Source organism: Eucalyptus grandis, chromosome 9 (assembly GCF_016545825.1).
Source record: "Eucalyptus grandis isolate ANBG69807.140 chromosome 9, ASM1654582v1, whole genome shotgun sequence".
Taxonomy (NCBI): Eukaryota; Viridiplantae; Streptophyta; class Magnoliopsida; order Myrtales; family Myrtaceae; genus Eucalyptus; species Eucalyptus grandis.
The window spans coordinates 21,130,273-21,202,361 of NC_052620.1; the positions used below are offsets into that span (position 1 = coordinate 21,130,273).

The window sequence follows — 72,089 nt, forward strand, 5'->3', positions numbered from 1 at the left end:
TTATTGGAAGTGAAGAAAAGGAGATGCGAAGACTTAAGTGACTATTTCATTATCTTAAGTGTAATAATAAACATTTAACTGAGGCAAATATAAGAGTTCCATAGTGCCAATTAATATGTTTTGGAGTGACTTCACATTTTACTTATTGCCTTTTCCAAATCTTATGGGGCACATGCTTTGATTTTTTCGAACTTAAACATTTGTAACTTTTACAACAGATAATTTTTTTATAATATTTTTAAGAATACGAATAATATTTTAAATTCTTGGGGAAGTGAAAGGGTTACTGTTTGCTTTTTATATTCTAGACAAACGACCATACTCTTGAGGTGAGCAAAACGTCAACCTTAGAAGATATTTTAGTTCATCACAGGATCGCAAATATACTTGCATTAAGGAAGTGTGGCCAAATGATACACTCAGACTTGGTTACTAATAGCTAGTTTGATGATGAGAATCTATGTGGAGATTCTTATATTAGTGTGTGGGAGGAGATGAGAATTTGTTTACTAGTTGACATGAGTCTGTTAGTAGCTGATGTACATAGGTTTGGTGAATGTTGTTTGGAAAGTTATGCATCTCAGATTGTGGACATCTATATCATGCTCAGCACATGACATTCTGCTAGATATTCTACTACTCTCCCCGTACCACCATTTGATCTAATTCAAGCACTTGATCTGCAATTTAGGTATGTTCAAGGTATATTTCAATGATTTGATGTTGATCTTGCTCTCAATGTGGACTGTGGTTATTTTCCCTTTCTTTATTTCTTCATGTGTGTTTTTGCCATTAGTCTGAAAATTTCCACGATTAACAACTGCCGCAATTTCAACAGTTTGGTATATGAACATTTTTCATGAAGGTATTTGAGTGACAATAGATGTGAGAATTGGTTCTCGTCTAATGAGCTCATTTTGTGTTTGCTTGTTTCAGATGTTATCGATAAGGAACGGATTAAGTTTGCATCCGATGTGCTTACCCGGGGCCGTGCAACCCATTCAACTTCCCCAGATGAGAATGGGCTTTGATGAGGAAAATGCACCCTTGCATATGAACATGGCACCTACTTTTCCAGTCAACAATGAAACCTCAACGGAAAATATGTTTGGTCTACCCAATGATCGTGCTGTTCCAAGCGAGCCTTCCATGTCAAATATGATGAACTCAGAAATTTCTTTTGGATTGGAATCGTCCATTCAAACACATCGTGTACCATTTCAAATCAAGCAATCGACTTCTAGGGTAAGTTAAGTATCTTCTCTATGAAGATGGCTTATTAAGTCGAATAAATAACCAGTTACCGATTTTCCTTGCTGCATTTTGAAGGATATTAACCAGGAAGATGTGGCTCCACATGGCCGGCATCAACCTTCAATTATTGACCGATCTGAGGTGGATCCATATGGTGTGAATATGAAACCTGCCTATTCTTTGAGCAAAATTGGTACTTTGTGATGATTTGTCTCAGTTTGTTTTTTAACATCTAGAAAATATGCTAGTGCCATCATTACATTGACATATTAATTTTTCTCTCACGCTATTTGAAAAGGACTTGAGATGGGTGAAACAGCCGCGCAGTCACTTCCCCGGGCTTCGCTAATGTCTAATAGGAAAGGTGGATTGCTAGAGTCATCCGCAGCTGGAAGGGATCGTCCTTAAGGTGTGTGATTAGACTTTTTCAAAGCAAAATCTTTAGCTTCTTGCACGCCATGCCTAACTTTAGATTTGTCTATTCCACTCGTTTTGGTCTCAGGCTGAGACTCTGGTTTTCCTCTTTATCTCGTCACTCCGTCTTGGACGGTGTATTTGAAATTCTCTAGACCGTGAAGTCAAAAGAAGAAAAGGGATGACTCTTCAAATTAGCTGCTCTTGAATTTGGTGAGGAACAAACTTTGCAAGCTTCCATCAATTTCCTCAGGGGAGCTAAGTGGAGTCATGGTTGAGACGGAATTGGCCCTCCACATACGAGACTGTCCATAAAAAAATAATGGGTTGGGCCTGAGCAGTTTTTATCTTTTGAGTCCAGTAATTGACATGATATATCTCCTAAGTGTTCTTTTTTCTTCTTTTTTTTGGGTGATAGAGATCATCTATCTCTATTTTCTCAGGTTAGCATACGTTGTTCATTGACACTTAATGTAATTTATGTGAAGATTCTATGATTAATCTAGAGGAATGATCTTGGTACTTGAAATACAATTGACCCATGAGGACATTGCGCCAAAACCCAATTTCCGAGAAGTTCCATATTTCTTTCCGAGAAGTTCCATCTTTCCAGAATGGAAATTGTCGCGTTCTTTAATCTGAACTGGCATTGAATTCCATATGACCCATGGTTTGTCTTCTAGTGGACAATAACAAGGAAATTATACCTTGGCTTATGTGGGGTCAATCTGGAGTGACCTTTAGAGATCTTCATAGTCAAACATGTGTTTTCTTTTGGGCAAAATATTTGACATAGTTGAAGTTTGTCCTTTTGGAGTGGCCTTATTGATGCTTGCCGCTTGAAATGGACAAGCAGCGAGATGGAATTATTTATCAAAACCCTAGCTATTTGATAATTCAGCTTGTCATTTTCACTTGGGAAATGTTTAATACCGCATGGCAATTGTAGTTCAACTTCTGGGAGGCTTCCTCGTTTTTGTCGATGCTTTGTCAACATGATTAAAAACGTATTAAAATTGAAGGGGGAAAAAAAAACGCAGGGCGAGCAGTACAAAACCGCCACGGCCTAGCGCTCGCCGATGCATTTTAGAGCGTGAATACCACATTGGTCAAATCGGTTCTTAAACTAATAAGAGCTCAGCATATTCGTTTGTTTCGTCGATGTGCTCGATGATACTATGTTATTATTGTTGTCGCCACCGTCGCCGTCATCGCCGCCACCGAATTATTTGTGATGTCCTTCTCAAAAGAAAATGGCGGATTATGTGCTGAGACAAGGCTTGTCTGCGTTTGGACTGCAAGAATGGACAAATGCTAGAGTTTATCAAATGCCGGAAAGATAGTTTAATGAATCACGAGGATCGATTCAATCCTTTCCACGATGTCCCACGACCTCCTTTGAGGAGATCAATTTTACCTTCATGCTCGAAGAATATGCGGCTCCATCCAACACTGCATTTGTTTTTTCTGTGGAAGGTTACAAAGAAGCAGGACAAATTGGGAAACAATACTCGTTCGATGAGTGCAAAACCTAGAGCCCAATTCTTCCAATGCAGGCAAACAGCTAGTTTGATATCCCCATTTGTGCTTATAAATCGAAAAAAATTACCAAAAAGATCCTAAATTAATTATATTTTTGTCAATTGAATCTTAAATCTTTCAATTTGGCTAATTTAATCGTAAACATTTTAACAATTTGCCGTAGCTAGAAATTGATGGCGTGGACACTGGCCACCTTACGTGATATTGATAATGCTAATATGAATTTTTTTTGTCCCACGAGTGTCTAAAAGAATCATGTTGTCATTTTGACTAACTTATATCTTAAACAGTTGCTATTTAATATGGAAAATATTTATGACTTCCGAACTCAGCAATAGGCTTGCGATGAGATGAACTTATCGACCTTGAAGTTTTGAATTCCAAGTGAACAAAGTAATTATGATTCAAATCAATTTTTATTTTTATTTTTGTTATAGGTCGGAGACTCTTTATGATAATGCTCTGGTGACGATGCACGTCGTTCATCCTTACCCTTTTCTTTTTTTATTAGAAAATCCATACCTTTTTGTTGATACGAGTCATCGAACCTTTTGACTTCACGTACTTTGTTGTTGTCGTGCCCCCTCTGGCTACTATGCGAAGGAAATGGAACTATATGGGAATTATCTTGAGGTAGCTCCTTTGGCCAAATGCTGAAATTTATTGTCAGTCTATTGAAAAAGTATCATAAAGTCACAAAGTCTCAATGAGTAATGTCGGTCATTGAAACCACTGGGGGTTCGCCACAGTGGTCACCCTTCCAACTTGGAAGGGGGAGGTTGGGAGTTCAAATTCTCACATTCTTAGGGGAGATTGGGGTATGGACGATTTCATTTCAGGAGTGGGTTTCGATTCCCACGCCTTGTAAGGAGGTACGGACAAAAGTCTAAGAGTGAGTGTTAGAATAGGATTAGAGTAGGACCGACAAAAAAAAAAATGTCGGTCATTGAGTAATGTTGAGAGAGTAATATTAGACAATTGGAGTCAAGAGAATATTAGCTCATGTACTCGCCAATTACCAATTTAAATTATCTTTACAATTGCCACATGGCATAGTTGTGACTTCTATTCAATCAATTAGCAATTCGTGCAATAATTAGTCATCTTCAAACTCCTAAAAATTTTCAAATTAAAATTTAAAAATGGGAAAAAAAAAAAACAAACAAAAAGCATCTTCAAATGAGTTCTTAAATTATTTTGAAATTAGTTTCTATCGACCTTCTCAATTTTTTTTTTGATATATCTCATTGATTTTAAATTTGAAAAAAAAAAATCATATATGAGATAAGTTCTAATTGCTTATTCAACTTACATAAATTAAATCCACGGTTTTTTTTTTTGAAATAATTAAATGTTTGTTTCTTGGAAACTAAGGAGCGAATGATAATCATTTGGCTCTAGAAATCAATTTATGGTTAGAAATAAATTCTTCTATTTATGTTCCTTCAACGAGTTTTTGAGCAAAAATACACATTTGATAACGATATAAATTTTTTATCTTAGGAGCAGAAATTTGTTTAACAACAACATAAATTTCTCCCTCCTAGGAGGATGATGGATGAGTGGCAGACGATGTGAGTGGGTGGTGGCTAGTAGCAAGGGCAAATAATTAGAGTTTTTATTTCTTATTTTTTTAAAAATAGAAAAATAGAAAAATTTAACATCTCGTTTCTGTTTCAAACCTATGTTTGGACTTAAAATTTGTTCTAGAAATATAAATGAAATTGCATTATCAAATGGATTTTTATTCTAAACTTGTTCTTGGGAACTGAAAAATAGAAAACATAAAAACATAATGGTTATCATGCGTGTCATAAAGTTTTTGGAAGAATGTGAAGATCTCTTGGACTCATGTTATCAAACCTCAACCGTCTTCAACATTATTTGTATAGAGGATTTAAAATTCATGATGTCCCATTTGAGATTAAACCAATAAGGTTATGGATTTATCATCCCAACATTAGGAGCGAGCTGGTCCAGGTTACATCAGTCTAGCACCTAACCAAGGGACTACTCGCACAATGTTATTTCCTTTTTTTCAAGTCAAAGACCAACCCTATTGAGCTTTGGACTAAGAACTAGATTGACCCTATGGGTCCAATCTAATTCCAAGGTTAATCCAAGACCAATTTGATTATTTTTTTGTTTTATTTTTTATATTCCTTAAAAGGACAAGCATTCTCTTAAAAGTTACATATATATTGACATTATGATATTGAGTAATCAAACTATGAACACTGGAATCAATTAGATAGAAATCTAAGATAAGACAACAACATAAATCTCCACTTGTCAAAAGTAATAAACCATAGAAGGCGAACACATAAAATACAATAAAACTATCAAATGTTCAAAATACACAATATAAACCATGAATTATACATATATATGCACAAAGTTGGTTAGAGTTAGACGGAGTCATAAATACGACGAAAAAGGACGAGGCATTCGGCACTTTAAGTTATATACTTTGGGCTTAGGATTTGAAAAAAATAAATATATATATATATATATATATATATATATATATATATTAAGGTTGGTCCTAAGCCGACACTAAAGCCTTGGAGGGTTTAGTGGCCCTAGGACTTGGGACTGGTCGAGTCCCTCTAAGAATCAAACTAAGACCAATTAGGTTGGCCAATCCAAGGTCAACCCTAGATTGATTAGGAGTGATTGGTTGCTAGTCAAATCCGGTCCAATAGAATCAGTCACTTTTTCTTTTACACAACTTGATGCCATATGTTATGAAGAAATAGTAATAAAAAAAGCTAGTTACTTTTATTTTTGTTTTTAGAAATAATAAAGAAAAAGTACATGTAATCGGTTCAATTAGGTTCCCCTTGGAATTTGGAACTTGACCGCTTGGATAACAGTTCCACTTTTAGGAACTAGGAACTAGACTAGTACTCTTGAAAACCGGACTAAACTAGCCAATTCGGTCTAATCTAAGCCATTCCTAATTCGGGAGGTTCATTTTGCACACCCCAATTTCAAATGAGAAAGATAAAGAGTAAGGGCATGAATGATATCTATTCTAGTCAGAAATTGAATCTGGAACAAAAATAGTTTTTATTGCTAATGAGTTTCTAAGCATATATATATATATATTTCATAACAACACAAAATTTTTATTCTTGAAATAGATCATAAAATTGCTCCCTTCTGGGTGTGGGTGGACGATGGTGGGTGGCAATGACCAATAGTGGTGGGGGGTGGGCAACCGACTAGTAGTGAGGATAGATAATGAGAATAATTTTTATCTCATTTCTATTATAGAATTAGAGAAGTAAAAAAAAAAAAAATGTTACTTCTTATTTCTATTTTAAACCTATTTCTAGATAGAAATAAAAAAAAATGAAATTGCGTCACTAAATGTTTTGTTCCAAAAATAAGTTTGGAATAAAAATATAGTTTTAGAACAAAAATAAAATAGTTGTCATATGCGCCTTAAGTAAGTTAGGGTCATGAATTTTATACAATTCTGTTTGACTATGAATGAAATTAATGATATTGTTGGGATATAATACGCGGAAACGACAGAATCTTGCAATTTACGTAAACGCGAAATCAACACAGAAATAAACTAGAAAAATAAGGACACTAGAAATTTACGTCGAGAAAAATAAGAACATTATAAATTTACATGGTTCAGTCAGAGTCTCGGTACCTACGTCCACTGGGAGAGCCGGCAGCAAATAGTCCACTAAAATCGGAGAATCAGAATTTACTATCGCTCAATCGCTCAAGTGTTTCCCACACCTAGATTTAACCTCAAACCCTAAGTGTTTATAAATAAACAACCCACTTGGGTATAAACTCACAACACAAAATTGTTGCGTGTTCAAACTCAAAGTATAACGCACGCTGCTTCAAGGACTTGCGGCTTCGGAATCCTCGCGGATCGTGGACGTGTGCTTCGTAGGGTTTTCGTAGAGCTGTAGCAACGACCAAAAAAAATCCCTCCTGGAGATTTCGATTTTATAGATGCGTGTGTGCCCAAGGTCAAAAGTTTGACCTTGGGTCCCACCACATAACAAACCACCGCCTATTGGAATTTTGCTTTCGCCATAAATGAATTTCCTCTTTATACATGTGCCCAAAATTCTTGTTTCGCACATACGAAGAAGGAAATCCAAGAAATAAATTATTTCTTTCTTCTTCATCCGAATCATAATCCGCTTGGGAAAACTTCATCAACAAATTATGTTTAACAAATTGTTATTCGAATTCAAACTCGAGATATAATTTAACAATTCTCCACCTTAGCTCGATGTTTGAAGCCAAATTATAGTGTTCATCATCCATGCTACTCTCCCAACGCTCCGATGGGCACTCACTCTCCACAGATGCCAATAAATCTCAAGCAAAACTTGAGCTTCGCCAAAGAAACAGACTTAGTCATCATGTCTGCCGGGTTATCTTGTAGCAATCTTTTTGAAAATAACAATACCCTTAACTAAGACATCTCGAATGAAGTGGTACTTGATGTTGATATGTTTCGTTTGCTTGTGATAAATTGGATTATATGTCAAATATATCGCACTTGGTTATCACAATGTATATCCACACTTTTTGTTCTAACCCAAAGTCTGAAAGCAAACTTTGTAACCATATCACCTCATTCGCTACAAAAATTAGTGCCATGTATGATGCAAGTCAAGGGTAGGCTTTCTCAAACAATAGGATTGGGAGAGTGACTCGCACACAGGAAAACAGGGCGAACAGAAATTTCAGCACTGCGCAAGCTCAGGAGAACAGTTGTATCTTTGTCGATACAGATAAGATCGACCTGATTCCAAAGCTAAATGAACAAAGAATTCTGGATCTACAATTTCTATGTTTTGGTTTTCTAAAATAAGCACTGTAGGATGGTTGAAATTGGGTTGGAAATAACGAACAGAATAGGAAAAGATAGAAACTCCGTTGGTTGCTCTTCTAGGCCTCCATGGAAGTTGAGGGGGCACCGATTCTTCTAGATCGATGACTGCAACTCTTCAAGGATGCAGATTTCGAAAAGCTCCGACTCTTCAAGGACGGAGTGAAAACTCTTCTAGGTTTTCAAAGGGATGAACTCTACAAGGTTCACGATACTTGCTTCAAAGCAAAGTTTTTTTCATTTTTTCAAAAGTCGTCTGTCTTCTACAAGAAATTGGATGGCTTATATCGTCAAAGAAATAAAGATAGAGCATAGAAACTCGAAAGCATTAAAGAGCTTAGGAACTAGAAACTAGAAACTAGAAAAATAATAAAGAGCTTAGGAACTAGAAACTAGTAAAAGCATAACGTCTTCATGGCTCCCAAGGTGTCTTCTTTCAAACTTGCGGGATGGACTCAAGATATTGATACGGCTTCTCGGTTTCGTCGAGCTTGAATGCGGACCGATCTTCTTGGTTGAGAGAGTTGGTCTTCAATGCGGGCTGCATCAATGTACTTTGCCTCAGTCAAAGACAAGGTAATGTGATCTTGTAAGGACGCTTTCCAACTAACTGCACCACCCGCTAGCGTAAACATGTACCTTGCTAAAAACCTACAATCATCCAAGTCACCGGCGTGATCCGGGACACACAAAAAGTGGTCTTACTACCATTGCTTTTCCTTTGGTACACTATATCCACGTATGTTGTCCCTTTCAAATATCTGATGATCCACTTTATAACTTCCCAATGAGCTTTACCAGGACGTTTCATATAGCGACTAACCACGCTCACAGCTTATGAAATATCAAGCCTAGTGCACACCATAGTATACATAATACTACCCACGACATTAGAATAAGGAACATGGGACATATGCTCCTCCTCCTCCTCCTCAGTCCGCGGTGATAATTTATCGGAAAGTTTAAAGTGCTTCGCTAAAGGTGTACTTACAGATTTAGCCGATTGCATATTAAAACGTGTCACGATCTTCTCAATATATTTCTTTTGAGACATACATAAAACTCCTACAGCCCTATCACGCAAAATCTCCATACCCAATATTTTCTTTGTATCATCTAAATCTTTCATCTCAAATTCAGCATTTAACTGCCTCTTTAGCACATCAATATCAGACATATTCTTAGCTGCTATCAGCATATTATCAACATATATGAGTAGATAAATCAAAGAACCATTCTCTAATCTCCTAAAGTAAATGCAACTATCCATCTGACTTTTCGTGTAGTTTTGACTAGTCATGAAAGCATCAAAATGTTTATACCATTACCTAGAGATTGTTTTAGCCCATAAAAGATTTCTTTAACAAGCAAACATAATCTTCCTTACCCGGAATAGCAAATCCCTCTGGTTGCCTCATGTAAATTTGCTCCTCCAACTCACCATGAAGAAACGCAGTTTTCACATCTAGCTGCTCTAACTCAAGATCCTGCGAAGCAATTAAGGCAAGTAAAATACAAATAGAAGTATGTCTTACCACATGAGAGAACACCTCATTGTAGTCAATGCCCTCACGTTGTGTATATTCCTTCACCACAAGTCTCGCCTTATACCTCGCTGTCTCAACACCAGGAATGCCATCTTTCCATTTAAAGACCCATTTACTTCTGACAGGAATGCCATCTTTCCGTTTAAAGACTCATTTACTTCGACAATCTTTTGGCTCTTGAGTACTTTGATTAGCCCTTATGCTTGATTTTGATGGAGTGATTCCATCTCTTCACTCATAGCTTCTAGCCACTACGACAACTCCGGACTAGCCATTGCCTCAAAGTAAGACGAAGGCTCATCTGTCTCCACCTCATCACTTATAGTCAATACATAAGCAGTATCTATATAACCATAATGTACCGGTGGTTTAATTTGACTTCTCTGTCTATTTACGACTATAGTCTGCTGCGGCTTTGCTGGATTGTTCACTACCATCGACTTTAGGAATTGTGGCTTCATCTGCAGTCTCAACTTCTATTATCTTCGAGGTCTCCGGAGTCTCCACTTGAAGCTCCACCTCACTTATGACACCGTGATCTGTCTTCTCTGTTGGTTGTGTCTCAAAACTCCTCCGTTGAAGCATTGTAGTTTCGTCGAAAATCACATCTCTACCGATTAGAAAACCGAGTGATCTGGGATTAGTGCACCACAGCTGATAGCCTTTCACCCCATGTGCATAATTCAGAAATATGCACTTCTTCGCTCTTGGCTCAAGCTTACCATCACTCGCATGAGCATACGTAGGACATTCGAATATTTGTAATCCAGAATAATCAATAGGTTTTCCCGACCATACTTCCTCAGGAGTCTTCCACTTAATAGCAGATGATGGTGATCGATTAACTAGGTAACATGACATATTCACTACTTCAGCCCAAAATTCATTGTCAAGTCTTGCATGCGAAAGCATGCATCGAGCTCGCTTAAGCAAAGTTTTATTCTTCCATTCTGCCACGCTATTTTGCTGTGGTGTCCCAAGTACTATGCAGTGTCTTACAATACCTTCTTTATTGCATAACTCGGTAAAATCTTTACCACAGAACTCCATGCCATTATCGGTTCTCAAGCACTTGATTTGTTTATCTGACTGCTTTTCAATCAATGCCTTAAATTTCTTGAACCGGTCAAACACATCATATTTGTGCTTCAGAAAGTATACCTATACCTTCCTCGAATAGTCGTTGATAAATGTCAGCATATATCGGGCACCTCCTTTCGAAGAAACCGAAAACGGGCCCCAGACGTCTAAATGAATATATTCAACTGGTCATTTGGTCGAATGAATAGTTGTAGTAAACTTAACTCGGTGCTGCTCCTTATAAATGCAGTGCTCATATAAGTCTAGCTTTCTTATTTTCTGACCACTCAACAACCCCCTTTTACTCAGCATCGCCATACTTGCCTTGTGCCCTAAACGCATATGCCATAATTGAGTCAAATTAGAGTTTGACTCACCTGATGAAATTACAGTGGTTCCGGTCATGGTCTCTCACAGTAGATAATAGAGAGTATTTACTTTCTTCCCCTTCATCACTGTCATAGCACTTCGAGAGATCTTCATTACTCCACCTTCATCGATGTACCTACACCCGATGTCATCAAGTGTCCCTAGAGAAATAAGGTTCTTCTTGAGCTCCGGTACATGCCTTACATCTGTCAATGTGCGAAACCACCCTATTGTGCATTCGGATCCGAATTATCCCTATCCCCACAGCCTTACAAACTGCATTATTCCCCAAAAAAATCCTACCACCATCTACGGCTTGGTAAGTAGTAAACCAGTTTTTATGATGCGTCATATGATAAAAACACTCAGAATCTAGCACCCATTTGTTTCCTGGCGAAGTAGCAATCACACATAAGATAGCTTCTATATCATTAGTGCTCTCCTCAGCAACGTTTGCCACACTATTTGTGGCATTCTGCCTATCAATTTTATTTCTCCACTTTGGACAATCTCTCATGATGTGCCTCTCCTCGTGACACTCAAAGCACTTCACGCGTCTCTTGAACTAACTATGGCGTGATTTTGATTTGCTTTTACCTTTGCTGCTATTAGGCTCTCAATATTATTCTCTACCTTGAATCGTTAGTGCTTGCGTTGCTCCTTTGGCCAGACCGTCATCTCGCAACTTTCTCTACCACTCCTTAGAGAATAATGAATAATGTGGACTTTACCTCCTCTGAGGTAATAGTAGTACGCCCCTACAACAGTGAATCAGTAAAGTACTTTCATGACTCTAGTAAAAAGGCTAACAACATCATGCCATATTCTTCATCATTCATCATCAAGTATCTTACCGATGTTCTTCAGATCCAACATGAGTTTATTAAATTCATCTAGGTGGTTTCTTATAGATGTGCATTCAGTATATCTAAACTAAAACATCTTCTTCAGCATATACAAGCGATTGTTCAAACATTTCTTCCATAGAGTGCTTGAAGTTTTGCCCATAACACCGTGTCATCCTTCTCCTCAACAACCTCCTCATTGTCAAATTTAACAAGATTATACTTTTTGCTTTTTCAATAAGCTCTACCCTCTTAGAGACTTTCATTATAATTGACAACTCATCTTCACCATCTAGTGCCTTGACCAAACCTTGTGTTGTCAATAATGCTCGCATCTTAATACTCCATTACACAAAGTTGTTGCTCCCGTTAAACTTCTCAATCTCAGATTTCCTCTTAGACATAATTGTAATAACAGAATTTTCAAATAATAATTAGACAAGCAAAGATCCCAAATCACAATCAAGAAATCCAACCTGGCTCTAATACCAATTGTTGGGATATAATACACGAAAACGACATAATCTTGCAATTTACGTCAACGTAAAATCACCATAGAAATAAACGAGAAAAATAAGGACATTAGAAATTTACGTGGTTCGGTCGAATATCGATGCACTACGTCACGGGGAAGAGCCATTAGCAAATAATCTACTAAAATCGGAGAATCGAGTTTCTGAATCATTTCAATCGCTCAGTGTTTCCCACACCTAGATTTAACCCTAAATCCTAAGTGTTTATAAATAAACAACTCACTTTGGTATAAACTCACAGCACAAAATTATCGCACTTATAACGCACGTTGCTTCAAGGACTTGCGGCTTCGGAATCCTCGCGGATCATGGACGCGCGCTTCGTAGGGTTTTCGTAAAGCTGCAGCGACGACCAAAAAGAGTCCCTCTTGGAGATTTTGGTTTTATATATGCGTGTCAAAAGTTTGACCTTAGGCCCACCACATAACAAACCACCGCCTACTGGAACTTTGCTTCCACTGAAAGTGAATTTCCTCTTTATACGTGTGCCCAAAATTCTTGTTTCGCACGTACGAAGGAGAAAATCCAATTCTTCATCCGAATCATAATCCACTTGGGAAAATTTTATCAACAAATTCGGTTTAATAAATTATTATTCAAATTCAAAATTGAGACATAATTTAACAGCTATCAGTTGATAAAATTTATCAAATTAAAGATAAAATATATTCATGAATGATATAATTCTTTTTAAAAGATACTATTTTTTGAATTAAAAATGAAACAAATAATATAGTTAATTTCATTTACCAAAACTCTAAGAAAAATATTAACAAGGAATAGAATAAAGATACACTTATGTAGTTCAAAAAATTAAGAAAATAAAGCTATGACTTATTTGAAACATATGTGTACTCATTTATTTATTTATTTCCTTTTGAAATCAACTTATCTTAAATATTCGAATAGAGATGAAACTTATTTGAAATATAGCATATCTCATTCGAACAGAACATCTCATTTGAATATAGCACTTAGAGACCATCTCAATTCGACATTGAACCAAAAAAAGAAAAGAAAAGAAGAAGATAAGATTCACAAGATTTGTTATTAAAAGATAACTTCTTCAACACAATCAATATAATGATATTTTTATGGCATTTAGAGAAACTATAAAAAAATTGACAATAGGATTTACCCTATAATGCTACCATAACAAAAAAGAAGAAGAAGCTTATGATCAATTTACCTACCACAGCTTCACTAGGTTGATCTGATAAAATAAATTCTTCATAGTTTCGCAAACAAATTCACATCTTCTTTCAACTTTTTTTCTCAGCCTCTGGAAAGTCACCTCCCATTTCCATAATCTGAAAATTCCTTCTTTAGCAAAAAAAAAAAAAGCTCCCCCCCCCTCTCTCATTCGGTCAAGAAGGGTAAACAAAATTACCATAGCAAAAGTAGATTACTGCTGTAGAGAACATTTACATTTACATTCAACAAGATGATAATTACCACACAAGTTAAAAACACATTTTTTAAGCATTTATCTGATTTGCTTTTTCTTTTTTTTGGGTCAATATTTTATTTGCTTTTTCAGGAGAGAGCAATTGACAACCGTCCTCATCTTGTCCTCTCTCTCTCTCCTCCTTTCTCTCTCCTTCTTTCTCTCTCTTCTTCTCCGCGCGGACCTTGAACGCCACACCCTTTCCGGTCCGTTCCCCGCAGCTTCCCCTTCCTCGCCCCCGTCGTCACGTCCACGTCGATCCCGGCCCGGACGTTCGCGCGTGTGTATATATATAGCCGTGCTTGGACGCAGAAGCGAAAGAGATAGAGCGAGAGGTGCAGAGGAGACCGGAGCCGGGAAAAGTGCGTGCGGTAATCTGGGAAAGTGAGGAGCGTCGGTGCTTGTGCGAGGAATTCTGGGTCATGGGGGAGGAGGCGGCGGCGGCGGCGGCGAATGGCCTGAATGGGGGCAGCCCGGGTAGGGCCGTCGGCGGCCCGACGAACCCGATGGTGACGCCCCTGCTCACGGATCTCTACCAGTTCACCATGGCCTACGCCTACTGGAAGGCCGGGAAGCATCAGGAGCGCGCCGTGTGAGTCGCCTCCTCCCTTCTTCTTTTTTTTTTCTTTTCTTGCGAATTGTTTGGTTTTTGGGCTCCGCTTGGATTGGCCTGGTTAGAGAATCTGACCGGCGGAGAGAGTTGTGTGGTCCTTCGTGGTCCTGCGAATTCGGTGGTTGTTGGTATTTCCTGTTCATTTTTGTGGTCGCCCTTTTCCGCATTTGGACACCGTCTGTGGTTTTGCTTTGGTATGGTGATTGTCGGTGAATCGAGCGTGGCTCGCACTTGCTGCTTTTCTTGATATTTGGGTTCTCATGCATAATGACACGGCCTTGCAATTCCTAATGCTCTGTTATTGGAGCCCTTTATTTTGCATCCTTAGCTTCGTCAAAGCTTTGGTGTCTTTTTTGGTCTTGGACACCTTTTTATGTTTTGTGCGGTTTAGTTATGAATGAGCAGTCTTTCTTGCTTTTCTTTTTCTTTTTTAATACGATGAGAGTAAGTTCCTGTCCCACAAATTACCCCACTAGACTTAAGGGTCAAGGAAGACGCAATTCGAAGCTCTATTGGATGGCCCGAAAGAGGGATGGTTTGCAACTTGAGCTTGTGCTGGGCACCTGGTCGGACGCATATCGGTCCACTTCTTGTGTCTCGTCATTAATGCACGAATTAAATCACCAGTAAATGGGTAACGAACTCCCGAATGGGGGAAAAAGTACTTGCTTAAAGTGATAATGTCAAACTGTCATCAAAGATTGGGACCTCGCCATCTTGGAGTTGAATTACTTCTCGCGCAGTAACGTGCCTCCCCTTAAAGTGATTGTCTACTCTTCAGAATAGCCCAAGCAAGATTTGCATTTTCAAAATGCACTGAGCACCGCTAGCATCTAGTACCTTTACTTTGGCAATTTTCCATGCTTTCTATCAGAGCCTGTCATTTTGATCTGAATTTCCTGAATGACAAAAAAGCTTCCTTTGTTATTTTGATAAGCTGATTTTTTGGGCTTCTCTTATGTGAACTGAGATATGTTCAGGTTTGATTTATTCTTTCGCAAGAACCCATTTGGTGGTGAATATACCATATTTGCTGGTTTGGAAGAATGCATAAGGTTCATCGCCAATTTCAAAATCAGTGAGGAGGAGATTTCTTTTCTCATGCAATGCTTGCCACCTTCATGTGAGGTAAACTTATTTGGTGCCGATCAATTGACTGTCTGGTTTTCATAATATGGTCATGTGGTTATGGAGGTTACAGTTTACAACTGCATTTAGAAATTCATTGGTCAGTTTTACTTGGCAGTCAGTTGAGTTAGATGCTCTTTCAATTTTGACAATTGTTTGTGAGTAGCTGTTGGACTCTTTAAGGATGTGAGAGATATACATGAGGGTGCATTTTTTTCCAAATTCAATGGTTTTGGTCATAAGGACAAAAGCATAGTTCCTGTGCTTGTGTTCATGCCCAAAAGTTGCTGAAGAGTTCCCCTGTGAGGGGACATGCTAGAGGTTTCCCAATCTGCTCCAGTTTGTGTGTCCTGCAGTAAGTTTGGCTGAAAACATAGCCACATCTATCAAGATGCGTTGTCCTTTTCTCTTTTCAATATTTTCTTGTTTGTAGGACATTATTGCCATACTCAAGTGAGTGAAACTTTAAACTAGTTTTTTCTTTAATTTGTGGATCAAATAAGCACTTAGCTCAGCGGGCATCCTGATCTCATCACTCTTTTCCTGAACATGGGAAGAGTACATTATTATAGACAAATTTTCGAGGATAATATCTAGATTTTAAACATAGCATCATCAGATGAAATGCAGGATAGCCATGTAAACAAGCATTCCCTGGAAATGCATTTCAATTGGATGCCAAGTAGTGCAACCTAGGGCTTTGCTAAGGAAAAAGAGCATTTGAAACTTGAATTAGCAGGTTTTTGCTTATATGGGGAAATGGTCATGCGAGCTTCCTCTCCTTTCTTGAAAAGTGGAATTTGGAATGTGGAAAAAGGAGTGCTTGCCCTGTCAGACTAATGTGTTCTTGTGAGTTTGCCTTATTAAATTTATATCAAAACCGGACCAGCTTAAATCATCGTTCCTCCCTTTCATGGGTAATCTTTTGTTGGATGAACAAGTTTCCCCAACTCTTCCATGGTATGCTAAAGGACTCAGAAAATGCTCCCACCAACTGGCCCAAGATAAAAGGGTGTGGGATGATTCACCAGAGAGCTCTCATTAACCTGGGAACTAATTCGTATTATTGTTCTTGGATGTGCTTATGTCATGTAGAGCCAAAAGGTTGACATACAACTGCCTAAAAGTTGTGTCATGTTTGCACTACTATAATCTCCTGTAGACCCGCCAAATGCATGACTTGTTGCACTGATAAACCTGAACTAGCTGAATTTCACTGTCTGATGCCTATCTGTATTTCTACAGGATGGGTTTTTTGATTATCTAAGAGAACTGGACTGTTCTGATGTTGAAGTGTATGCCATTCCAGAAGGGTCAGTAGTTTTTCCGAAGGTTCCCCTGCTGCGAGTGGAAGGGCCAATTGCTGTGAGTGTAGTTCCTCTTATGTTTGCTTAACATTGTCCTCTTTCAATGTGTCAAGTATTTAATCTTTTTTGTTTCACTCAATTTTTATGTACTTATCCGAATAATTACTTCTTACTCTGATACTTGTAAATTTTTATGTCCTTAGGTTGTCCAATTGCTTGAAACACCATTTGTGAACCTCATAAACTATGCATCACTAGTGACTACGAATGCAGCAAGGCACAGATTTGTTGCAGGAAAATCAAAAAGTTTACTTGAATTTGGGCTTCGGCGAGCTCAGGTTGGGAGTTATTCTGGCAATTTCTTTTGTGACTGTTCCTGTTTTTTATCATGAAATGTTACCTTTTCCTCCGTTCTAAATCTTAGGGGCCTGATGGTGGAATAGGAGCATCCAAGTACTGCTATATGGGTGGATTTGATGCAACAAGGTATCTTGTTTTTCTTTTAAGATATAGATGTTGTGTCACAAGCATCATTGCTCTTCTTGAATGTTTTGTTGATGAATGTCACTTATATATCTTTTTCTGATTCTTAATGGTCTTAAAAGCATACTGCATCAGTAATAAATGTGTGGACTACATAGCATGAGCATTTATACTTGCATGGCTCTGATATTAGTTATTTTAGCTTTTTGCTCTCCTACTTAGTACATTGATACCTATATACTTCAAAAATGAATGTAAAAAGAAGGTATTTACATTAATCATTCAGATTATGTTGTGGTCTGTGTTCTCCATTAAGAAATGCTCCAGTCATCCTTGCCGATAAGAAGCGTTTTGCATATTGTGCATGGAAAGAAAGGTACATTTTAATAAAAAAAAGCTTTACTGTAACAGGTACATTTTAATAAAAAAGCTTTACTGTAACAGACTGTGCAATTTTAGTTTTCATTTATACATAGTTTGAGAACTTTTTCAGTGAATTTATCTCTAAATGCTCCTCCACTTTAGTTTTTAAATATTCCTCTGGTAACTTATAGACACTGCTTACCTTTTAAATTTGATCTGGCTCTTCCTGGAAGCAACTTCTGTAATCTGAGTCAATTCTTGAGTCTCTTCTCTTGACAATTTGAATGTATACTAGTGTAATGTACTTTCTAATTTTGTATTGACAGCAATGTTGCTGCTGGGAAGCTGTTTGGCATACCACTTCGAGGAACACATTCCCATGCTTTTGTTAGTTCATACATGGTATGTTACTTTGCTGGTATCTTTATTTGCTTTTACTTGAGACTTGTCATAAGCCCAGCCAGAGCATACAAATTCTGATCGTCATCAGTATAATGCACATCTTTTTATCATCACCTCTTTTTCTTCATTTCATACTGAAATGCTGCAAATTGAATCAAGTGGGTAGTCCTTTACTATATGTTGCGAAACTAGATAATTTTGCGTATATGTGCTCACTTGATCCTGCAGTTGGAAATTACCACCAGCTCATGCGCTTTCAGCTCATCTTTATTATTTGACATTTGGAATTCTATATCACCATTTTTTTGGCTTTTAAATTGTAACTTTCTGGCAGTTATGCCATGCTGCAGCTTCCCTGTTCTAATATGCTTGCTGATCACAGAATATAGATGAGATAGCAGAGAAGTCTCTATGCAGTTCTAATGGCTCAACTACATGTGAGGATTTTGTTAGCCTGGTTCAATCATGGTTGGGAAAAATCCAGGTGCTTTATTGGGAATTTATTGCACTAGCAGTAATGATTTGATTCATTATTATGCATCCAATTTTGTTTTAATTTGCAGGAAGTGTACCTTTGTTAGAGAACTAACTATAGCCAGAGTTTAAATCTTTATGTAATCACGTCCATAATGTTAAACAGCACATGGTAGAGTTCTCCCTCATAAGAAGATACTCATTAATTATTATTTTTTTAATCCATGAAATATAGAGTTTGGACCATAATGGCAAGACTGGACTGGAACTGAAAGCAAGATGGGATGCAGTCGGATTTGGATGGAAACATTGGGAAGCTGCTAAAATGCTGGATGGCATTTCTGTCCCTAGAAATCTAAACAGTTTGGGGAAATAAGAAGAGATGTTTGCTAATTTTATTAAGCTGATGGCAGTGTATAAATTAGTAAATTAGAAAATGGTTCATATTTAAATACTACTGGTATGGAGAAAAATACTAATAATATTTTGTCTTCACCTGCAAGGTAAGGTATCACAATATTGAAGGTGACTGGTCGGGAATATGAGTACTAAGTTGAAATTGTTGAGTAAGCTGTGTAAATGAGACTACTGCATTTGATGAGAAGCAAGAGGAGGGAATCTTACATGATAAATATTAGATAATGATTAACTTTGTAAAGTAACTGTTTAATCACAAGAAAATGAGCAACCCACCTGATTAGGTTAACAGATATGAGATTTCAATTGCAGCATGCCCAAAAGAAAAAAAATTTATGATGTTCAGAAAGGTGGTAGGACTGCTGGAATTTATTTCGAATAAGTTTAGAGTACATAACTAGTGATCATAGCTGAATGGGTAAGAATTATTGCTTTCTTCACCACTTGAGAGACTACTATAGTGTTACTGTTAAGAATCTTGGTTTTTTTTTTTCCCGTTAATCTTTATTTTGTCTTCTGCATGTCTTTCAGCGGTCGAAACCATTACATGGCATATTTGGTGAGACCAATCAAAGTGAGCTAGCAGCATTCACTTCATATGCCTTGGCATTCCCCACCAACTTTCTGGCTCTCGTTGACACATATGACGTACGTGAACAATTTACTTAATAAACTTCTTGCATCTGACTGTATTTTTTTAATTATATTTCTAAGGTGGCTTTCCTGTTATGTTGTTTCTTTGCATTGTCCATGGCCTACATCAGTCTAATATGATTCTCACTGTTAAATTGACAATTTCATAACATTGTTCTGATGTACGACAGAGCATGTGATTCTCTTGGAGCAGTTTGTTAACATTGATGTCAGAATGGCAAAAGCCCATCTTTCTCTAGCATGTTGCATTCGAGGAATTTGTAGCCGGGTTACTTTTTACTCTTTGTAGAAATTGTGTAAAAAGTTTTCCAGATTAAATGAGGAACAACTCTAAACATAATGGTTATTAAATGCTTTTTGGTTACTCATATGAGGTAGAGCTGGATATTAATGTATGAAATTACAGAATTATCACCCGATAATTCTCATTTGTAGCAGTTGTCCTTCTTGTCCACTTGCAAAGTTTTGATCTAACAGTCACAATATAATGGTCTTTTCTCTTCAATTGAGTGTTCATGTACTTCACTCATGATGGCAACTTGTGCTGTCTTCTACATGATACTTTCTTCTCTATTTCACACTTCCAGTATTCTTTTTTTTTCTTTTACCATAACAACGTTTATTTCCATTTCATCAGGTTATGAGAAGTGGAATTCCGAACTTTTGTGCTGTGGCATTAGCGCTCCACAGTTTGGGGTATATAAAACCGTCCTTCTTGTTTGTCATTTTACTTGGAGAACTAATTAACTGAGTTGAAAACTTTTCATTGTTTGCTTTCTTGTTCAATAAAATAGTTGGGTGATCACTGGGACATGCAATCGGTCTGTGAGATGTTTATCAGCATGCATTATCAGCAAAAATCATTCTTTTGATTGGATAAGCACTTCAATGATAAAAACAAAAAAATGAATCAATGATGAAAATGAAGGGGGAAGAAAGTCACGGTATATGATCGTACTTGTGCTTTATGACAAGGTGGTGAGAAACATCAGACATTTCATGAATTTTTAAGGATTAGAGTTATGTTGGAGACATTAGTAGTTGTAAGCATCATTACAAGCTTCCCTGCAGACCCTGCTATGTATCAATTGGTCAGATATGAGCTGATGGGGGTGAGGTGTAATGAGTGAGTAGAAATTAAATTGACCTACTGATCTTCCATTTCCTTGTGATTAAACCTCTTCTGTTCATCTTTAACATTACCATGTCATGATTTTCATTATTACCTATGCGCATCACATATTGAAGAATTTAAAAGCTTACTTCAAATCATATAATTTGCAGATATAAAGCAGTAGGCATCAGGTTGGACTCTGGTGACCTAGCATATTTGTCCTGTCAAGCTCGTCAGTTCTTTGGCAGTGTTGAGAAGGAATTTGGTGTGCCTGATTTTGGAAAGACAACTATCACTGCTAGCAATGATCTCAATGAAGAAACTTTAGATGCCCTAAACAAACAGGTAACCATCTCACGAGAGGTTGTTTGATGAAGAATCATAGTAGATTGTTGCCTTGAAGTATACATTAATAGCAAATTCTAGAGGTTGTGAATTACCAAAAAGTGAGTGGGGTGTTTGAAGATCTCTTTTCATGTTTACCGTATCAAGCATGTGAACATGTAATGGCTAAGAATAATATTTGTATCTAGCTTTTCACTTGACAGATATCTAATTACATTTATCATCAGCACCTCTTGTTAAAAAGCTGTCAGCTCATCCATTTCCTGTATCTTCTTATGTGAAAGGATTTGTCAGCCAATGTATGCATCCCCCTACCAATTCTTTCAGATGTTTAGACAAATCTAGACTTGAGAAATTGAGGATGGAGAGTGTGCAGGGAGCCTAGTGTAAATTTTCTAAGAAGAGGGTAATTTGCACAATCTAACTATTTACAGGATTGTATTGTAATTTCTCCTATATCTAGGCAGTCAGTTGATTCTTGGGTCACTTGGCATGGTAGTTGTTAGAAAATCGAGGAAAGAATAGGAACATAACATATGAGAATTACGTGGTTGGGCATCTTGTGAACTAAATCGACAGAAGCAGCGGACAAAAGAATAACTCTAACTGAAAGACTGGGTACTCTGCTTCTGGGCACTCAACCTCCTGTAATGCCCTATATCATATTGTAGCAAACGGCTGGGTCAAAAGAGCATATACTAAGAGAAACCCCACATGCTGTTCAGACTTGATGCTAAAAGCAAGTTTGGTAAATTTTATGGGAGCTTTGCTCACCTGACACATGTATGCTATAGACTCATCTTGTCTGATCTTCTCTTCTACAACTTGGATCTCTCAACAAAAAAATTCTCTTGAGTGTTTTCGTTTTTTGCTCATTTGATTGGGTCCTCAAATTGGGTCCCATTTGTTAAAACAGGCATCTTCTCAAGACTAAGGAAAGTGATAGCTGATTGGCTGTAATTCTTTGCACATTTAAATCCAATCAGACCACTTTTGAAGAGAGAAAATCTTCAAGCTTGCAAGAGGAAAATTTGTATGCTGTGTGGCAAGCATTTGCTACTAAGTGGATATCTATATCTAATAGGGTGGATGTTACAGGCGTTTTTTGAGTTTTCCATGTTAAGTATGAACTCACCATATGCTGGTACTGAACTTTTGTTTCACAGGGTCATGAAGTTGATGCATACGGCATTGGAACCTATTTAGTCACCTGTTATGCTCAAGCTGCACTTGGTTGTGTATTCAAGCTTGTTGAGATAAATAATCAGCCACGCATCAAACTGTCAGAAGATGTTTCAAAGGTATGATCAAGATTTTGAGAAATCCACAGTAATTGACTGGTATATAGTGGTTAAATTAATTCCTTTTAGGTCGCAGGTATCTATTCCTTGTAAGAAGAGGAGTTACAGATTATATGGGAAAGAAGGTTATCCGTTGTTGGATATAATGATAGGGGAAAATGAACCACCTCCGAAGGTACTTGATTGAAGTGATGCTTCCACTAGTCTCTTTTTGTTCTGCCCTTCAGAGTATATTCTGATTGGAAGCTGGTTTTGAATGATTTCTGTTTGGTTAAAGTCTATATAAGTGATTTTATTTGGAAAAAACTTTCAAAAAAGGCATTTGGCAAACCAGCCTCCATCTAAAATAAAATTTTCTTTCTTCATTAATCAACATAAAGATGGAGCCATTTAGCCAAAAAAAAAAAAAAAGTAGTAAAAGATGGAGCCCATTATTGTTGATGTGCTGTATGGGTTTCTTTGTGACTACCAGGTTGGAGAAAGGATTCTATGCCGTCACCCTTTTAATGAATCAAAGAGGGCAAATGTGGTTCCACAGCATGTCGAGGAGTTGCTGAAATGCTATTGGCCTGGATTATCTGGTGAGAGACCCTAGATGCTTGATGTTCTTGTTAATGAAATGGAACAGTTCTATGTACAGTTTTTCAGCGTCATTGTTTGACAAATGATGTTCGACTGTTTTTGTTCTGTGGTTAACACTATTAATCTCAATGTTAGAGTAGAATGCGATCCAGTCTCTTTTGCATCGACTATATTTTAAGTGTGCCAATCAGTTTTGTACACCAAATAGAGACCGTACGTAATTTTCTGTTTGTTTGGTTGGTGAAGGGAAACAAAGAGAAGAGTTACCTCCTCTTGAGGAATTGAGGGAGCGCTGCATGAAGCAGCTAGACCAAATGCGTCCGGACCATATGAGGAGACTCAATCCGACACCCTACAAGGTTGGGCAGATCCACTCTTTATCTTCTTGTTTCTCCCTTTTCCAAAGCTCATATGCGTATCCTGATTTCAATGGTCAAACAGGTAAGCGTGAGTGCAAAATTGTACGATTTCATTCATTTCCTGTGGCTCAACGAGGCACCTGTTGGAGAGTTGGAATGAAGACAGCTGCTGGTGGTCGTGATCTTACATGTCATTCTGAATAAATTCGCCATTTCATTTGATGGACAATAAATTGATTTCCATTGTTTAATAGATGTGTGCCTTCCTTTCGTTTTTCTCAATGGAGATGATTCACCTCCAAATTGTACATATAGACTTGTATCTGCATTCCTAAACGGTGCGCTCTAATTTAAGAGGCTCACTGGAAAGATTCCTGGTGTGCTTCTGTATATGTGGTGAACTGGCGTCCATCAATTTACAGAGAAGCATAAAACTTATGTTAATGAACAGGTGGTGAACGGTGGGTCGGGTTAGGTTTGGATGAGCCGTAAATGAGTCTGGACCAAATGGACCTGTTTAACTCTCATCTGTTTACTTGTTTTCATGCAAGAGTTTTTTAGTTATGACCTATGCCTAACTCCGATCCGCACTTCATCTTGGTACATCAAAATAACTTCTGTATTAGCCTGTATCGATCAAGTCAAATTCTAAAAAGAAAAGGACCTTGTATCTGAATAGGTCTATGGTTTGGCCCAAAAAAAGGTTGGCCAACTGAAGATTTAGCAATTTAAAAGAGAATTTTTCATATCATTCCTATACCACTGGGAAAAAATTAATGATGCGGATCTGGAATTCCGACGGTGATGCAATCGGAGACATAGCCACTGGAGGTGAACCGCCAGTGGCAGCAGTGGCCCTCGTACCTCTCTCGCGGAACAAGTATGGAGGGTTGCAACAGCCATCGACGATACGTGAAGAAAGCCTTTGTGAACCGATTCGCTTGGAAATAACAGGGGGAGAACGGAATTGAGAGGGACTAGATTAAGGTGGCTGTTCGAGCAGGAGGTCAACTCTCCAGCGCATTTCCTCACCGTGAGGTCGCAAGCACGCTGTCGACGAAGGCTGAGACTGATTGAGGACTCATTCATGTGGGTAGGAGTTCTCATTACCATGCAAATATCATCAGACAAAATAAGAGTTTTAGTTCAGCAACTAGAAAGGCAGCAGGCGTTATATTGCTTGCATGATTGCAATGAACTCCGCACCCCTGTGGATCTCCTACCAGCATGAATGGCCGAACACAGTGCAGAATAAACAACTTTGGCCTCTGTCTGCAATGCAATACTGCAAACAACAATCGCATCTTCACCTCAAATTGAAAGTTTTTGAGTCCTGGAGAGCCTCAATTCTACATCTTGTCTAGCTACTCCTGCTCGACACACCCTTTCGCGCATACGCTAAAATCTTCCTCTAAACTGGATATGTGAGGTCCGAACATAACAACCAAGAGGTGCGACTCGAGTGAAACGCTACCAAGCTTGATTTTTCAAGCTCTTTTCGCTGCAAGGTGCAGATTTTAGAACTTCTACACACTGCAGACTTTGAACCTTCTGCAAAACAATGTGAGCGCAATTGCATGAGTGATCTCACACAAGTAAAATGCAATGACAAAGAGAGAGAGAGAGAGGCCCAGTCCACGCTTCTGCGCAGAACTTGTTTCTCCTACAGGCCCAAACTTTTGGAAGACTAGTTCCTATGTCGACAGGAGAATCGACTCTTTCTTTTTGCCCGTGCCGCACTACAGTACTAGAGCTTTCACACCTCCCACCGATCCCATGGTGGATTGACAAAATCCCTTCGCCTAGTATTTTAAGCTAAACACAATCCCAATGTTTGAGAACAAACATCTTCTGCGAGCACTTACAGTAATTCTTCTCAACATCTCCAATCATTCGTTTCTTGGATTTTATAGCTGTCCAAATCTCAACATTGTAGCTTGAACCTATGGCAGTTGTGTCAAACTTAAAATTTTCTTGAGTGATATAGCCGTGTAAATCTACGAAGTCAGCTCCCATAAATATCTTCCAATCTGTCCAGTTACCACCCTGTGGAGGATCTTCTACATACGGCAATGTATCTTGTGATCTTTGATTATTAATCAATCAGAGAATTGCGGAATGCTTTTGCAAAGTTGGTCTGCTATGATATATAATATATCAAGACAGAATCCACGAGCTGGGTCCTGAATATTTGAATCTCTACAAGCTTGATCGACATATCTTTACATGGAACATCAGACATGATCTTTCTGCAATGATTATGTAGAGCATACGTCTTCTGCACTTCTGGTTTTTAAAGTACATTGAAGTAGATCGAAACATTTATCAAAGCTATGCTGTGTCTTCGTATGTTCCTTTCCTTTTCAATATTGATATATAACATTCAAGACATGAATATTTACATTTTATATCTCCATAGATTCAGAACATCTGAGATAGGATAAACTCACAGAAGATCTTTAACCTGCAAAACTTCTTTCGCATTCACTGATAAAACTTGTCAAGTACTTTGATAAAAGGTTTTCTGATCGTTAAGACAGTCTTAGGGATTCCAACGCAAGTTTTGAAATTATTCAACCGGAGAAGAAGAAGCCCCGTGATTCACCTCGGGCCCGACTGCTTAAGTCTACTTCAGCGTGACTAAATTCCTCCCTTCTGCTGAACCACGTTGAAAGCAGGAAGGTTCAGAATCCATTCGATTCATAGAAAACTGAGAGAATTTTAGATATCTCAGACAATTTTTAGCATTCTTTTTTCCCTTTCTAAGACACCTCAAAAGTGTCAGTGGAAAACACAGCTAGCAGGGCGTTCACTGTTGTAATCGTTAAAGTCGAAAAATATGATGTGCGTGGTTTCCTATAAAAATGAGGAGTCTTGGCGCATTTTTCACCTTTTTTTTTTGTGGCTTCTGACATACTAACACTCTTTACCATATTGATTTGACCAAATTATCTTTTATGGAGCACATTTTTTATTTAAGATTATTTTGCCTTTTTTTTCTTCTTTTTTCTTGGTTTCAAATTTACTAAAAGACAAATGGGATAATGAAACAAATAGTCCATGAATTTTGGCCCAATGTGCATTGTGGTCCCTAAACTTTTAATTTGTTTAATATAATCTCTGAATTTTAATCGAATGTTCAATGTGATCTATGAGTTTTAATTTTTTTTAAAATATGGTTATGGGACTTTTAGACATGTTCAATATAGTCCTTGAACTATATGAAAATGTTCAATGTCATCTTCAATTAATTCAAGATCAGAGCAATTTTGATAATTTTCATATGGTTTAGGGACTAATTTTTACATATATCAACATTTTAGAAATTATATTAAATAAATTAAAAGTTCAAGGACCGTATTGAACATTAAATTAAAGTTCATGGATCACATTGAAAAAAATAAAAGTCTAAGGAATACATTGCACATTAGGCCAACGTTTAAGGTTCGTTTGTGTTAGTTTCCAAGACAAATCTACCATGTTCAATTTAGACAACAAAGATTAAGGTCAAGTAGACCTTTTCTCCACCTCACAATTTTCGACCAATTTTAGGCCAAAAAGACTATATGGAAAATTTTATATATATATATATATGACTAAATTGATCAAATTAAAAAATTTAGAAGTAAATTGGTAGCGGTACAATACACGAATTTCTTTTGGGCAATTCCCCCTTCTACCCTTTGTTAATAGAATGGGTTGAAAAAGAGTGTTGCAAACTCATTGAATCCATGCGTAACTAAACTTTAATTTTTTAACTCATCTTAACCTATTTTAGTATTTAAGGTAATCCACACTCAGTCCACTAAATAAAAGTCAAAAAGGATTTATGGACCCATTTTAGGGATAATTGTCCAATTTTTTTTTTTAATTTATTGTACAACGGTCAATTTAATCATAAACTTTTTTAATCCAATTTAATCCTAAAAATTTTGATGATTCTTTAAAGTTCTTTCAATCAATTTTGACCCAAATTCACTGACGTGTACGCCAGCCTTCCCACCAGCCTTCCCACCAGGCATAATCAGTGTCAGAAGGCTGGACATACAGAATCTTGCTGTTACATGCTTCATCTTGAGCTCCGACCTACACTTGCTGCATTTGCTAAGGTGGAAGATGCTTTCTCACGAACTTAATTGGATCCTACTAATATGCGTAATACAAAAGATTCCATTACATTGACATGTGTTGAGTATGATACTTGGATGCACTTTCAACAAAGTGATAGGAACTTTGGCTCGCACTGCAACTCTGGCACATTCCTCAAAAGGTTGTTTATTTTGTTTACTTTCTAATGTGTCCGACTCCTAGATTATAAATTCTGGATTTACTCATTATATAGCCGGGAACTCTAAATCATTGTCTTCATTATATTTCACACTTCCTGGGTATCCAACTCTTTTATATTACCTAATGTCTTAACTTCCCAAGTTACTGGTACTAAAGATGATCATTTTAGTTCCTCTCTTTCTTTATCATCCGTCTTTCATCTCAAATCTCCATACAATTTGATTTCTATTAGTTCATTAACTAAAGTACTAAATTGTTTAGTAACATTTTCTTCTTCTCATTGTGTCTTTCAAGATCTAAGCACTAGACAGATGATAGATGGTGGACATGAATCAAATGGCCTATATTATCTTGACAATAAGGTGATAGCTGCAGCAACTATGAAGTGCATGTCCCCTGATGTGTATGGGATGCATTGTCGTGCTGGTCATCCACCACTGGACATTCTTTGACATTTGTTTTCTAAGTCTGAGTCCGTGAGTACTTTTGAGTGTGAAGCTTGTTTGTTTGGAAAACACTATAGAGTTTTTTTACCTTCTTGTTTTTAGAGTCATGTGTCTAGTGTCTTTGGACTAGTTCACTCAGATGTATGGGGTCTGTGTCATGTTTTCTAATACATCTGGCTTTAGGTTTTTTGTTACATTCATGGATGATTTTTCCCAAATGACTTGGTTATTCTTAATAAAAGATTGTACTAATACTTTTCATTGCTTTCATCTATTCTATTTTGAGGTATTGAATTAATTTAATACTTTTGTCAAAACTTTACGATCAGAAAATTCCAAAGAGTGTGTTGCTACTCCTACTTTTCAAACTTTTCTTGATTCTCATGGCATTATGCATCCGGCCTCCTGTTCATACACACCATAGCAAAATGGTGTAACTGAATGCAAAAATCATCATCTTCTTGATATTGTCGGTTGTCTTATGTCTCACATGCATCTACCAAAAAATTTTAGGGGCCATGCTGTCCTTACAGCATGCTTTTTAATTAATCGGGTTCCGACTTTCGTTCTTCAAGGGGAGACACATTTCTCCATTTTACATCCAAATCACTTCCTTTTCCATTATCTCTCCATGTCATTGGTTGTGTTTATTTTATTCATTCTCTAATTCTAGGCCTTGATAAGTTGGACCCTTGCGTTGAAAAGTGTGTTTTTGTTGGATACTCTCAAACTTAGAAGAGCTACAAATGTTACAGTCCTACTCGTCGTCATGTGTTGTGTCAACATATGTGATTTCTTTAGGATCAGCCATACTATAATACTCAATCAGTCCTTATAGTGCTTCTTGATGATATGAGTGTGTCTTACCAACACTCCCACCAATCTCACTTCTTTTAGCATCATCCACAGAATTACAGTTTGTTGATCTCACCTACCATAGACATAAAGCAACTCCCACTATGCTAGAGCCACCATCACTTGATTCATTTGTTCTCTTATTAGATGATGTGCCGTCTTCTGATCCTAATATTGATCCGCCCATTGCTATTCAAAAAGGTACATATTCTTGCGTTGGTCGTTTTGTGGATCATTAAATACCTTACTCTGGTTTGTTTGACTGTCTTTATACTCGTCACCCTATTTCCAACTTTTTGTCTTATGATCGTTTATCTCCTACCTTCTCTACCTTCGTCTCATCCTTGTCCTTTGTTTCTATACCTAGTAGTGTTGCTAAGGCTCTTGCTCATCCTAGCTGGTGACAAGCCATGGAGGATGAAATGAAGGCACTCATTGAGAATTGCATTTGGTAACTCACTACCTTACCTGTGGGAAAGCAACCTATTGGTTGTCAAATGGGTTTTCACTTTCAAAGTTCACCTTAATGGCACCCTGATTGATTGAAGGCATAGTTGGTTGCCAAAGGATGTGCTCAAACCTATAATGTTGATTATGATGACACTTTATCGTCTGTAGTTAAAATTTCATCTCTTTGTGTCTTTATTTCTCTGGTAGCGCGTTATGGATGGCTTCTTCATCAATTGGACATAAAAAATGTGTTCTTACATGGTGATTTGGCTGAAGAGGTATATATGGAGCAATCATCGGGATTTTTTGCTTAGGGGGAGAATTTGGTATGTCATTTACATAAGGTTTTGTATGGACCCAAGTAATCTCCTTGTGCTTGGTTTGGCAAGTTCAGTGATACTGTTATCAAGTTTGGATTAAAGTAGTGCCAAGTAGATCATTTAGTCTTTAGTTCTATCTCCTCAGCTAGTTGTATTCTTCGGGTGGTATATGTGGATGATATTATCATTACTTATAGTGATTCAGACGATATTCACCGACTTAAACAATTTCTGCATACACAGTTCAATACTAAGGATATGGGACATTCCTAGGTATCAAGGTTGCCTACATGCATATGCGTGTTAATTTGACCCAGTGAAAGTATGTACTTGACATTCTTGATGAGGTTGGGCTTATTGGAGCAAAACTAGTTGATACTCTTATGGAATCCAATGTGAATCTTGATGTAGAATATGAAGAATTATTACATGACCCAGTAAAATATAGGAGATTAGTTGGTAAGCTAAATTATCTTACTATCATCAGACCTTATAATCTTTTTTTGTTAGTGTTGTACGTCAATTTATTAGTTCTCCTTGGACTACTCATTGGAATGCCATACTTCGAATTATCGTATACTTGAAAGGGGTGCTGAGTAAAGGACTAATTGTCAATAATTATGGCCATTTGAAAATCACAGTTTTCTCTGATGAAGATTAGGTTGGATGTCCTACTAGTAGGAGATCTACATCAGGTTAATGTGTATTTTTTTCGAGGTAATTTTAGTTGCTTGGAAGAGCAAGAAACAACATGTGGTTTCTCCCTTACCAAAAAAAAAAAGAAAAAAAAAACCACCCGCCGCGGTGGCTCCGTTGGGTAGGCTCCAGACTTCCATGTAGGAGGTCTGGAGTTCAAAGCCCCTGCAACGCAAGTTGCAGGGAGGCTGACGGATCATTTGGCGACTTACTCGGGGTGCGTGGGTGGTGGTTTCCTACGTGCCTCCCCAGGATTTACTTCCCAGCTGTCGGCTGTGCAGTGGTTCCTAGGTCACCAAAAAAAAAAAAAAAAAAAAAACAACAACATGTGGTTCTCAATCAAGTGTTGAAGTTGAATATAGAGAGCAATGGCACATTTGACAAGTGAATTGCTTTGGTTGGGGATGTTATTGTCAGAAATGGCGATGTCAACATCATAACCATTGATATTATATTGTGATAATTAATCAGCTATTCATATTGTAAACAATCCTATCTTTCATGAGTGAACCAAATACATTAGGATTGATTGTCACATTTATAAAGGTTCCAAAGGGAAGATCGCTCCTCAACATACATGGATGGAGGATCAACTTGTAGTTAATTTTACCAACTCTTTGTAGGGGAATAGAGTGAATCTTTTATAACAAGTTGGGATTGTTTGATATTTACATCCCAACTTGAGGGGAGTGTTAGGAAATAATAGTAAGGGTAAAATAGTCAACAGTTATTTTATATTGAGAAGGTTACCCATATATATATATTCTTGTAATTCTTTCGATTAAGATAATGCAATACCGCGTTTTTTACCTTCAACATCTATACCATGTCTAGATGCATCGAAACGAAGCCATTCCCGAGATTTGTTGGATGGAGGAGCCCCACAGGGCGCCGAGTGCCTTGCGATTGGGAACTCTTAGGATCGACTACTTGGGCGATTGAACTGTCTCGTCATGGGCGTGAAGCGTGATGTTGTCCCTGGGTTACAGCAAGAGGCAAGTCCGCATCCATCCTTGCTGCTGGAGAACGGAGATACTTGTGTTGATGTCGGTGCGAAAACAGCCACTAAGCGTAATCGAACAGATCTTACTGGTGAATAGTATGCAAGGAATTGGAAGGGTTGATTACACTGGGGTTGCAGGCGGACGATGTAGACAACGTGAAGAGAGTTTCAGGAGGCTCTTGGGACACAGTCTATTTCTTTTCCTCCTTAGATCTTAGCAAGTGGTCGTGCTCGTTCGAGACTTGCCTATAGGAAAATAAAGTAAGATTGCCCGTATACAGCAATCCGGTGATAGTAAAATATATTCGAGTTCTAATGTCCCTTTCTCTAGGGAGAAAAAAAAAGCATGGACTCCTCGATTACAATCCTCTTGCAAGTTCACGAAATCTCTAAGATATTAACCAAGATGAAACTGATGATGATTCTTGGCTCTCGAATACGGTGGAGGGGTTCCGACGACGGGTAGCTGAGTATGCTAACACAGGCATAAGCTAGCTGGGCGTCGTTAAGGTATTCGAGAATCGATTTCTCTCGATCATTTGGCATAGGATCCCACAAAGATGGAAGGATGTCTTATTTAGAATGAAAAAGGCCGAAGACAAAGTCATCAATGTCGCCCTGGACAGAATTTATTCATAGATACAATGTGGAGAAGCTGAAGGGCGACGATATATCTCTCATCCTCCGGGTTTAAAAATTAAATAATGAGGCAAATGCACAACATGGTAACAGCGACAGGAGCTTTTCATAATAAGGAAAGGAACGCAGTGGCGGAGAACAACCCAAACAGCCACTGCAACCGATCCGGCCTTGCATCAGAATGAGCAGAATTGGAGTTCGGGGAGGATCCTCCAGGGCTCGTCGTGGTTACCGCGGCTGGCGGAGGTGGCGCTAGTTGAGGGACATCACATGTTCCGGAGGTTGCATTTGCCTGCTCATGCGTGGCACACAACATTTCATAATTCAAATTATCTTTTGTTAATTCCTCTCTCTCTCTCTCTCATATGACAATAAAGAAGTTTATAAAGGATGGGAAAAAAGTTACCTTGCAATATGAAATACTATCACACCCACAAGTCAAATGGCCGTTTGCTTCATCTACAGCTGCTGGAGCTCCACCTCCATCACTTCTCTATAAAAACAATGGAAGCCAAAATTCAGCAATAGACAGACAACTACTTTGCTGTTACAGTATCCTCCTTTCTTACAGAAGAAGCTTAGCCCTTAACTAAAAATTAAATTCTGGCAAAAAAGAAAGCAGGGGAAGGGGGAGGAGGGGGAGGGAGGGAGGATTCCTGGCGAAACCTGATAAAAGTCGACAGCGATGAAGTTTGGCCACCTTTTACCGGCCGCTTCATAGCAAGTATTCGTCATACTAATCAAGTTAGCTGAATTATCCATACAGGCTGCTGATGCGTTTGGATTATCAGGGAAATAGTTCTCCAGAACCAGAGATATCGATGTGGTGCTCATCGGTGAAGATTCAGCGCGATTCGGGCACTTACCAGCCACCATTCCCCCATCTCCATCTGAAAGCATAAAATAGAAGGCAAGAAAACGTCAACATCTGAACAAAATCACGTCGTCCATATTGAATAAGTTATAGACCTCCCTTACGTCGATAAACCCAAATTGTAATACTCCATAACGATAGTTAGAGCAAATTTGTAAAGGTAAAAATCGGCTAAACTGGGTCTAGATGAAATAAGAAAGGGAGTCTTACATTGATTTTCCACGACATATGTCCACTCATAGGCAATTCCTTCTGTAGCCTCTTTCGACGACTTAGAAGTGAAAACAACTAAGCGCTGATTCTGCTTGACCATGTCATCCACTGTAGGCCAATCTCCGCCAGTTTTGGGCATGCTAGATGCGGGGAACATGTACTTGCTGAGGCCAGATTCATTGAAGACCTTCGTCAATCCTTGAGTGGAAGTCACATAATCCTCAATAAAAATGGTGACTATCTCATTTGGATTTGCTTCCAGGAACGTCTGTATCTCTTTAAGAACATTGATGGCCGGTTGCTGAAGGAAGAAAAAATGGCAAGTTGAATTCATCAGTTATCAGACAATGTCATTCTTTTATCTCTCAATACAACTTATACGCTGTGAACACTTACAAAGGCGGTGAAATTGTAGCACTTCCCCCCGAAAGAGTGGCACAACCATATGTCATTTTCGAAGTCGTACATGTCAAGCATCAGCCCTCGAACTCCATTCTGTATGCACAATTAATCAGATTGTCAGATCAAATGATAGAGAGAAATATGACCAAAAAAGAGGGAACGAGAGATTGACTTCTCCAAAAAGAAAAGAAATTAGAAACAGAATTAAGAAGTTGACCATAATTAGAAAAGATAACTGAAAAAGGTTTCTATGACTATCTCAATAAATTGAAAATCCTTTCTGTACTATCTGTTTTTCAACTGATGATTTGAGTGCCTCAACTTCTCAACTTCATTCTCTTAAAACTCAGAGACTACTGTCATCGACTGATTTCCTCATGAAGTTGTTCCATGTTACTCAACAGCAAGAAACATGCCAATGGCGAGAGCTCTCTTTTCCTTTTACTATAGGACAATCACCCTTTTTGCTTGCTTTGGTCATCCCGTAATGCAAGGTAAAGCTACATGAAGTGTATCGCAAAACAAACTAATCGTTTCTCTTGTTGCACCCCTCTCTAAGATGAGAGGTGAAAACAAACCCAACATCGGCAAATCTGGCAGTGTGAAAAGTCAGCACGCATTAACCAAAATGGCAGGGAACAAGAACTAGAATAACATGCGAGCAAGTCTGGACAAACATACGGCCAGGAAAGCGAAAGATAGAAGGCATAACGAAGATAAGTGTTCTTGTTCTTGACAAACCATGGGATCTATCTTTTCCTTTTGATCGTGCCTGCACTGAAGATATCGTCTTGTGACGAACTTAGGTAGTGATCTTTCCCTTATTTTGTTTAAGTGATGGTTGAAAACTGTCTAGGCATGAATGGATAAAAGGATTGATATTGGCAGAGGGCCTATTTCATGCTCATGTTTTGCTGTACAACCTCTCTCTCTCTCTCTCTCTCAAGCTACGTGGTACTTGGGCAGTCACAGGTACATTGTCTATTTCTCAAATGAATTAAATTTTGAATGAATCTGCACCTGCAACATTAGAATGTCATCTGCAGTGTATCGTGTAATGCTAATCAAAAATAAAATCTATAATCCGCAATTCATGTCAAGATTCAACAAACCTCGCTCAGTTTAAGAGGACCAAGAAATCACAACCGTTACAAACGTCAAGTTCAAATTAGCCGGCACTGATGGGATACCGAGTCCGGCAAGTTAGTCAAGATCACAATTGCCCAGAAGCATCATTTGAAAGGGTCATAAATTGCCTGTAGACCGAGTCCGGCAAGTTAGTCAAGATCACAATTGCCCAGAAGCATCATTTGAAAGGGTCATAAATTGCCTGTAGACCATTGTGATTTTTGGCTTTCTTCTTGTTTCTTGGAAGGTCAAAGTTATGGTGCCGCACGCAACAGTCTGAACATATTACCGGTCCCCCCAGCCCAAGTCAAACTAAGAAACCTCGAATCTAATCTTAAATTAGCAAGAAAGAGTTACACGCCAGAGAGAGGGAGAAAGAACGTACATTGAGTTGACTGGTGACGGAGTCTTCTTGATTGAACTCAGTGACGAGAGCGGAGCCGGTGGCCGACGTGGCGCCGGAAAGAGCGAACGAATTGTGAGTCGTCAGCCACGAGTACTTGTTGAACGGCAAGCCATTCACCTGTTAAACCCAAATTCATCAGACAGAATTCGACGTTCCAATAATTGCAAGTTCGTCGCCTTTCAAAACCAAGAAGCAAAATCCAAGAAACGCGAAAGAGCGTCGTCGAATTACTTTGGAGGTGGGGCTGACGGGTTGAATCCGGGTGCATCTGGGTCGGGTGTTGCCGTTCGCGGGGCAAGTCTCGCACTTCAGGCCGGCGTCGCACACGCTGTCCGACGAACACGTATTCCCAAGCTGCGATCCAAACAAACAGACATTCAGATAAACCCGCCGCGATTCCGTTCCCCGGACGTTAAACTATAAGCCTTCAAGATCAGGCGGTTCGAGGGGAACACCTGGAGGGTCAACCCGCGAGGGAAGAGGCCGAACAGAAACAGAGCACCAACAAGAACGCACGAACTCGCCCCCTAAAACGGAATTGTTGTGAGTGGTTTTAGAGAATCGTCGGAAGAGAAAATCCCAGGAAACAAGAATGGCGGGGATGGAGGAAAAAAGACGGGTTTACCTGCATCTTGCGATTGCCCCTGTTTAGAGTTTGAGGCAGAGAGAGAGCGATGGAGGTGGTGGTTGAGAGGGAGAGGGAGAGGGGAGAGAGAGAGAGAATGAGGTGGGGGTGGTGCGTACCAAATTGGGAGTGGTTGGAAGGGAAGAGGGTAATGGCTGACAAAATATGGCGGGTTGGAACCTTTTTCCTGAGTTTGACCTTCCCCCTTTTTTCTCTCTGTCTGTCTCTGTCTATGTCATTCCCGCGTTCTGTCACCAACTTCTTACGTCTCCATTATCGTTCTCATCTTGCTTTCACTTTCGGGCGTCGGACAGAGAGAGGGAGGGAGAAACGCGTTTCGCCTTCACTAGCCGTTGCGGCCGGCGCAGCCGCCTGTCGTGTTGTCGTCGGTTCTTCCGCTGGCTCTGTCTTTTTTCTTTTTTTAGCGGGCGGATGTCCAGGGGTCAAATGAAGAGAATTTTCTGTCCGAGGAATATAATATAAGGTAAGTAAATTTGGGAAATCATATGAGATATAAGCTCCGTTTGTTTTACAAAAATTAAGAAATATTCTCTTAAAAATAATTGTTTGTATTGCTTGAATTTATTAGTTAATGAAATTTTATTTTATCATCAATAATAATTTATGTCTAAATATCTTAATGAACGATGAAAATAGTTTTCGTTTGAAAAATTACAACATTTTAATGATCAATTGAAAAGTTATGACATTTAAGTAGATGTTGTACAAAAATTAAGGTGTTCAAATGAATATCGTAAGAAAGTTATAATATCTATGTTATTTTTTTTCTCTGGAAATAATGTATCCATGTGTCAAGTATAATTCCAATCCAATAGATAGGAAGAAAGTCAATATTGGAATAATATGAAGAGGAAATTTAAAACTTCACGAAAGGAGGTGCGAAATGGACAACTTCTTAGGAAAGTGCTCGGTGGAGTTTCCAAAATCTCTAGAAGATTAACGTTTGAATTTGACAAATTGACTACTAAATAATCTTTAGAAGATTAGTCTCTCTCTCTCTCTCTCATATATATACATAGAAGAAGGTTCTATGGCTGACAAATGCATGATGACATGCAAATCAGATTGACTTATGAATGCCATGAAATATAATTTCATTGTTTAGATTTATGTTACGAAAAATGAATAATTTAAAAAATATTTTAAAAAATACGCTTTTATTACTTTTGAAAGTGAATGAACACTTGATAAAAAAAAGTGAATGAATGAAAAATATTTTCATTATTCACAAAAATTCTTAGACACAAATTGGCATTCAATAATGAAAATTTCTTTTGTCGACTAATTATTTCAAGCAATAAGAGCAATCATTTTTAGGAAAATATTTTTCAAATTATTCATTTATCGTATAATAACATTTCAGCTGTTTGGCCACGGGATAAGATTAACAAAAAAAAAAGTGTGTGATTGAATAAAGAGGGAATCGCGTGGGTGCTTCCTTTTTCCTGATGACTTTTTCAGTTAGGTTGATTTTTCTTAAGATGCTCAAACTTTTATTTATTTTAATATTTGTCAGATTAATTGTTTAATTTTTAGGAGTCATCAATTAGATCACGATCTTGGAGCGCTAATTTGTTGTATTATTTTTGGGGGTGGTACACTAATGACGAAATGGGAGTCGTTGAACTAATCGAATTACTTTTTAGAGAGTTGTTAAGGCATGCACATGTAGCCCACATTTATTTATGTCGATCGAAATGTTATCTTGTATGCCCTTAATGAGAATAAAAATTCGACCGAGAATATTGTAGAAAGTCGAAATAAATTGCATGTCATGAAATCCTCGTCCCCCGTCATAACTCCAAAAAGAGCTTTTCTGATTCTCAAGTTATCACACGTAACATGAGAAATCATCATGGAATTGTGCATCGGTGAAAACATGTATGTACACGTGTATAGATTAAAGAGCTGGGAAGTGGATACGGCTACATATTGATGATTGACGTATATCAACAGCGACTCTGAGTTCGAGAAATTATTCAGTAAAGTTGATTTAGACCTATCAAATGAGCGGATCAAGTTCAATTTGAGTTAAGTCGAAGATAGTCTGGACCAAATCAATTCATTCAACTCGTATTAGCCCATTTATATGAAATACAATTTTAATAATCCACACCCAACCCATAATATTGTAAACACTCGTACTTTTATTTAACTTAGGGTGCATTTGGTTTGCAAAAAACTCAAAATTTGAAAAATGTTTTTTTTTCGAAAAATGATCATTTGTATCACTTGTGAAAATGAATAGTGCAAGATTTCATCACCCATTGAAACAGTTAGACATAAATTGTTGTCCATAATGAAAATATTTTCCATTGATTATTTTTTCTCAAATGATATAATCAATCATTTTTTGTGTTTTCCATGAAACAAACACACCCTTAATAGTTGTCCATTTTTTTTTATTTTATAATTTGCAAATTTAACAATCAGATTTGTCTTAATAAATTTTGCTCATATTCCTAATAAATTAATTTTTGTAAAGTTCCTATTTTTTAAAACATTCTGTGGTCGAACTTTAGGGTTCAGAATGAATGGGGCCGTTCATGTGCTTTTCTAGACAGGAAAATTTTACATTTCCAGAAATGTTTTTTTCCCTCGTTAATTTATTAACGGTAGTGTTCCCAGAAGTAAAGCTTGGAAAGCTGCTTCAATGGTGAATCAATAATAGGACAACTCTGAAACGAGACGAAAGGTTGGTGATAATACAGAACGTGAGCAAGCCAGATTCTTTACAGGACTGATTATCGAAAACCCAATTATGGATTGACACGGGCAAGCTTTTGGGATTTAGCCAAATTCAGCAAATTCTCAAGGGGAAAACTACTTCTCTCTTTAATGGGTAATTATGCTGTATTGAAAATGAGTCTCCAATGGGTTTATTCCCAATCCATTTAGACCCATATGAAGCTCACCATCTATTTCTCGAATCCATTGGAACCTATTTTTAAAATTTTAGGCAACCCATCTGTGACATGACCCATTATATATGACTTAAAGAATGGATTTTGGCTTTGTTTTGCCGCCTCTAAACTTGGTACATATATTAAATCAAATCTAAATTATCAAATCTAGTAAGACCTACGAGAGATCCATGTGAAATTACTTTTCATATATATTCGACTTTCAAGAGACATTTTATAAAGATAGCAAATTTTATAAAACTTCTAATATGGATAGGAATAAAAATAAAGAGAATTCAAAATTAGAAATATTTAAAGAAGATCCATTTTTATTATGGTTTGAAAAACTTCTTGTGACTCTTCTTTTCAACTATAGACGATGGAAATGTGCATCGCAATATATAAAGACCAATCAAATTGAAAATGCCGTAAGAAATGAAGTGTCTATATATTACACCAGCATTGTAGTTGGCCTGATGTACAGAGCTAGGAGATCATTTTGGTCTCTCTCTCCTCTAATATTCATATGTTTAAATCCTTCAAAGGTCGACCTGAGGCGAGAAACTTGAGAATTTGTCGCATTTGGTCGAACCAGAGGCAACAAAAATAGTTTTCTGACACAAGATTTGTCGCCTTAGCGCGAAGTCCAATCCCAGATTTGGGATTGGGAACTCCAACGTCGATTTATTTTAGTATATAGTTTTGAATATAAGACAGCTCATAATTTACTGAAGCTTTAAAAATATAGCCTACAAGAAGAATCTGAATTGTTTGGCTTAAAAAAAAATAATTTGAAATTACATACTCCAAGTGAAATTACAAAAATCACTTCTAAGTTATTGAAATGAAGTAAGACTATGAGGGCTAACACGAAAATAACTTAATTTATTCATATGATTCTATAGAGCAACTTTTTTTTAGAAAATGAAATTGATTTTTGCACATTAAATGTATTAAATTTTAATGAAAAGAATATTTTATTTTCCAAATAAAAACTTAAGATATTTTTAAAGAAAAAGTGAAAGTTTGGAGGAAATTCTCTTGACATTAGTTAGTAAACCAACCTATGAGGATGGGAATACATTTTAAATAAGTGAAAGGATGTTTTTTCAAAATATTAACATAGTTACGGTGTTGAAACCTGAAATTTTTATTAATCATCTATTAATTGATTGCAAGAAGCATTTATTATACTGTTTACTTCATCACATTAGCACTAGACCGACAGTGAATGGCTTTGAGCTTAAAATTCGATAGATTGAGCTTGTGTGATGGGACAAAATTCAGCTAAGGTTAAGACATAAAGAGATACGTGTGAGGCATAGAGAGAAAGAGTTGGAAAGTGAAGAAATCATAGTTTCTATTTATTGTATTATGATATTCTCTTGTACAGACTGTATATAAAAATATTACAAGAGTCCTAAACTAGGGATGATTGAGGATGCTTAAGGTAAGCAGAGAAATTACGGGAACAATATCAACAATATCTTAAATTATATACAAGAGATAAGATTGCTGACTAGGAACGTTATCACCCTTTCGCAAGTGAAGCATTGCCAATAATGTGAAGCTTGGACTGTAAAAGACGAACCCGTGTTGATGACAATCCTTTGGTGAAGATGTCCGCAATTTGATCACAGGTGTTGATGTAACGGATGTCAAGTAATTGGCGACCCACCAATTCACGAACATAATGATAATCTATTTCAATGTGTTTAGTGCAACTATGAAAAATTGGATTCCTAGTTAGAGCAATGGTAGAGATATTGTCGCACCACAATACGAGAGCACGTGGGAGCGAGATTCGTAATTCTTGGAGAAAAGAGAGGAGCCATTGAATTTCAATAGCTGTTTGAGCAAGACAACGATACTCGGCCTCTGTAGAAGAACGTGCAATAGTAGGTTGCTTTTTTGCACTCTAGGAAACGGGGTTGGCCTCGAGAAATAAACAATAGCCACTAGTAGAGCGATGATCATCGGAATTGCCAGCCCAGTTAGTGTCACAATAGTAAAGAAATAGGACCCTGCTAAATCTGCATGCCATAAGAGATTGTGCCTTTCAAATAGCGAATGATACGCTTTACAGCACACCAATGGTGTTCTTCGGGTGTTTTGAGAAATTGACAAGCCTGATTAACAACATGGCTGACATCAGGATGACTGAGAGTAACATATTGAAGTGCTCCAACAACACTCATATATAGTGTAGGATTTGAGACAAGGTCACTACTTGAATGACCGAGTTTATTCGAGGTAGCAGGGCTGGAAACAGGCTTGTAGTCCAGCATATTGGTGCGATATAAGAGGTCATGAATATACTTTGCCTGATTAAGGAAGATATGATGGGGGCTTCATCGAACAAGCTAAATGCCCAAGAAATAAGTCAAAGGGCCTAAGTCCTTCATCTTGAATGAGTGGCGAAGTTCCTCAACGATAGCAGACATAGCTTTGGAATCATTTCCTGTTAAAATAATGTCGTCAACATATGATAAGAGATATAGATAATGGTAGAGCCATGACTATAAATGAAGAGGGACGGATCCGAGATAGTGGTTAAAAAACCAATGTTTTTGAGCCGAGCTGTGAATTTTTCAAACCAAGCGCGAGGTGCTTGCCGTAGACCATAGATGGATTTGTGCATTAAGCAAACAAAATGAGGAGCATTAGGATCAACATAGCCTAGTAGTTGAGCCATATATATAGTTTCTTGGGGATCGCCGTGTAAAAATGCACATTCGACATCAAGTTGTTGAATCGCCCATCCATAAGTGAAGCCAATGTGAGAATGACCCGAATAGTAGTATGCTTTATAACAGGACTAAGGGTGCGTTTGGGAAGGCTTTTAGGGAAAGCCTTTGGGAAAATGCAAAGGCCTTTGAGTTAAAGCGGTTTTTCAAAAATATAAACTGTATTTGGTAAATTGTACTTTGAAAATCCATTATGAAGTACCTTTGAGTAAATAGCGTTTGGAAAGATTAGATTTACAAAGAACTTTGGTGATTAATAAAAAAAAAAGTTCGGCGGCAAGGTAGGCGGCCTCAGGTAGCCCCTAAAGACGATCGATGGGGGCCACCTAGGGTCGGGCGACCTCCGGTGAGGGCCGCCGGAGGTCGCGCGACCTCATGGCGACCGGCGCGACCAAAATTTGGTTGCCGAAGGTCACGCAACCTCGTGGCGACCGGATTTGGGTTGCGCTTGAGGTTGCGCCTGAGGTCGCGCGACTTCGTTGCGACTAGATCTGGTCGTCAAAGGTCGCGCAACCTCGCGGCGACTAGATCTGGGTTGCGTCGGTCACCGTGAGGTCACGCGACCTCCGGCGACCCAGATCTGGGTTGCGCCTAAGGTTACGTGACCTTGCGGCAACCAGATTTGGGTCGCGCTGGTCGTCGCGAGGTCGCACAACCTCCGGCGACCCAGATCTGGGTCACGCTTGAGGTCGTGCGACCCAGAGCTGGGTTGCGGCGATGTGACTCGCAAGCGGTCACTGCGACTCGCCTGGGTCACGTGACCAGTTGACGACGATCGCCTTGACCTCGTCGACCGGTTGGTAACGGTCGCCGCGACCTCGCCGACCTCAATCGCGACCTTGCTGGCTTCTCAAGTTTGTCTCTGATTAGCCACGCTGCCAAAGAAAAAGATGAATAGTAGACATGAACAATAACATGAGGCATTCCAAGATTTTGAAAGCCCAAGGCAGCCTAGAACCTGCCTTGGGCTTTTAGCTTTGCAAATGCCAGCTTTGCCTTAATGCCCCTTGGAAGGTAGTTCCCAAACACCTTCATTTTAACCCAATGGCCTTTAGCCCCCCAAAGCCCCTTGGAAAACAATTCCCAAACGCACCCTTAGTCTCCTAATTCTTGGGAAGCCCTCTAGCCTTCTTGGGCTCTTCCATTCTCAACATCCTTGTCGGGTTCTTCTTGATTGTCTATGTCGTTCTCCCCATCCTTTATTATTCCAATACATATAAGGCTAAACGGTTCCCCATGATTTCCTTCGGGAATTTCGACTCATCTGGCCAAGAATATAACATTACTCGGATTCTCAATACCCAGAATTTTGACCTGGATCTGGAGGCCTACGATGGTTATAGCAAACTTTACCTTAGCATCTTCTTTGCCTTAAATTATGGGCTGAATTTTGCAGTTTTGGCCGCTACCCTTATGCATATCGCCATGTTCTATAGAAAGTACGTTTCTTCATTTTTATCTATTTTTCTCCCCAGTTGTGGGCAATGTATCGTTACTTGCATACGCAATGTACATGTAGTACAAAGAATTTTAAATTGTCATTTACTCAACTCAACGAAAAATTTGATTTTCCAATTGTTATCTAGTCTAGAACAATCTGGCAAATGTCGAAGAAAACGACGGGAGGCGGTTACCTCGGAGATGTGCACCCCAGGCTGATGAAGTAGAACTATGAAACAATTCCTCAGTAGTGGTTTCACACTATCTTGATTGTAGTGTTAGGACTCGCTTTGTGGGTTTGTGAAAGTTTCGACAAACAGTTCCAACTGCCTTGGTGGGGACTCCTCCTAGCGTGTGGGATGTCGTTATTCTTCACATTACCAATTGGGATCATCACAGCCACGACAAACAATGTAATTTACATATCTAGCAACATGAGAATGTGAGATAAATTAATAGGTCGATACCAAAGAAAAACATTTCTCACACACGAAATTTGTTGTTGTAGACGCCAGGGATAAATGTGATCACGGAGTTGGTCATAGGATTGATTTATCCAGGGAAGCCTCACCAGCGTATCCTTCAAGACGTATGGCTACATCAGCATGGTCATTTACTTTAGACTTCAAATTAGGTCACTACTTGAAGATTCCTCCGAAGTCGATGTTCCTGATTTAGGTAAATTATATCACAGAGAATTGAGGCCTTTCAAACTCCTACATTTTTCTCACTTTGGGCTTACTCACAACATTGTGAAACTTCCCAATTCCACAGTTGGTTGGGACGATCATCGGTTCGAGCGTCTATTTTGCCACCGCATGGTGGCTAATCACCAGCAGCCCCAACATATGCAAATTGTCCCAGCTACCAGAGGGAAGCCTATGGACATGCCCCGGCAACAATGTCTTTTATAGCGCCTCAATCATCTAAGAAGTTGTCGACCCGCTCAGGATGTTTGGAAAGCCAGGGATCTATCACCACCTGGATTGGTTCTTCTTCATCAGACTGCTTGCCCTTGTGCCAGCTTGGTACCTATTGCGTAGGCTCCCTGACAAAAAGTGGATTCAACACATTAAGAGCCTACATGGTAACGTTTTTATTTTTCCCCATTTTTGTTCTTTTGTTCCCCGGAACAAAAAAAAAAATCTGCTTAGTAACGCCAACTTATTTTTCCACTTCCGGAATAAAAAAATGACTAGGGAATAGATTTAGAATAGAAATTAAAAAAAAAAAAATAGCTTATTGTTTTCGGAAACAATTTCAAGAAATAAGTTTTTTTTTTTTTTTCTATTTTTCTTTTGTTCTTCTTCTTTGTTGTGGCCACCATTGGCCACCTCCTACCACTCGTGGCCACCGTCGACAGCCGATCGTCGGCGATGGTCGCTACCGCTCGTAGCCCATTGGCCGACGACCGTCACCATCCGCTAGTAGTCTATCGTTGCCAACCACCGCACGACCGCTGCTTGCTGTTGCATGAGTGTCAATTGTCGCCACCGATCGCTGCCGCAGGACCGCCACCCACAGCTCACCGACCATCGCCCCCTCCCACAACCGGTGGACAGTGGGAGGAAATCCTGCGGCGACGGTTGACGATCGTGCGGCAATTGTGCGGCGATTGTGTGACGGTTGTACAGCCGTTGTGCGACGATTGGCGGCGACGGTTAATAGTCGTGCGGCAATTGTGCGGTGGTCGTCACGAGGTCACACAACCTTCGGCGACACAGATCTAGGTCACGCCTGAGGTCGCGCGACCCAGAGCTAAGTCGTGGCTACGCGACTCGCGTTCGGTCACCGCGACTCGTCGGGGTTGAGCGACTGGCTAGTGACGGTCGCCACGACCTCGCTGACCTCAGTCGCGACCTCGCCGGCCTCTCGAGCTCGTCTCTAACCAGCCACGCCGCCATAGAAGAAGATGAACAGTAGACATGAACAGTAATATGAGGCATTCCAAGAATGTGAAAAGCCCAAGGCAGCCTAGAACCTGCCTTGGGCTTTCAGCTTTGCAAATGCTAGCTTTGCCTTAATGCCCCTAGGAAGGTAATTCCCAAACACCTTCCTTTTGGCCCAATGGCCTTTAGCCCCCCAAAGCCCCTTGGAAAGCAATTCCCAAACGCAGCCTCAATCTCCTCATTCTTGGGAAGCCCTCTAGCCTTCTCGGGCTCCTCCATTCTCAACATCCTTGCCGGGTTCTTCTTGTTTGTCTAAGTCGTTCTCCCCATCCTTTATTATTCCAATACATACGAGGCCAAATGGTTCCCCATGATTTCCTTCAGGAATTTCGACTCATCTGGCCAAGAATATAACATTACTCGGATTCTCAATGCCTAGAATTTTGACTTGGATCTGCAGGCCTACAATGGTTATAGCAAACTTTACCTCAGCATCTTCTTTGCCTTAAATTATGAGCTGAATTTTGAACTTTTGGCCGATACCCTTACACATGTCGCCCTATTCCATAGAAAATAAGTTTCTTCATTTTTATCTATTTTCTCCCCAGTTATGGGCAATGTATCGTTACTTGCATATGCATCGTAGATGTAGTACAAAAGAATTTTAAATTGTCATTTACTCAACTCAACGAAAAATTTGGTTTTCCAATTGTTATTTAGTCTAAAACAATCTGGCAAATGTCGAAGAAAACGACGGGAGGCGGTTACCTCGGAGACGTGCACACCAGGCTGATGAAGCAGAACTATGAAGCAGTTCCTCAATGATGGTTTCACACTATCTTGATTGTAGTGTTGGGACTCGCTCTGTGGGTTTGTGAAGGTTTCGACAAACAGTTCCAACTGCCTTGGTGGGGACTCTTCCTAGCGTGTGGGATGGCGTTATTCTTCACATTACTAATTGGGATCATCACAGCCACGACAAACAATGTAATTTACATATCTAGCAACACGACAATGTGAGGTAAATTAATAGGCCGATACCAAAGAAAAACATTTCTCACACACATGAAATTTGCTGTTGCAGACGCCAGGGCTAAATGTGATCACGAAGTTGGTCATAGGATTGATTTATCCAGGGAAGCGTTGCCAACGTATCCTTCAAGACGTATGGCTACATCAGCATGGTCCAAGCGATCTCATTTACTTTAGACTTCAAATTAGGTCACTACTTGAAGATTCCTCCGAAGTCGATGTTCCTGATTCAGGTAAATTACATCACCGAGAATTGAGGCCTTTCAAACTCCTACCTTTTTCTCACTTTGGGCTTGCTCATAACATTGTGAAACTTCCCAATTCCATAATTGGTTGGGACGATTATCGATTGAGCGCCTATTTTGCCATTGCGTGGTGGCTAATCACTAACAGCCCCGACATATGCAACCAGTCCCAGTTACCAAAGGGAAGCCTATGGACATGCCCCAGCGACAATGTCTTTTACAGCGCCTCAATCATCGAGGGAGTCGTTGGCTCGCTCAGGATGTTTGGAAAGCCAGGGATCTATCACCACCTGAATTGGTTCTTCCTCATCGGACTGCTTGCCCCTATGCCAGCCTGGTACCTATCGCGTAGGTTCCCTGACAAAAAGTGGATTAAGCACATTAAGAGACTGCATGGTAATGATTTTATTTCTCTCGATTTCTATTCTTTTGTTCCCCGGAACAAAAAAGAACATAATTCTGTTTGATAATGCCAACTTGTTTTTCCATTTCCTGGAATAAAAAAATGGCTAGGGAATAGATTTAGAATAGAAATTAAAAAAAAAAATAGCTTCTTGTTTCCGGAAACAATTTCAAGAAATAAGTTTTTATTTTTTTTTCTATTTTTCTTTTGTTCTTCTTCCTTGTTGTGGCCACCATTGGCCACCTCTTGCCGCTCGTGGCCACCGTCGACAGCCGATTGTCGGCGACAGTTGCTGCCGCCTGTAGCCCACCGGCCGATGACCGTCACCATCCGCCAACAGTCTGTCGTCGCCAACCACCGCACGACTGCCGCCTGCCGCTGCATGAGTGTCAATCGTCACCATTGATCGTCGCCGCAAGACCGCCACCCACAACTCACTAACCATCGCCCCCTCCCACAGCCGATGGGTAGTGGGAGGAAATCCTGCGGCGACGGTCGACGATCGTGCGGCAATTGTGCAGGGATCGTGCGACGGTCGTGCAGCCGTTGTGCAACGGTTGGCGGCGATGGTCGGTAGTCGTGCGGAAATTGTGCGGCGGTCGTCGCGAGGTCGCACGACTTCCAGCGATGCAAATCTGGGTCACGCCTGAGATCGCGCGACCCAGAGTTGGGTCGTAGTGACGCAACTCGCGTGCGGTTACCTCAACTCGCCATGGTCGATCGACTGGCTAGTGACGGTCGCCGCGACCTCGCCGACCTCAGCTGCGACCTCGCCGACCTCTCGAGCTCGTCTTTGATCAGCCACACCGCCAGAGAAGAATATGAACAGTAGACATGAATAGTAACATGAGGCATTCCGAGAATGCGGAAAGCCCAAGGCAGCCTAGAGCCTACCTTAGGCTTTCAGCTTTGCAAATGCTAGCTTTACCTCAATGCCCCTTGGAAGGTAGGTCCCAAACACCTTCATTTTGGCCCATTGGCCTTTAGCCCCCCGAAGCCCCTTGGAAAGCAATTCTCAAATGCACCTTCAGTCTCCTCATTCTTGGGAAGCCCTCTAGCCTTCTCGAGCTCTTCAATTCTCATTATCCTTGCCGGGTTATTCTTGATTGTCTATGTTGTTCTCCCCATCATTTATTATTCCAATACATACGAGGCCAAACGGTTCCCCATGATTTCCTTCGGGAATTTCGACTAATCTGGCCAAGAATATAACATTACTCAGATTCTCAATGCCCAAAATTTTGACCTAGATCTGGAGGCTTACGATGGTTATAGCAAACTTTACCTCAGCATCTTATTTGCCTTAAATTATGGGCTGAATTTTGCACTTTTGGTCGCTACCCTTACGCATGTCGCCTTGTTCAATAGAAAGTACGTTTCTTCATTTTTATCTATTTTCTCCCCAGTCATGGGCAATGTATCGTTACTTGCATACGCAACGTAGATGTAGTACAAAGAATTTTAAATTGACATTTGCTCAACTCAACAAAAAATTTGGTTTTCCAATTGTTATCTAGTCTAGAACAATCTGGCAAATGTTGAAGAAAACAGCGGGAGGTGGTTACCTCGAAGACGTGCACACCAGGCTGATGAAGCAGAAATATGAAGTAGTTCCTCAGTGGTGGTTTCACACTATCTTGATTGTAGTGTTGGGACTCACTCTGTGGGTTTGTGAAGGTTTCGACAAACAGTTCCAATTGCCATGGTGGGGACTCCTCCTAGCGTGTGGGATTGAGCTATTCTTCAAATTACCAATTGAGATCATCATAGCCACGACAAACAATGTAATTTACATATCTAGCAACACGAGATGTGAGGTAAATTAATAGGCCGATACCAAAGAAAAAAATTTCTCGCACACACGAACTTTGCTGTTGCAGACTCCAGGGCTAAATGTGACCTCGGAGTTGGTCATAAGATTTATTTATCCTAGGAAGCCTCACCACCGCATGACCGCTGCTTGCCGCTGCATGATCATCAATCGTTGCCACCAATTGTCGTCGCAGGACCGCCACCCACAGTTCACTGGCCACTGCCCCCTCCCACGGCCGTTGGGTGGTGAGAGGAAATCCTATGACGACGATCAATAGTGACGGTCGACGATCGTGCGGCAATTGTGCGGCGATCGTGCGATGGTTGTGCAGCCGTCGTGCGACAATCGGCAGCTACGGTCGGCAGTCGTGCAGCAATTGTACGGTGGTCGAATGACCTATGGCGACCCAGATTTGGGTCACGCCTGAGGTCGTGCGACCCAGAGCTGGGTCACGGCGACGCAACTCGCGAGCGGTCACCGCGACTAGGTAGTGATGATCGCTGCGACCTCGCCGACCTCAGCCGCAACCTCGCCGGCTCTCGAGCTCATCTCTGATCAACCACGTCGCTAGAGATGAATATGAACAATAGACATGAATAGTAACATGAGGCATTCCGAGAATGCAGAATGCCCAAGGCAGCCTAGAACCTACCTTGGGCTTTCAGCTTTGCCTCAATGTCCTTTGGAAGGTAGTTACCAAACACCTTCATTTTGGCCCAACAGCCTTTAGCCCCCCAAAGCCCCTTGGAAATCAATTCCCAAACGCACCCTCAGTCTCCTCATTCTTGGGAAGCCCTCTAGCCTTCTCGGGCTCTTCCATTCTTAACATCCTTACCGGGTTCTTCTTGATTGTCTATGTCATTCTCCCCATCCTTTATTTTTCCAATACATTCGAGGCCAAACGGTTCCCCGTGATTTCTTTCGGGAATTTCGACTCATCTGGCCAAGAATATAACATTACTCAGATTCTCAATGCCTAGAATTTTGACCTAGATTTGGAGGCCTACGATGGTTATAGCAAACTTTTACCTCAGCATCTTCTTTGCCTTAAATTAATGGGCTGAATTTTACACTTTTAGCCGCTACCCTTACGCATGTCGCCCTGTTCCATAAAAAGTACATTTCTTCATTTTTATCTATTTCTTCCCCAGTTGTAGGCAATGTATCGTTACTTGCATACGCAATGTAGATGTAGTACAAAGAATTTTAAATTGTCATTTACTCAACTCAACGAAAAATTTGGTTTTCCAATTGTTATCTGGTCCAAAACAATCTGGCAAATGTCAAAGAAAATGGCGGGAGGCGGTTACCTCGGAGACGTGCACACCAGGCTAATGAAGCAGAATTATGAAGCACTTCCTCAGTGGTGGTTTCACACTATCTTGGTTGTAGTGTTGGGACTCATTCTGTGGGTTTGTGAAGTTTTGACAAACAGTTCCAACTGCCTTGGTGGGGACTCTTCCTAGCGTGTGGGATGACGCTATTCTTCACATTACCAATTGGGATCATCATAGCCACGACAAACAATGTAATTTATATATCTAGCAACACAAGAATGTGAGGTAAATTAATAGGCCGATACCAAAGAAAAAAATTTCTCACACACACGAACTTTGTTGTTGCAGACTCCAAGTCTAAATGTGATCCCGGAGTTGGTCATAGGATTATTTATCCTGGGAAGCCTCGCCAAAGTATCCTTCAAGACATATGGTTACATAAGCATGGTCCAAGTGATCTCATTTACTTTAGACTTCAAATTTGGTCACTACTTGAAGATTCCTCCAAAGTCGATGTTCCCAGTTCAGGTAAATTACATCACAGAGAATTGAGGCCTTTCAAACTCCTACATTTTTCTCACTTTGGGCATGCTCACAACATTGTGAAACTTCCCAATTCCATAGTTGGTTGGGACAATCATCGGTTCAAGCGTATATTTTTCCACTGCGTGGTGGCTAATCACCAGCAGCCCCAATATATGCAACCGGTCCTAGCTACTAGAGGGAAGCCTATGGACATGCCCTGGCGACAATATCTTTTACAGTGCCTCAAATCATCTGGGGAGTCGTCGCCCGCTCAGGATGTTTGGAAAGTCAGGGATCTATCACCACCTGAACTGGTTCTTCCTCATCAGACTACTTGCCCCTGTGCCAGCCTGGTACCTATCGCGTAGGTTCCCTGATAAAAAGTGGATTCAACACATTAAGAGCATGCATGGTAACATTTCTATTTCTCCCGATTTCTGTTATTTTGTTCTCCGGAACAAAAAAACAACAGAAATCTGTTTGGTAATGCCAACTTATTTTTCTATTTTCCGGAATAGAAAAATTGATGGGGAATAGATTTAGAACAGAAATAAGAAACCAAAAAAAAAAAAAAAAATAGCTTCTTGTTCCTAGAAACAATTTCAAGAAATAAGTTTTTTTTTTTTCTATTTTTCTTTTGTTCTTCTTCCTTGTTGTGGCCACCGTTGGCCACCTCTTGTCACTTGCGGCCACCGTCGGTAGCCGATAGTCGGCGACGACTGCTTCCACCTGTAGCCCACTGACCGACAACTGTCACCGTCCGCAGGCAGCCTGCCGTCGCCAACCACTACCGATCGCGCCTCGCTACGCTACATGATCATTAATCGTCGCCACCGCAGGACCGCCACCCACAGCTCACCGGCCACCGCCCCCTCCCGCGGTGGGTGGGCTGTGGGAGGCAATCCTATGGCAACGGTCGGCGGTCCTGCGGCAATTGGGCGGCGGTCGTGCGACAGTCATGCAGTCGTCGTGCGGCAGTCGGCGGCAACGGTCGTGCGGACCGTCATGCAGCGGTCATGCGGCGATGGGCGACAATCGGCAGTCCGTGAGTAAGAAGAAAAAATGTATAAATACAAAAATTTATAAATCTTTACTAAACGCATTTCTATTCCTTTTTCTATTACAAGAATAGAAATTTTGTATATTACCGAACACCTTATTTGGCTCAGAAATTATTCTCAGAGTAGAAACAGAAAAAAAAAATCTTTCTAAAAAAAATAGTTCCCCGGAATAGAAACGTTGCCATGCGCACCCTAACATGCCAATTTTCATAGGAGGTTCAATGGGCATTCCGCCCGCCTCAATCCTGAACTACATGTCCCAGGGTGTGGTCGGGATCTTCTTCAACGTATATGTTTACAAGAGGTTCAAAGGTTGGTGGGCCGGGTACAACTATGTCTTATCGGCCGCTTTGGACGCCGGAGTCACCTTCATGGGAGTGCTCCTCTATTTCGCTTTCCAATCAATACAACTCAATGGTCCAGAGTGGTGGGGACTCATGAACGATGACGATTGCAAATTGGCTACTTGTCCTATTTCACCTTTGGGCACATGAATTCCCTTTTGTGTGTGCGCGGGGACAGCGAAAAAAAAAACCCTACAAAGCCGCACACAATCTTTGAAGCTGCAAGCCGCGAGAAGCTTTGAAGAGAAACGTGAAGCCGTACGTACGCGGACCAAAGATGAGCGCCAAAGTTCTTGATTTTGGTGTACGTAGAGCGTTATACTTTGAGCTTGAACACGTGATCATTTTTGTGCCGTGAGTTGATGTCCAAGTGAGTTATTTATTTATAAACACTTTGGGTTTGGGGTTAAATCTAGGTGTGAGAAACACTTGAATGTGTGAGTGATTGTAAACTCTGATTCTCTGATTATAATGGATTATTTACTGCTGACTCTCTCTGTGGACATAGATACCAATATTTGGACCAAATCACGTAAATTTCTGGTGTCCTTATTTTTCTTGTTTATTTCTCTGGCGATTTCGCATTGATGTAAATTGCAAAATCCAATCGTTTCCACGTATTATATTACAACAAATACCATTGGAGCTTTCATGCTAAGCACAAACGACTGAGGTATGCCAAGATAGATAAAAACATACACAATCCGTAACTAACTTCTTCAAGCTATGCTCACCATCTTTCCTTGAAGATGCGATTTGCTCATTTGCCTATGTTTGATTCTCTTCTTGCTGAATGAATTTTAGTTGCTTGGTTATGACTGGGCTGGATTGTTCAGACAATACCTGGTGGACTCTCCCTACATGTGGTGGCCAACCAACCTTGTATAAATCTCTCTGTTCAAGTGCCTGTTCCTTTTCTTTTAGCTCTCGCGAGACAAAAATCTTCTTCTTCTTGTTACCTTCCTCTGAACCTTACCTCCATTCATTCACATTACCAACTTTTTATCTCATATTCAAGGCTTTGCATGAAAAGGAAAAGAGGCCCAAGGGAGGATTTATGAGGATCCAAATTTTCCAGGTGTTTTTCATATCGAGCTTTGCTTATTATCTGGTGCCGAGATATCTTTTCAAAAGAATCGCTTACCTCTCGGTTGTTTGCTAGATAAGGAAGAAATCAATCACTGCACAGCAAGTCAGTTCTGGTTCCTACGGCTTCGGGTTGGGCTCATTAAGCTTTGACTAGTCCTCGATGCACTTAGGAAGGCTTTTGGGGAAAGCCTTTAGGAAAATGCAAAGGCCTTTTGAGTTAAAGGGGTTTTCCAAAATGTAAATTGTGTTTGGTAAATTGTACTTTGAAAGTCCATTGTGAAGTACCTTTGAGTAAATAGTATTTGAAAAAATTACATTTACAAAGGACTTTGGTGATTAATAAAAAAAATATCAAAAAAATAAAATAAAATAGTTCATCGGCAAGGCAGGCAGCCTTAGGCAGCCCGCGGAGACGATCGACAAGGGCCGCTGTAGGTCGCGCGACCTCATGGCGACTGGTGCGACCCAAATTTGGTCGCCAGAGATCGCGCGACCTCGCAGCGACCATATTTGGGTTGCGCGACCTTGCCGCAACTAGATTTGGTCGTCAAAGGTCATGCAACCTCGTGGCGACCAGATCTGGGTCGCGCCTGAGGTCACGCGACCTCGCGGTGACCAGATTTTGGTCACGCCGATCGTCACGAGGTCGCACGACCCAGAGCTGGGTTGCGGCGACGAGACTCGCGAGTGGTCACCGCGACTCGCCGGGGTTGCACAACTGGCTGGTGATGATCGTCGTGACCTCGCTGGCCTCTCGAGCTCATCTCTAATCAGCCACACCGCTAGAGAAGAAGATGAACAGTAACATGAAGCATTCCGAGAATGCTGAAAGCCCAAGGTAGCCTAGAATCTACCTTGAGCTTTCAACCTTGCAAATGCCAGCTTTGCCTCAATACCCATTGGAAAGTAGTTCCCAAATACCTTCATTTTGGCCCAATGGCCTTTAGCCCCCCAAAGCCCCTTGGAAAGCCATTCCCAAACTCACCCTAAAAGTGTCCACAAAGTCAATGCTAGGTTGTTGGTGAAATACTTTCGCTACGAGGTGAGCTTTGTAGCGATTGATGGTGCCATCTGGGTTTTGTTTTATCTGATAAACCCATTTGTAGCCGACGATGTTCATGGTTGGATTAAATGGCACAATGGACCAAGTGTGTTGTTCTTGTAAGGAATTAAATTCCTCATCCATCGCTTTTCGCCATTCAAGTGATTTGGAAGCTTAGGTGTAGCATGTCGGCTCCAAAAGAAGAGAAGAAGATAAAGCAATAGGATAAAGAGAAGTAAAGGTTTTTGGTTTGAAAATACCATGTTGAGAATGTGTGATCATGGTATGAGTGTGGGTGGGAGGTGGTGGGGGAGGGGGTGGTATGGTGGTAGGTGGTATAGAGGAAGATAAATGAGGAGATTGGGGTTCATTTATAATTAGCGAAGCAGAGGCAACACTGTCGGCGGGGCTAATGGTGGGCTCAACCCATACGTTATCCGTGGGGGCGGAGGTTGATGGTTGTAGATGGAGATAGGACCAAGTGAGGGTAAAGTGGGAGGAGATTTTGGAGAGTTAGATTATGTGATAAACGGGTAAACAAATTCATTAAATTTGACGTGACGAGATATGTAAACTCAGTGACTTTGCATGTCATAGTAGCAATACCCTTATGAGAAGTACTATAGCTTAGAAAACAACGCGAAGAAGAGCGGAACTCCAATTTATTAGAACAATAGGGACGAAACTAGGGAAAACAAAGGCATCTAAAGGCTCGTAAATGAGAATAATCATGAATTTGTTGAACAATTGTTGATATGGGGAAATTTGAGAAATAATAGGCATGCTGTTGATGAGATATACAACTGTATTGAAGACTTCAAACCAAAAATGAGAGGGCATACCAGCTTGAGCTAGAAAGATGAGACCAGTTTCAACCACGTGACGATGTTTTTGCTCAACGACACCATTTTGTTCAGGCGTATGTGGGCAGGAAAATTGATGACAGATACCATGAGTATGAAAATAAGATTCAAGTGCATCACTAGTGAATTTGCCACCAACATCGGAGCGGAAAAATTTAATTCGATGGTTAAATTGATTTTCAACTTGTGGTTTGAAAGCTATAAAAATTTCGTAAAAATCAGATTTATGGCACATAGGAAATATCTAGCTGTAACGAGAGAAATCATAAACAAATAGTACATAATAAGAGAATTTTGAAATAGAAGACACTAGGGCTAGTCCCCATACATCACAATGAATCAGTTCAAGTGGAAATTGAGTGCGCGTGTGAGACAACGAAAATGGTAACTTGCAACTTTTGCCTAACTAACATGCATAACAGAAGGGTGGCCAAGGCGATGATGCCAAGTGGAGAAGTTAATGCGGGAAGAAAATGAAACTTGAGGTTTGAAGCAAGGTTTAGGAAACCGCATAGGATAAAGCCTATTCTCAATCCAACCGTGGTGTATAATTTATTAGGGAAATCCCTTATGATGTTTTGAAGATGACAAAATAAATCAAAGGCTACTAACATGTTTAAAAGTTAAATAATAAACTATGCAGATATAGAACATGTAAATGATATTGTCAAAATCTATACTTGAAAGAACTAGAAGACAGACTCTATGTTGAAGCTGAACTAAAAGACAAACTCTATGCTGAAGCTGAACTTATTTAAACTGTGTCCAGACCTTAAGGCTAAGGGCCCGTTTGTTCGACTTTTGGGAAATGCATTTGCAAAAACGCAAATACTTTTGGGTGAAAGAGGTTTTCCAAAATGTAAATATCGTTTGGTAAAATTTGCATTGAGATGCAACTTTAGCCAAAATACTGTTTGGTAAAATTTATATTTGTAAATGACTTTTATTAAGTTAATATATATATTTGTATTTTTTTTTGAAGTCCGGCCACCGAACTGCCGGATCTAGCCCCGAACGGTTGCCGGCCGACCGCCTAGGGTCGCCTTACCTTGGCGACCGTCGCCTGAGGTCACTTGAGGTCACCTGACTTCCAGCGACCGCCTGGGTCGCACAATTCAGGCCATCAGTCACCTGGGTCACATGACTCACCTGAGGTCCGGCGACGGTCGCCAGGGTCGGGCGACCTACCAGCGCATCGCCGGCACGTGTGACCCCTTGGCCGGCGGTTGTCGGCTTTCATGCAGTGGTTTTCTTCACAGATGAACAATAACCGCAAAGTGAACAGTAACCGGAACTTGCACTCTAAAAATGCAAGTTCCCAAAAGACCTCCAAACCTACTTTAGACTAAGGGCCCTTAGAGTCCTTTAAAGATGCAATTGTATCTTGCCAAAGTCGCTAAAAAAATCAAACCAAACACGTTTGCATTTAGCCAAGGGATTTTAGAGTCCCAAAGCCCATTCCTAAAGCTAAACTAAACAGGGTCTAAATATGTTAGAAGCAGAATATGCTCAAACTTACGTCCAGATTGTAAAATCTACTTTAGTTTGAAGACACTCAAACTCTACTTCAGTCTGAAGGCTCTCAGGCTTTACATCCAGAATGAGACACAAGTCCAGAACGTGACAAAGTCCAAAATGAGACACAAATTCAGAACGAAACAATTTGACAGAACGTAACACAAGCCCCAAACATATAACGGCTAGTGATCTGGTTTGAATTCTACATCAAGATAGATTTGATTGACTCAATCTAATTGATTGACAATTGGATCTTGAAGACAAGAACTTTCTATACGAAGAAGCTCTACTTATAGAAACCAAGATTCTATTTGCATGAAATTTGGGATTCTACTTCTATCACTCAATGGTTACCAAATCTTCTAGATATAGAGCTGTCCAATTGGTAGATTGGAAGACAATCCTCTAGATACTGTCCAACGGCTAGTTTGGAAGTGGATGAGTATTTAAAGAGATCAAGGACCGATGAGCAAGTAAGAGACGGAGTGTAGAATTTATAATTCCAAAGTCTGAGCAACCTTTGATCATACGCTTGTCTTTGGTGAGCTTGAACGTTTGTGATCGTGAGAGAAATACCAAAAGGTAACTTAGTGAGATAGTATGATCTACCTCTAAGTGTTTACACTTAAAGTTGTAATCTCTTGTTGATCACATAGTAGAATTCAGCTATAAGGCTATTAGCGTGGGAGAGTGGACGTAGACTTGATCTAAACCGAACCGCTATAAATTCTGTGTTCTTATTCTCTTCCATGAACTTCTTTATTTTGTTTGTAGTTCTATCTAACTGCTAAAGTCTGAACTCAGTTTCAAAGGTCTGTTGTTCTTCAAACCTAGTTTCAAAAGAAAAATATTTCTACTGTTCTTGTGAAAAATTTTCTTCATACATATTCACCCTCCTCTAGGTGTTCATACTAACACTCTCAATTGGTATAAAAGCTAAGTGCTCATTTTATTGAAGTGTTTTTACTTTTGAGCTAAAGATCTTCTATGGCTAGTATCTTGGCACCAGGACTTATGGAATGACAGAGCAACAGCAGACTACCATATTTCGATGGAAATGAATACAATGTTTGGAAAAACAAAATGAAGGCATTTCTAAGATCCAGAGATCCCTTACAATGGGATGTTGTAGAAAAAGAAATCAATCTCACTACTACGCCTATATCAAATAAGAATGGCAATGACAAAGAAACCAAACCCCCTGTTCCTATGTCTCGGACGGAGTTGTCCAAAAGAGAAGCTCTTGATGCAAAAGCCATTTATTCTTTATATTGCGCCTTGTCTCCTGCTGAATATAACATAATTTCTCCATGTGAAATGGTAAAAAAAGTTTGGGATAGATTTCATGTCACTTATGAATGGATTGATCGTGTAAAACAGACAAAAGTAAACTTCCTTACTTGGCCAATATGAATCCTTCAAGATGAAGCCAAGAGAGTCGATTGAAGATATGTTCAATCGTTTTACAGAAATTGTAAATGGTTTGGCGTATCAAGGTCATCCAATTTCTTTTCCAATGAAAGTCAACAAACGTTTGCGAGGTCTCTCAAAAGATTGGAACCATATCAAGACCTCAATTCGTGAGACTCAGAAAATTATGCCACTCTCCATTGATGAACTTATTGGCACTCCTCAATCCTATGAAGTGGAATAAATCAATGATGAAGATCTCGAAGGTAAGAAGTCCATCGCTTTAATATCTAACGCTGATTTTGATGATACAAACTCAGAAAATGACATGGACAAAGACAAACTTGCTTTTATGATCAAGAAATTCAAAAAGCTAGGTAAAAAAGGAAGGAAATTCAGTGAAAGAAGACAATACAAGCAGAATGGGCAGAAAAGAACAACGAAAGAAGATGACGAGCAAGGAAATATATGCTTAATGGCACAATCTAACTCAGACATAGACTCCAAATCAAAGTTTGACTCAGACACAGACTCAGAATCAAAGTCTAACTCAGACACAGACTCAGAATCCGATGAGGAAATCAAGGTAAGCCATTCAAAAATTCTTATCAAAGTTTCAAAGTATATAAATGAGCTTTTTTTTAAATCTCAAATCTTCTCTTAAAAGGATCTCCAAACTAAAAAGGAGAATTTACAGCTTAGGCAACATGATCTTTCTAGAAAAGAAAGTTTGAAATTTTGCAAAAAAAATTCTACAAACAAAAGAAAGTCGAGATTTACTTGTCATACAAATTGATTCTTTAAACAAAGAATTTTCAAATATTTTAACAAGATTTTCAAATTGCTCATAAACATTAGAGCATATCCTTTTCATACAAGTTCCTTACTATAATAAGTCGGGACTTGGTTTCAATAAGGAAAGTGATTTTCTAATAGATTTTTCTAAAGTCAATGAGAGACTTAGACAAAGCCCTCCTAGACTTGTATACAAAGAGCATTTTCAAAGGATATTTACAAAACTTGTTGGTGAAAATGCTCTCAAGTGTTCAAATTGTGGAGATTCAGAACACTTTAAGAAAGAATTTCCTAAAGTTTGGAGACTTGTTAAGAAGATTTGATAAAAATTACGTACTTTACCAACTCTCATGGACCCAAGAAAATATGGGTGCCAAAAAAAATATGAGTTATTTTTGCAAGAAATAAAAGAAAAGAAGAAAGAGAATTTGGTAAGGAATGTATTTTTTATTTGGACACATAATTCTCATTATGCTTGATATTTGATATATCCTTGGTTGATTCGGATTTTATAATGATCATATTCTTTGATTTGTTTTATTGAAGAAAGAATCATGTGATTTATTTTTGTGATTCGTGAGTTGAGATTTGATATAATACGTGTGATTAATTTTTGATATTTTGCTTAGAGACAAATGAATTTATTTGGTTTGATTTTATACTCTTAGATTTTATCATATTTTGCCAAGTAAAAATCTGTTTTACATTATATTAATTTATCATGCAAGATATTCCTAGATACTCAAGGATTTCATTCTCCCTAATTTTATTGTGCTTTGACTAAGAATTTATTTTTCAAGATATTATTGTGCATGATGTTCTTTCCTTAATTAATATGTTATGATGAGTTTAGAAAGAATATTTGATTATTCATAGAAATTTTATATTTTGCTCTAACGAAATGGAAGGATCCAAATTGATGGATACCAAAAAGAAAATGAGTTAATTGTAGGAAATTCTATAAGGGTAGAATGATTGCAAATCTATGCAAATCTTGGTGCAATCAAAAAAGGATCTCATGCGAAGATTGGTAATGATTTTTTAATCAATGGTATATTGCAAACATATGCCTTGGGTAAGAGAATATTTTTTATCCTGCTTTGCAAATCTCTACATACATTTATCATGATTTTAGATGATTGCCCATGAATTATATATTATTTATATTGCAAATATCTTTTGTCATAAATATAAGGCATTGCATTTTTTTTTAAATTGCTTGATTTGACACGTGATAAAAATATCTACTTTCTTTTTGCGAAATGCATCAATAATATATGTTTGAGATTTATGCTTAAGGAAATCCCTTTGATCTTGAAAGATATTATTGCATATTCATGGATATTCTTGCTATATTCTTAGAAGATATCTTATATCTAGCAAGTTTTGATCCGCAAATCGCAGGAAGGTATTACGTGATATTTTTGCAAAGATCATTATCTGTTATACAAGAATTTGCAAGTAGCTAAAGAATATTCCGTATGGATTTTGAAAAGCTCGATCTAAAAATTATGGAGATTCTATACTATTTTTTGGAGGCTCAAAGATTCTCTTCCTTGTGCAAAGTTTTTGCAAATTATTGAGGAAATCCCTTATGTGTCGTACGAAAGGGAGAGAAAGTGAATCCAAAAGAGATGGAAAGAATAGTGATCACCTCAAAAAGACAACTAATTGAGGGCGAGCATTGATCATTTATGGAAAATCTTTTTGAATTGATCATAATCTTGATGGAAGGAAAATGTAAATGCGACAGAACTTGTTAAGTTCTAAAAAATCCAATTAGTGCCTCTTTTATTAGCTTTTGTCATTAACAAATCTTTTATTGATATTATCATTTTATTATGACAAAAAGGGTAAGTGAATTTTAAAATGCATCCGTGATTTTTATTGGATATTTGTTGATATGATCGAAGTGAGCTATTTTGCATATCCTTAATATTCGACTTACTTTGTAAATGTTTTTTTTTTTAAATTGTGCAAGGTATTTGTTATCATTTTATATTCTCTGCGTGATTTTTTTTCCATTGTTATCGCTTTTTTATTATGACAAAAAGGGAGAGAGAATATAAATATGCACGTGTTGATTGATTGATATTATTTATTGCATAATATTGAGCTGCGATTATTTTTCTATATATTATTATGCTCAATCTATTTGCTATCTTTTGATTGAAATCACATTTTTTGAAAATCTAAAATTTGATGATTGATTTATCAATATTTTAGAAAGTGTGATTACACATCTGCATATTCAAAGATTGTTTTGTCATCATCAAAAATGGGGAGATTGTTAGGAAAATCTCTTATGATGTTTTGAAAATGACAAAATAAATCAAAGACTACTAATGTGTTTAAAGGCTAAGTAATAGACTATACAGATGATAGAACATGTAAAGGATATTGTCAAAGTCTATACTTGAAAGAAGCAGAAAACATATTTTATGCTGAAGTTGAACCAGAAGATATACTCTATAATGAAGCTGAACTTATTTAGACTGTGTCCAGACCTTAAGGCTAAATATGTTACCTTAAGGCTAAATATGTTCAGAAGCAGAATATGCTCAGACTTATGTCCATATTGTAAAGTCTACTTCAGTTTAAAGACACTCAGACTCTTCTTCAGTCTGAAGGCTTTCAGACTTTACATCCAGAAATGACATAAGTCCAGTACGTGACAAGGTCTCGAACGAAACATAGATTTAGAACGAAACAACTTGATCCAACATAACACAAGCCCCCAAACATATAACGGCTAGTGATTTGGTTTGGATTCTACATCAAGATAGATTTGATTGATTCAATCTAATTGATTGATAATTGGATCTTGAAGACAAAAATATTTTATACGAAGAAGCTCTACTTATGGAAACCAAGATTCTGTCTATATGGGCGATCAAAATCAATTTGAGATTCTACTTCTATCATTTAATGGCTACCAAATCTTCTAGATACAGATTTGTCCAATTAGTAGATTGGAAGACGATTCTCTAGATATTGTCCAATGGCTAGTTTAGAAGTGAATGAGTATTTAAGGAGATCAAGGACCAATAAGCAAGTAAGAGACGGAATGTAGAATTTATAATTCCAAAAGTCTGAGCGACCTTTGATCATACACTTGTCTTTGGTGAGCTTAAACGTTTATGATCGTGAGAGATATCAAAAGAGTGACTTAGTGAAATAATGTGATCTACCTCTAAATGTTTGCACTCAAAGTTGTAATCTCTTATTGATCACATAGTGGAATCTAGCTAGAAGGCTGTTAGTGTGGGAGAGTGAACGTAGGCTTGATCTAAGCCGAACCACTATAAATTCTGTATTCTTATTCTCTTCTATGAACTCATTTATTTTGTTCGTAGTTCTATTTAACTGCTAAAGTCTGAACTCAATTTCAAAAGTCTGTTGTTCTTCAAACTTAGTTTCAAAAGAAGAATATTTCTACTGCTCTTTGTGAAAAATTTCTTCACACTTATTCACCCCCCTCTAGGTATTTATACTAGTATTCTCAGAATTTGCTTCATTAGCTTGTCCTTCACAAAAAAATTAAGAATCATCAAATAAAAAATAGCAATTATTATCTTTAGCAAAACAAATAATTGAAATTAAATTGGTAGATGCTAGAGGACAACGAAGTATATTAGTTAAATGCATTGAAGAAACAGGATGTGAGAGAGAAGTAGAACCAACATGAGTAATAGACAAACTTTGGCCATTTCCAACCTGAACTTCATCAAAACCACTATAGGGAGCAAAGATGGAGAGGTTACCTAGATCGGCTGTAATATGATGGCTGGCGCCAATATCAGTATACCAAGTGCCATCGTCAGTAGGTGGTGCAATAGCCATGGCAGCAAGTTTTTCAGGAGAATTGTGACTATGGTAAGCATAGTTCATGCAATGATAGCAGTCAATGGCACTATGGCCATGTTTGTTGCAGATCTGACAAATCAGCCGACCAGTATTCAGTTGACGACCTTAAGGTCGAAATGATGGAGTAGGGAGAAGTCCGGCTTTGATTGGAATGACCCCTGCTGCATCCCCTATAACTAGTGCCACCCTTATAGAGACAAGGTGTGAATGAGTGTTGCCCAGGAGAAAAAGTTTGAGGTTGTCGGTTTACAATGAAGACAGTAGTAGTTTTGGATAATGAATCATCAGTGATGCTCAGTTCTTCAGAGAGTAGGAGATTGTGTAAATCTTCAATAGTGATAGAAGTTTGATGAGCATGAACACGAATAGAGAATGAAAAGGAGCAGTAAGCAGCAGGCAATCCATCGAGAATGCAAATTAGGAGATCATCATCACTTACTGGAGATCCGCAAATTGCGAGTTTATCAGCTAAAGTTTTGAATTGTTGGAGATATTCTTGCATGGTGAGGTTGCCCTTCTTGAGGTGATGTAATTGTCTTTTCAAAGACATTACATGAGTAGGAGTGAGAAAGGCATAGCGATGAGCGAGGACATCCCACGTGACTTTTGTAGATGTAGCGCCAACTACATATGGAAGTGCAGATTCAGACAGAGTAGCGTTGATCCGGGAGAGTAGCATCTGATCTTTTTCGATCCATTTCTTGTAATTTTCATTAGTTGAAGCAGGTGCTTGGGAGGTTCCATCAATGTAAGGCATGAGATTGTGACCTTTGAGAATTGGTTCGAAAAGAGAACGTCAAAGAAGATAGTTCGAGCTGTTCAGTTTGATGGGTATCAAGTTGGATATGTTTGAGATAATGAGTGGGGGAGATGCGATAGATGAAGATGACTGAGATGATGGAATAGAGCTTGTTGATATTTTCTTTGGGAAGAAGAAAGTCAATGAAGAATGAGAGGAGAAAGAGATTTGAGGATCGTAAGGCGGATTACGCCAAATGCAGCTCTGATATCATGAAGAAATCGTAGTTTCTGTTTATTGTATTATGATCTTCTCTTGTACAAACTGTATAAAAAGATATTACAAGAGCCCTAAATTTAGGATGATTGAGGATGTTTAAGGTAAGCAGAGAAATTATGGGAACAATATTAACAATATCTTAAATTAGATACAAGAGATAAGATTGTTGACTGGGAACGTTATCAGAAAAAGCCATTGCTCGTCTTGCTGCCACCCACCACTACGCCCTCATCGTCGACGACGCTACTTGCTGCTCGAGCCAATGACATGCGCCGCCCCTCCTTTTGTCGCAAAAGCCAATCGCCGCCCCCTTGCTAACGGAGCTATTGAACCCGACCCCCTCAGCAACTCATCATTGCTCCTCACCGACAGATGTCGAGCTTTGTGACTAAGCATATCCCCACCGCCGCTCGCAACCCCAACGATGCCAATTGCTTGCTAATTTGAGCCAAGCCGTTAATTGCATCTGCTGTCGTCACGTCCTTAGCCAAGCCGAGCCTTGCCGCCTTTGCTGCCCAAGACGCGTTGGCTCGACAATGTCGAGTTGCCGTCGCAAGCCCAAGCTCCTTCTTGCCAATCCACCGCCTGAACTACATCTTGTACCGACGTGAGCTGCGTCACTTGAGCCCGCTGCCTTGTCGACGCGAGCCCTTGCCCCATGGCCGAGACACCCCTGCTACCGCGCTGAGCTCACCATCCCCGAAAACCTATCACAGGCCCTGCCATGTCGAGCTGTGATCTGCACCACCGCTTGTTACTCCCTGCCACGACTAATTTGGTGTCAACCCAAAGTGATTTGTCAGTATTTTGCAGGTTTCCATCGAGAATGGCTATGGTACAATAAACACTACCATGAACCGCCGCCGTCAACGCGACCATTGAGCCGCAATTCCGGTTTGATTATGACGAGTTAAAATTCAGAAAGTTAATCCTCAAATTAGATAATTATCTTATCTCTAATTCCTTTAGAATATTTGGTTGCCTGTTTTGAGTGTTTTAATATATGTCGTAAGATATAAAATTGAATTTGTATATCCACAAAATCCTAAAAAATTGCCATAATTTTCCTAACTTAATAATGTGCTGAGACGGCTATTTGATCTCTAACCATGAGATACGATACCCGGTTGCATGGAAACTCAACCATTCTATTCATAACTATTTGGACATGATTTCTGATTTATAAGTTTCCAGATTTAAATGGATTATCTTCCATTAATATTCTTAATTACTTGGATATGATCATTGGTTTATTTCATTTCCTAATTTAAATAGATTAGATGAGCTTTGTGGATTATATTATTTAATTGAATAGTTATCATGTTATCGTTTCCACAAAAGAAAATCCAAAAACAATAGATAGAATTTGATTTGATTCTTGTTGATAATGTTGCCTAATTTAGATTAGATTGCATGTTTATATTAGGTAATGTATATATTCCAGATTTTAAAAAATACAAAAAAATTGATTTAGAATAAATTAGATTTCATTTTCTTAATTTAAATCGCATGTTTAAATATTAGGTATTTTTAATTACGAATTTTAATAGAAGGGAAATGAAAAAATCATGCACATGTCACGCAGTTCATCTATTGCACATCATTTAGTAATTACATGTTTAGGGTTATTAAATTGAAATGTGTGACATGTTAGAATAGTCAAATTAATTATTGCCCGTTATTAGCATTAAGTCATCTATATAAAATTATGTGACACATAGTTTGCATTTTAGGTTGCACATCGGATGTCATTTTTGTATAGACATTATGTACATCATTGCATTTAAATTAATTGCATTGCACGTAAATAAATTACTTAATTTATATATGCAATCTTAACCTAAAACAAACAATTTTATCAACAAAAAACTATTCAAATTTCTGTCTGATCATTTTTGGATATTTTTTGCGGAAACAATCAAGTAAAAGATAACTATTCAATGATGCAATCCATAAAAGCTTATCTTATCTGTTTATTTTTGGAAACAGAATAAACCAACAATCATATCCAAATAATTAAGGATATTGATGGAAAGTATTCCGTTTAAATCCTCTCTTCTCTGGAAGAGCTTCTCTCTCTCCTTAGGGCAGAGCTTCCTTCGTTCCTTCAACGGCTGCTAGCACAAATCGACTTCCGAAACCACCATGATTCTGGCTTCGATGCTCACTCCAGATGGCGTTGAGAGCAATCCAGATCTGGTAAGTTGAATCCCAAACCCTAACCCTAACCATCTCTTGTCCGAGCTTCCCCTCTTTAATCCATCGATCCTTCCCCTCCGCAATCCACCGAACATTCCCTCCCGCAACCCACAAACTAGCTACAAACCAAAGCCGAGTGGCCTTCTTCTCCACCAGCTGCACTGTACTCTACATGCTTCTCTCCATAATCGATCGCAGTGTCATTCTCTATTTTCCCAAACTAGTCCCATGGAGCCCCCTTCAATCTAATCCCAAAACGCTACCCCCTAACACATATAGCACCAGTAAAACCGATTAATCCAACCTCTGTACCTTTGTGGATTACAATCACAGAAAGCGAACCCCTACACAACAAAAAATGGAAGGAGAGCATGAGAATGATTTAAGATTAGCATCATTATGTAAAAGCCTAGGCTCTCTTTGGACAGAAAGTGATGTGGTTGAAGTCTCCACCGACATTCCTCCTAGAAAAAGGCAGGAATGCAATCTTACTATCTTTGGTAAGTTGTTCTCTAAACCTAATGTTAATTTCCAAGCCTTTACTAACACGATGAAAAAGGCATGGAAAATAGAATCAGTGGCTTGTCTGCAAAAAGAACCAGGGTTATTCTCCTTTGTTTTCCAATCTGAAGAGGATAAAGAAAGAATTCTAAAAACAGGCTCGTGGTCTTTCGCAAGTAACCTTTTAGTTCTGAAGCAATGTGAGCCAGAAATACCAAAGCACTGTTATGAATATTCTTGCTGCGCCTTTTTGGGTCCAAATAGGAGGGATTCCTCCAAGGTGGTTAAGAGAGGATGTGGTTGCTGACTTGGCTGAAAGAATGGGCCGAGTAGTAGAGATACAGATGGAGACTAAAGGGAATGGTCCACAAAAAGCAGGAAAGGTGAAAGTCGAGCTAGATTTGAATTCACCCTTGAAATCAGGAGCTATACTGGACATTGGGACTAAGAAGCTATGGGTGGAATTTAAGTATGAAAGACTTCCACATTACTACTACTCATGTGGAAAAACTGGCCACTATGCTACTGATTGTGAGGAAATCCCGTATGATCAAACTAAATGGGCAAAAAATAAGGTAGGGAAATACGGACCTTGGTTAAAGGCGGAGGTACGTGACCATAGCCCTTATTAGGCAGCCTTCTATGGTAAATTAGAAATGAATTCAGAGGCCGATGAAGTTATCCCGGAAATGCCTGCAACATAAAATGAAATGGAAAGGGGCATGAGAGGTGAACCGGAGACACGGGCTGCTGTTATTCGCAACAAGAAAAGACAAGACTGTTATTCTTCTAAATGTACCCAGGAAGATGCGGTTATAGACCAAAGTAAAAAAGACAAAGGAAAACAGATCATGTGTTTAGATTATCCCAAAGCAAACTTTCAGCCGGAAGACAACAACAAAAAGAAACTTTTGAAGACCCAGAAATCTAAAAAATAGAGACGATCAGCAGAAAATGCCCTGATACTTGTTGATGATATGGAGCTATTGGACACCGCTGTCCAAATAATGAAGGAAGGAAACAATTGGGCTTTGGTGGCTAGCCTAATAAGCCACCAAAGACATCATGAAGATCATTAGCTGGAACTGTCAGGGGCTGGGCAATCCCCTGACGTTCCAGGAGCTGAGAGTCTTAGTAGCTCTCGAAAGGCCTGCTATGGTTTTTTTTAATGAAGACGAAGAACAAGGAGATGATGGTTGAGGGCATGGTAAAATGCCTAAAATTTGCAAACAAATTTGTAAAGAATTCGGAAGGGATTGCAGGAGGCTTAGTACTAATGTGGAATGAAGAGGTGAAGACATGAGTGATTTCCAGCAACAACAACTTCATTGATGTTGAATGTTATGATCTGACTAGAGGCAACAAGATGTGCATAACTTTTCTTTATGCTCCTACAAATTATGGGAAGAGACTAATCTTATGGCATCAATTAAGGGAAATTCAGGCACAAAACACATTTCCATGGATCTGTATGGGGGACTTCAATGAAATCTTATATGTTTGGGAGAAGGTAAGAAAAAGGGTAGCCGATTATTACCGAATGGCAGCTTTTCGAGATCTATTGAATGACTACTCCCTAATAGATATTGACAGTAAAGGATGTGCATATACATGGGCCAACAACAGAGAAAGAGAGGAACTGGTAAAAAAAAGATTAGATCGCACTCTATGTACCATGGAATGGCGAGTGATCTTCCCAAATGCTGAGGTTCAGGCTCTACCAGCTATTGGCTCAGATCACAACCCACTCCTTATTGTGCTTCACCTTGAAAATCCGAAAAAGAAAAAACAATTCAGGTTCGAGGCATATTGGATGGAAGAAGCAGAATGTCAGGAGATTATCAAGCAAATATGGGATGGAAGTCTCTTAAATGAAAGCAGCTTCACAGCCAAAGTGCATAATGTGGCAAAACAACTTGAAAAGTGGAGCAAAAACAAGTTTCCAAATGTAGCCAAACGCATTAAAGAGTTAAAACGGCAGTTAACAGACCTAACAAATAGACATCCTGAAAGCTACAGCAAGAAGGAATACTAGCAGGTGGTGGATCAACTTGAAAAATTATGGCGACAGGAGGAAAAGTATTGGGGGCTTAGGGTGTGAATAAATTGGCTTCAATGGGGAGACAAAAACACGAAGTATTTTCACGCCACCACAATGCAGAGAAGGCAGAGAAACAGAATAACCATGTTGAAGATAAATGATGACACTTGGTGCAGGGAGCAGAATATGCTTAAGCAAAAAATTCTGGAATTCTATCAAACACTTTATGAATCTGTGGGACCAAGGAACTTCCAACCGGTCCTAGACCAGTGCCCTAGCCTAGTAAATGAGGAAATGAACACACAAATGATGGAAAATGTGTCAATGGAAGAAGTCCAAGAAGCGGTGTTTCAATTGGGGGCACTAAAAGCCCCGGGTTCCGATGGGTTAAATGGACAATTTTATCAGCATTACTAGGAGGAACTCAAAACTAAAGTCTTTCAATTAGTCCAGTGGTTCTTTGAAACAAGTACTTTTGACCCTACCCTAAACCAAACACATATTTCCCTCATCCCGAAAGTTATAAATCCAGAAAGCATTACCCAATTCAAACCCATAAGCTTATGCAATTTCAGTTACAAAATCATAGCAAAAGTGCTAGCGAATAGATTAAAAAGATGGCTTTCAAAACTTATCACTCACGAACAAAGTGCTTTTGTACAAGGGGGACAGATTCAAGACAACATCTTCATAGTTCAAGAAGTCATCCACCAGCTCAAAATCAAGAAGAGAAAAAAGAGTTTTCAAGCAATTCTGAAATTAGATATGCAAAAAGCGTATGATAGAGTGGAGTGAGATTTTCTGAATGCATGTTTGCTGAAAATGGGTTTTCATACAAGGTGGGTAGGGATGATAATGCATTGTGTTTCAAAAGTAACTTTTAGTGTGAAAGTCAATGGGGAGCCTATGGAATATTTCACACAATCAAGGGGATTAAGGCAAGGAGATCCGTTATCACCTTATCTGTTTATTTTTGTGTCGAATGTGCTATCATGGTTAATGCACAAGGCTATGGCAGATGGGAGTCTAAAAGGGATAACACTAAATTCACATTGCCCTATTCTATCACATCTTCTTTTCGCCGATGACTCTATTTTCTTCTTGGATGGGACATTATTAGATGCCAAAACCTAACAGCAGTCTTTAACCAGTATTGTTTTGCCACGGGTCAAACAGTCAACCTAAACAAATCAGATGTAAGCTTCAGCAGCGGCTGTCCTTTAAATCTTCAGAGGAATTTGGCTCAAGAACTTAGAGTCCCGATCATAGACAAGACAGGGAACTATCTCGGCATACCAACGGATTGGGGAAGGTCAAAAAAAGAGATGTTCGCTTGGATCCTAGCCAGAGTAAACATGAAGATGGCGGGTTGGAGAGAGACTTTTTTCCAAGGCAGGAAAAGAAATACTGATAAAAAGTGTAGTCCAAGCGCTCCCTCAATATGCTATGTCGATATTTGAAATTCCCATCTCAATATGCAAATCGATTGAAAGGAAGAATTGCCACCTTTTGGTGGAAGCAAATTGAAACCAGCATTGGATTGCATTAGAAGAAGTGGGAAGCTTTGAAAATGAGAAAGGATGAAGGAGGGCTTAGGTTCAGAGACTTAATAAACTTTATCAGAGCAATGCTGGAAAAACAGGCATGGAGATTATCTCAATCACCAACAACCTTATGGAGCAGAATCTTTAAAGGGGTTTATTTTCCAAATGGTGATATGTGGAAGGCAAGAAAAGGGCAGCGTCCCTCATGGGGTTGGCAAAGCATTCTGGTGGGGAGAGAAGTTGTTGAAAAGGAGATCCAATGGCAAGTAGGTGATGGTAGGAAAATCAGTATACGGGAGGACAAATGGTTGGAATCTGGTATGATAGGGGGCCCGGCTAACAGAGACGAACCCACAACAGTTGCTGAATTGATAAATGAAACAACCAGGGAATGGAAAGAAGCAGAGGTCCAGCACCTTTTTGACAATAGAACAGCAAATGAGATTCTCTCTATCCCGCTAAGTCCTAACCCGGAGGAAGATACTCTAGTATGGCAAGGCAACAAGTTGGGAAAGTACACGATGAAAAGCGGATATAACAAAATATGTGCATACAACACAACAACAGACCAGCACAGAGCATCAACCTCATTTCAACCCCCTCGAACCTTATGGACAGAGATCTGGAAATTATCTATTCCCCCAAAGATGCGCATCTTTATATGGAGTGTTTGTCATAATGCAATCCCAACAAGAGAGAATCTTTACAAGCGAAAGGTATTACCTCATCCCATTTGCACGCTCTGCAATAACCAAGTGGAGACTACCGAGCACCTGTTTCTTCTTTGCAAATGAACGAAGAAAATATGGACAGATCCACGGGTTAGAATCAAGTGTGAACCGAATAGTATATCCCATAATGGAAAGGTTTGAAGAACAAATGAACCTACCCGAGAAGGAGCTGCTGGTGATGATTCTCTGGTTTGTCTGGAAAGCCCGCAACAACTCGATTTTTAGAGCTAAAAAACTGGAACCGAACACCATTGTTGATCTGGCGGAAGCACACTTAGAAATTTTAGCAGATGGCAACAAAAAGAAGCTACAAAGACTCCAGATCAGCACTCACCGAACCAGTGGAGACCACTGAAGGAAGGAAAGTTGAAGTTGAATGTTGACGGCTCATGGAAACAAGGTGAACAAACTGGATCAATCGCTGGAATATTGCGAGATCACACTGGGCAAGTGATCGATGGCTTCGTGCAGCAGGTTCGAGCTTCTTCCCCGGTTCAAGTTGAAACCCTAGCGATTTTGCATGGGCTGAAGCTTCTGCAGTTCAGAGCAACTCTGCACGAGGGAGGAACAGAACTCGGTAAAGTACAACAAAGAGGAGTGGAGTGCGAAACTGACTGCTTTACCACACACCAAAGCATCCTGGGCTGGGCTAAGACTCCATGGCAAGTGAAGCCCATAATCGAGCAATGTATAAGCCTGCTCTCTCGCTCAACATCAACGACGCTGGTTAATTGCTCACGTAATGCCAACAAAGCAGCCGATATGCTAGTGAAATTGCACCAAAATAACTTACTACCTCAAAATTGGAGGTCCTTCCCTCCTCCAGCTCTCTCGGAGATTTTATGCTTGGAATCTTACCTATTATCTTCTTGTAAGTCTCGCATTTCATGAATGAAAGTATCTATCATTCCCGACCAAAAAAAAAAAAAAAAATTGAAAACAATTAAATCAATAATCGTATTTAAGTAATTATGAATAAGATGGAAGATTTTTTGCGCTGCCAAGTTTCGTATCTTGTAGCTAAAGATCAAATTGGGACATTGTTAAGTTAGGAAAGTTTCCTAACTTGCGTGATATTTTACATTTTGTAGATATACATATTTGCTTGAATATTTGACAATAGTAACAATTATTCAAAATAGGCAGGTAAATATTCCAAATCAATTAAAGATAAGACAATTACCTAATTTGAAGATTGACTTTCTAAATTTGAACGCGAAGTAATCCGATCGAAATCGAGGGGATTCAATGGCGTGGTCGACGGTGGCGGCGTGGTAGATGGAATGCGGAGTTGGTGCTTGTGGTAGCGGCTCGGCACAGCCATAAGGCAGCGGGCTCACCAGGGAAACTCTGCGGCTCAGGATGGCGAGGACGTTGTGGGGCGCTTCAGCAGCAGGCACGTCGCGCTCGGCGCAGATCAGCACGGCGTCGAAGCTCGCGGCAAGGGGGTCAGCGTGCGGCGATGGATCAGAGAGAGTCAGAGCCCCTTTCCTGACCTTTTGTAGACTGTGTCCTCTTCTCCCTATATTCTCAGTTGTTGGCCGTTTGTGTGGTGGGGAGAACTAGCAAAACAGAAACTTGGTAGACAACGCAGCAAAACTCACAAACCGAGGCATTGGATCAGTGTGTTCTTCGTTGAAAATTCAGCAAAAACCCATGCAACACAAGGAGGACCTGCCAAGAACAAAACACTGGATTGTACAGCAAGAGTTACTTCTCGTTGAGACCAAGAGCAAGTATTTGGATTAACGCCAGTGCTTGCTCGGCATCAGAGAGAACTTGGATGGTCACGAGTGGAGCGATCGATGACGACGATGGCAGGTCATCGGTTTGGGCAACGCGGCTGGGAATAACTTGTCGGAGAACCAGAATGCAATAGCTCGAGCGCTCGCTGGATCGTTGTCGAGATTGGGACTTCAACTTAGTGGTTTTGCCGGTAGCCTGCGGGCGATGGTGGCGTAAGCCGGAACGG

General features: G+C 39.4%; 3 protein-coding genes and 3 pseudogenes across 3 annotated transcripts in view; 5 read left to right on the forward strand and 1 right to left on the reverse strand.

Annotated features, from left to right (window-relative positions):
- Window positions 1–2,197, forward strand: part of LOC104420427 (transcription factor SPATULA) — a 6,283-nt gene extending 4,086 nt beyond the window's left edge. The window contains 4 exon segments of the mRNA XM_010032274.3: window positions 937–1,245; window positions 1,330–1,447; window positions 1,553–1,663; window positions 1,757–2,197. Coding sequence (XP_010030576.2) covers window positions 937–1,245; window positions 1,330–1,447; window positions 1,553–1,662 — 537 coding nt within the window. The 3' untranslated portion in view covers window position 1,663; window positions 1,757–2,197.
- Window positions 2,198–14,020: 11,823 nt separating this feature from the next.
- LOC104418555 (nicotinate phosphoribosyltransferase 2) lies at window positions 14,021–23,896 on the forward strand. The gene is made up of 15 exons (XM_010029934.3): window positions 14,021–14,502; window positions 15,504–15,651; window positions 16,897–17,016; window positions 17,162–17,296; window positions 17,383–17,444; window positions 18,131–18,206; window positions 18,589–18,690; window positions 19,629–19,745; window positions 20,389–20,447; window positions 21,036–21,210; window positions 22,377–22,511; window positions 22,588–22,686; window positions 22,984–23,092; window positions 23,340–23,452; window positions 23,535–23,896. Exons 1-15 carry the CDS (start codon window positions 14,333–14,335, stop codon window positions 23,610–23,612), a joined length of 1,698 nt encoding a protein of 565 aa, XP_010028236.2. The 5' UTR covers window positions 14,021–14,332; the 3' UTR covers window positions 23,613–23,896.
- Window positions 23,897–32,057: 8,161 nt separating this feature from the next.
- Window positions 32,058–35,960, reverse strand: LOC104429851 (PI-PLC X domain-containing protein At5g67130). The gene is made up of 9 exons (XM_039301831.1): window positions 35,800–35,960; window positions 35,630–35,701; window positions 35,406–35,528; window positions 35,154–35,291; window positions 33,635–33,733; window positions 33,236–33,539; window positions 32,818–33,041; window positions 32,558–32,644; window positions 32,058–32,443 (listed from the first exon to the last, which is right to left on the reverse strand). The coding sequence occupies exons 1-9, from the start codon at window positions 35,803–35,805 to the stop codon at window positions 32,258–32,260; spliced, it is 1,239 nt and encodes a 412-aa protein (XP_039157765.1). The 5' UTR covers window positions 35,806–35,960; the 3' UTR covers window positions 32,058–32,257.
- Window positions 35,961–42,577: 6,617 nt separating this feature from the next.
- Window positions 42,578–45,276, forward strand: LOC104429852 (annotated as a pseudogene).
- A 261-nt stretch (window positions 45,277–45,537) lies between these two features.
- On the forward strand, window positions 45,538–46,543 carry LOC120288456 (annotated as a pseudogene).
- A 770-nt stretch (window positions 46,544–47,313) lies between these two features.
- Window positions 47,314–51,649, forward strand: LOC120288457 (annotated as a pseudogene).
- The last annotated feature ends 20,440 nt before the right edge of the window (window positions 51,650–72,089 follow it).

What these genes read in the sequence shown, in the direction of transcription:
- LOC104418555 (XM_010029934.3), top strand. Translation starts at nt 14,333, where the DNA reads ATGGGGGAGGAGGCGGCGGCGGCGGCGGCGAATGGCCTGAATGGGGGC. An exon ending in TTGGGCTTCGGCGAGCTCAG is followed by an intron (nt 17,297 to 17,382) that starts GTTGGGAGTTAT and finishes TCTAAATCTTAG; the next exon opens with GGGCCTGATGGTGGAATAGG. An exon ending in CTTTTGTTAGTTCATACATG is followed by an intron (nt 18,207 to 18,588) that starts GTATGTTACTTT and finishes TGCTGATCACAG; the next exon opens with AATATAGATGAGATAGCAGA.
- LOC104429851 (XM_039301831.1), bottom strand. An exon ending in CCGTCACCAGTCAACTCAAT is followed by an intron (nt 33,734 to 35,153) that starts GTACGTTCTTTC and finishes TTGTGCATACAG; the next exon opens with AATGGAGTTCGAGGGCTGAT. An exon ending in GCTACAATTTCACCGCCTTT is followed by an intron (nt 33,540 to 33,634) that starts GTAAGTGTTCAC and finishes TTCTTCCTTCAG; the next exon opens with CAACCGGCCATCAATGTTCT.